General features: G+C 43.3%; 2 protein-coding genes across 2 annotated transcripts; one reads left to right on the plus strand and one right to left on the minus strand.

The window, feature by feature from the left end:
• Window positions 1-1634: 1634 nt before the first annotated feature.
• luzp1 (leucine zipper protein 1) lies at window positions 1635-47392 on the minus strand. The gene is made up of 8 exons (XM_053433753.1): window positions 47123-47392; window positions 27930-27989; window positions 14951-15307; window positions 12665-14858; window positions 11662-12209; window positions 11379-11558; window positions 4470-4757; window positions 1635-3753 (listed from the first exon to the last, which is right to left on the minus strand). The coding sequence occupies exons 3-7, from the start codon at window positions 15080-15082 to the stop codon at window positions 4512-4514; spliced, it is 3300 nt and encodes a 1099-aa protein (XP_053289728.1). The 5' UTR covers window positions 15083-15307; window positions 27930-27989; window positions 47123-47392; the 3' UTR covers window positions 1635-3753; window positions 4470-4511.
• Window positions 47393-54585: 7193 nt separating this feature from the next.
• On the plus strand, window positions 54586-59285 carry ptafr (platelet-activating factor receptor). The gene is made up of 2 exons (XM_053434785.1): window positions 54586-54708; window positions 57059-59285. The coding sequence occupies exon 2, from the start codon at window positions 57060-57062 to the stop codon at window positions 58221-58223; it is 1164 nt and encodes a 387-aa protein (XP_053290760.1). The 5' UTR covers window positions 54586-54708; window position 57059; the 3' UTR covers window positions 58224-59285.
• Window positions 59286-72089: the final 12804 nt, after the last annotated feature.

Raw genomic sequence — 72089 nt, forward strand, 5'->3', positions numbered from 1 at the left:
AATATCAACACACACCGACGGGCCACCACGTGACTCTCTGGCAGAGCCGGACATGTGATCCCCTCGTCCGTCTGAATTATCCCTGAAGTGCCCGTCACCGCCGAGCCGCGTCCTCCTCCTCCTCCTGTGTTTAGACGCCCTGAGCCAAGACGGAGAGACGGGATTAGAGGCAGCCCTGACCTCTGACCTTTCAGCTACCCAGGGAGCTGCCCATCACTATCCGGTGACAGGCTGCTGGCCTCCGATAAAACAGTACCCCCCCCCCCCCCCCCCCCCCCCCCCCACCGCCGCCCCGTGAAGAAAATGGCACATATCACTGCTGTTCAGGGAAAATGAGATTCCAAAGAAGATGCAGAGAAACAGAGGAGGAGGAGAGGAAGGGGCAGTTTGGAGTCTCTGGATGTAGTAAAAAGGAAAGTTGGAAGGGAGATCGAGGGGGAAGAGCTGGCACTTCCTCGTGGTAAATGAGAAGAGTGGAAGTCGAAACAATAACAGAGAGAGCACAGAAGGACTGTATGATCATCACGTCTTGGCAGCAGCACCGAGAGCTCTGAGCAGAGTGTCTGGTCTGGTTCTGCTCCATCATGAAGCCAGAGGAAGAGGCCACATGGCAGCCGGCGGACCGATCCAGAGGACGCAGCTTTCTGGGGCCGTTGCGGTCGGTGTTCTTTCGAAAGGAACTTTAAAAGTCGGGTTAGAAAAAAGAATGGCTTCCAGGGGAACGTAGGTTGACCTCAGTCGTCTTTGTTAATGTTCCGTGTCAAAATCACTCCGAATGTAAAAAATATATATATACCATCAGTTCTACATGTCATTGAACTGCTCAGCGAGTGGAGGAACATGGGGTAAGTTTATACTTGTTAGAAGCATCTTCTTTTCTTTTTATGTCTCAAGGCACAGATGAACATACTGTTGATGTTTGTAGCTAAAGGTCGACAACCATCTTAGTTTGGATTTATCACCGAATTAGTATTTGCGTGATGATTTGTGGGGGGGGGGGGCAGTTTGACTGATCACCTGATCACCTCTCCTGCAGACCTCTACACAATAAAAGCCCCTGCACACACATGGAGTTATAAATATCACAGCTCTATGGTGGCTGGTGGAATAGAGGAGAACTCGGACAGATCTTTTTCCAGCAGGGTCCGACTCTGGAGATGTTCCGATACCAGCATCACTCAGGCCTCCAATACAGCTGGAGGTACAACACGATACCACCTGTTTAAAGTAAATTAGATTCATCCGATAATACTGCCATTTTCTTGTCACTTCTTCTTCCCCACTCCAATACAGCAGTTGTGCTGTGCTGCCACCGGCAAGGCTTGTTTTTAAGAGCTTTAGGAAAAAGGGATTTCTGGAAGTGTCGCTAAAATGTCAGCAATTTGGCAAAATTTCAGTCCCACAAGTGAAACGGCATCTGCACCGTCAGCAAGACCTCCGATTCGAGGGATTGGCACGACACTATCTCATAAAACACAATCTAATAAAGATCTTTTATTTTTATAAACTGGGGCCGCACTCTAACATCTGTTTAAAGGAAGCAATGGGTTTTTCTACATTTATTTATTTGTGTTAGTTTTCGACTGTCAGACTAGATAATAGAAGTTCTATGGTTTTCATTCTCTGTGTATTTGTTTTTCAGAGTGATCAGCAAACAATGATCACTTACATACGGGGTTGTTATCATACAACTGTTAAAATACATTATACGAGTTGTTATTTATATCAAATGCACTGGTGTCTGATCGCTACTCGGTCTTATGGTATCGGAACATCTCCACTCAACAGCACTCGGATACAGAGCAGCAGAGAGAGGGAACGTTCATAGGCAGATCCCATGTGTCCAGAGCTCTCACAGTCACAGTTGTGTTACTGCGGCGGCCGTACGGGACATTCAGGAGAAACACGACGCTGCCCTGATGGATCGGTGTGTTCCTTTGCATTGTGGGTACATTTTGTTCTGGGATCAACGTTTACAGCGTCTCTCAATCTGCAGTTAAACCCGTGACTTTAACCTAAAATCCAGCAGTTGAATGACACAAACTTGAAAATAACAGTGAGGTTTCCTTGAAGAACACAACTTATCTAATTACTGGCCACCATGAAATCCGTTTCTGTGGCAACCCATCGCTGCTATGGCCTATCTCCCCCCCCCCACCACCAATGAGAGATCGCTCCAACATACAAACCATAAATTGATATTATCATGACATAGCAAAAATAATAAACCTCTTCAGATGAAAGAAAGCTGGGACGATTTCGCACGGCGAACCCAGTCACTCACACGCGAGCCCGACCGCCAGTTCGTGATGTTCCCAGTCCGGCTCCTCTCGTGTCTTTCCTATGACTGGCAGGCGAGTTCACACAGTATTTACAGCAGCACTGAATAACAAGGTCCGACCTGCCAGGCCAGGTTTGCTGGTAATCCACAGTCCAATGTTCACCTTTAAAACGTTCTCTAAAGACACGGAGCAGGACAAGTCGTGAATCAAAGCACCATGGAAACTGTAGCATGGTTCAAGGTTATAAACAATACCCCCCCCCCCCTTTTTCCCACCCGAAATCATTCTATTTTTATACATGTGCGTTGCATTTTATTACGTGCAAACTACTTATCTTGATATGATTAAGCAGACAACGAGGAAAAGGACGATGCAGAACAGGAAGCGAATTACAAAGCATTAAAAACAACTGGTGAAAATGGCAAAAAGCATAAGTAAGGTCCCAGTCTGTCAGAAATTGTGTGTGTGTGTGTGTGTGTATGTGTGTGTTTGTGTGTGGCAGAGCAGAGTGTAATGTATGCCAAGTCACATTCTCTCAAGTGCTCTTCATTTTTTTTTTTACTTTGGACTTTCAACATGCAAGTGTTCACTCGACATCTAAGAACGAAGATTGAATCCAGTTTGAGGTCACTGCATGCCAGGGGAAATGGTTCAAAATAACCCCTAATGCTAGAAATGTGCATGTGCTTGTATGGTTTGAGTGTAAAATAAACTCATGAAAAGAAATCAGATGGTCTGACTGAATTGTCGAAGCAAAAAAATAGAACTGAGCCCAGAGAGAAAATGTGAATCGGGTCTGCAAAGAGGGTAATTCGCTTTCTGTTTTTGGTCACAGTTAATGTACAGATCCTTTAGTTTGTGAAGTATTCAGCATGAAGATCCCAGCCCCCCTTTCAGATGAAGATTTAACATGTTACTGCTGATAAATGCAGTTTTTTTTTTTTTTTTTTTTTAATTTGTGATTCCAAAGCGACACATCCAGCTGTGGCATCCTCGGACAAAGGTCTTCTCAAAGTTGTGAGTCCTTCTTCCTCGGACGCTCTTCAAACCCTCTCTGGCACCCACAAAAATGATATAATCCCCAGCCGTCCGCCAGCATGCCAGCCTCTCCCTTGTCAAATTCTGGGATTACACTATAATACATCCAAGGCAAGGAGCAGAAGAGGATACGTGGGCTGGTGAGGCGACCTCCAGAACGCTGGACAGGCATGGGTCTTTCCATTTATGCCTCTTTGGGGACGGAGAAGGTTTCCGGATGGGAAGAGCCGCTCACATCTCAGTGTGTGTGCTCTCAGGGTCAAATTCGTGGTTTGTTGCTCTTTATGCGGCTGCAACTTTTTTTGTCTTGTCTTTGCTCGTGATAAAAGCCGCAGATGTCGTCCGTGGGAGGTGGTGGTAATAGGTGTAGCCGTTAGTTGATGGGAGAACCGGTGTTTGGCTCCGCTTTTGCCGGTGAGGGCTTAATGGAGTGCTGTTAGGGGAAAAATACATAAAAAAGACCTTATTTAAACTTTTAGATTTTACCACAACTATTCATCTTCCTTTACAACTATTTCCACAATTCCATAGCAATACTGCCAGAAGCAACAAGATCATTTAGCAGTAATTAGGGAGGAAATAGACTGTGTTCAACTGGTACATTTCCACTTCAAATTATTACGACTCGTTTCCAGAGATCCTTTTCGATTGGTGCATGAATAATTAAGTATATCTAAATTAGTATAAATTTAGCTTTTTCATTCCAGGAATTTCTAGTTTTGCCTTATTACTACTGAATGGCATCGTTTTAGGAGAATATTTATGGATTTGTCGTTATAGCTGATTTCAGATGTGCACTCTAGACATTCTAAGTGTCAATGTGCTGTTAACAAAAGCGTAACTTATAGGTCATGTCCTGCCTGTAGCATGTTCTCTGAATTCTCCAGACTGACCGGTTTGAACCTGCTGCGTTCTTCATATTTGAAAAACTTTGGTCAGACTCAGGACATTTTCTGGAGTTCACTGAAAACAGCTTAGGGTTGCTGGGGGTCACTCTACTTATCGAACTATAACGCTGCTGCACCAGGAAATCCTCTCAGGAGAAGGGACATCATTATGACAAGGGTAATTAACATTGGCTTCCTTTAATTGCAGAGTTTCAGGAGTCAGAGGAGAAGAGAAGGAAAGAGAAGCGAGAGAACAACCGACCTGTCCTCCTTCCTGCTGAAGTCCCGTTCAGACCCGAGCGGTCTATTGATATTCAGGCGGACGATGGCTCCACGGTCGACTCCCTGCTCCGCTCCTCCCCTCTGCTTTGGCCCCGGACCCTTGACCCCGACTGGACCACGGCTCCCCTCCTCTGGAGGAGGCTCCCGCTGTCTTGGACACCCGGTCGTAAGAGCTCCCCAGGTGGTGCGGGTCGCCGCTGGGAGGCTGTCGTCTCCAGGCGGCCGGGCTGTGGCTGGAGTTCGGAGTGGGATCTACGCTATCAGCAGCCTGGAAGGGAAAGAAGAGAAAGAAAGTAGATGAAACCCTCGTTGTTAGCATTGGTTTGGTCAGAAACGCAAACTCTTTCAATCCCATATCCTGGATCTATGTATGGGAGCTCCGGGGCATTTTGTTTGGATGGTTTGAGGCCGTGTTTGGACTTTTCTCTATTATGTGGGCATTAAGTACATGCTGTTTATGTTAACTGGTGTGTGACAAGGAAAGTCTGCCATGTGGTCTCCTGCCAGGGGAAAAATCCCCGACCGAAAGCCCAAAACATGCCCCAAACTGAGAGATTTATAATTTGGTGGGCTGACTAGAAAACAAACCCCATTACTAGTCTGTGGTGACTACAACAGCACGTCCTCCTCTCACAACCTCAGTAACCCCGCGCTGAGAAAGTGAGAGTTAGATGACGCTGCAGTTCCTACGGCGCACAGAAACAGCACCCTGCTCCTGTAATTTCAGCTTTAGAAAAAAAAAAAAAAAACCACCATAATTAGTGATATTTGGTGGGCTGGAGTTGGCTTCAGATGCAGTTTCTACGAATGCAGTTTCGCTAATTGGCTTTAATGGAGCCCTGCTGGACTGCCTTCCTCAGTCTCCTGGGGTAACAGACAGGAAATCAGTCACCGGCGAACGCTGCCAAAGGGGCGTGTTCAGTGTGGTCACTTCCTGCTCACGTCACCGGGGGAGGAAATGGCAGAGTGGTATATTCTCCTTCTATGGTAAGCTGCTGCAAGAGCATGGGCTTTCAGAGGGAATGCCATATAATGCCCTGGCAGTGCTCCTCTTACCCTCAAGTGGAGGCCTGTGCGTTCTATAAAACACTTTGTAACAGACCTGATATAAGAAAAGTGAATAAAAATACTTGAGGAAATAAAAAGTTGAAGGAAAAATACAACCACACAGCCTTTCACCGATTTTTTGCTCCACGGAAATTAAGAAATTTGCTCTGCGAAGAGAGAGAACTCTTCTTTGGAAGTGTTGAAAGTATTAGGACAAGAGGAACGTCAGCTGTCTGAATGTAATACATGAGGAAAGGATGTGAAGTAACCTCATGTGCCACGGCAGAGGAAATCTGCCGGAAACATCCAGAGCCACAGTCATCACAGACGTGCTCCTGCTCACATGTTCAGCTTGACCAAAAAAAACACATTAATATGCTGCAAGGGTCAGTGAATCATCTCTCAGCACAGAATGACCTGACAACATAAGAGAAGCAGCCCTGTCAGGTACATCAATTTTACATCATAAAAAAACGGTGTCATGTTAAATTAATGCTGGGAATTAGACTTAGATAAGACGATAAAAGATTATCATCTCTTGTACCCTGAAGATAAAGTATGAATATGAATCAGGCAATTAGCTTAGCATAAACACTGGAAAGGAGGGGGAAAAACTAGCCTGTCTCTAAGGGCAGATCCTGAATTTGAAACTAACAATAACTATGACAGTTTATATCTTGTTTTTAAGTTTTTTTTAAGTCTACAATGTGCTTCACAATTTATTCAATAGTTTGTGTTTTTGCTCAAAGCTAACAAGAAATGAAACATGCAACTTACTGAATCAGAAATTGTACAAGGACTTTGGGCATGTAATTGGCCCCTTACTTGGTGTAAATTGTGGCCCCGTAACGGCCCCCGATTCAGAAAAATCTTAGATGCGCCACTGCCTGCATCTCATCTCATCTCCAAAGATAAAAAGAAGCTGCCGACCAGTACCTCTGGGTGTGTAATATTTACTGTACACTCGTTCAGTATAACTGGTTTCGATCTTGTAGTCTAACTCTAAGAAAGAAAGTTAATAAGCTTCTTTTCCAAAATTGTCAAACCCCTTTTGAAGGATTGTTTTACTCTTCATGTGTAGATACTTAAATCCTTCATTCATTCAGCCTGAGCACTCTTGAGCTTTAAGACAAAAACAAACATAAAAGCTCTAATTTTAAGAATGACCAGCAAAAGTTTCCAATAGTTCGCTTGGAAAACCAAAACAGAAACTCTGAGAGGACTCCATTTTACGATGCAGAACGAAGGCCAGCCAATTTGAGAAATAACACAAGTAGCAAGTCAGAACAAATTATATCCCTGCTCTAAATCTGTCTGCCCTTGGTCTCACGCCCTACTTTCAGGAATCGTGTTGTCTTGCCAACCCCAGCTCTTAAATCTGCTCTCCAGCAAGACAGTGCCCTCAACGCTCCAGGTTAAACGTTTCAGAAAAGGTGAAATATGTGTGTCTGTGTGTGTTCTATAGCCTTCTATTTATTGCTTTTCATATCGCACTGTTATTCCAGAGGTTTTCTTTTTTCCATGTCTGGGTCACATCAGGCGACTGGTGAACAGTCGAGTAACTCTGATCCCACACTTTACCTAACTGGTCTTTGATTCAACAAAGGATGTTTTGGTATCTTGCTCATCAGCCATATCGGCCCCGCTGTCGCCAGCCAAACATAAGTTCCCAGCTCATTCATGTACGGGCTGAGGTTTCCTACAGCTACAGCAGGGAGGAAGCACTACAATGCTGTTCTGTTCTGCACTCTGAGGTGTGGAGTGACCACTGGAGAAAGCAAGAAATCCCCGTTTTAACACCTCATTTCTGAGTTTGGCTTCCGGTGTGTTTCTCTGCTACCAGTTCTATCAGAGTCTATGTATCTTCACCACAGACAATATAAAGATGGACAACCTGACTGCTCCCCACAAGTGACGCCAAATCATCTTGATTGCCTCATAGCTTCATACATTCTGCCTCCTCCATGTTAGTGAATGGGAAATGGAGAAAAAAATGGTTTGAATGGTTATTTTAAGTCGTTCTTATCACACAGACTTATGTTTAAGTGTTAATTCTTTCAAAGAGTTTGGTTATATTAAGTTATTTAGTGCATCTATCGGGGGGGGGGGCCTTGATCGCTCCCAACCACGATCGCCACAGCACAGGCTAGCTCCAAAGGACGTCAAAAACGAAAGATGGCAGCAACCATACTTGGGGTTTCGTGGAATAACGAGAGGAAGTGAATGGCAATCTAACTGATGCGTCTTACATGTCCAAAAATAAGGTCAAGGTTAAACAGCATTTATGGGTTCAGGCCATGATGACAAGAGCATGACCTTTCAATAGATACAAAAACATCTCAGTCTCATAAAGTGTTGAATAAATGACATCCTGATAATTTAGACACTGGGTCAAAAGAAGTCGGATCAATCAATAAGCTAGTTTGCCCAGGCTGCTCTGGGGGACTTAAAGGAATTTGGAGGTGTTGTCTCCTCCTTAAATACAATTGATCGATAGTGTGTCTTTCTGCTCGACAGTAAGCCGACTGCAGTCTTATCTACTCTCAGTGCCCTCTTCGAACAGTATTCCAAAAGTCTAACACAATAATTACATATCATCATAGCAGCCATTTAAATTCAAACAAACGTTTAGAGATTGTGATTCGGCCAAAGATAGGAGTATAGATACCTAGTGAAACAATGATCAGTGGGATGTTAGTTAATGATGATTGGCTCCGTTCCTCTCCCCATCATATTAAACGTTTCCATCTGTAAAACTTCTAATAATGTAACTCTTCTCTCGCAACCTCTGACACTGCAATCACAAAGTAATCCCAACCTCCCACTGTCCAAACTGCAGCTGTATCCAAACCTCTTGAGGATGGATGCCGTTCAGACCACTGAAATGTTCTGAAGGTCCAAACCAAAAAGCTGATCGGCTCTGCTCCAAGGAATGCTTCAGAGCCAAATTACGATCTGAGGTATGTTTAATGTTTTTTGCCCTGTAGCAATCTTTGCTCATGATTTCTATCTGAGCGAAGCGGTTACTTCTTGCATCCAGCATCAGGATGAACAAGGTTTTACGGTACCACAGAGTCGACCAAGTGGGTTTAGGAAATCCCCATAATAAAGTACAAAAAAAGCGTGACTGACAAAAAACACTGAAGGAGCAACGAGAAACATAGAGTTCATCCGGCCACGGCTGATTTACCACATCAGCTTCAGGGCAGGGGTTGGCTTGATAGACTAGTTCCAGGGTAAGCAGGGATGTAAGGGATGAGTCATGTGGAACAGGGTCAGGAAGAAGATTTGATCACGTTTGATCGAGCCCATAGAGGCTACCGCGTGGGATGGAGTCATATTAGCTGCATTCATTTCATACAGTGGCTCAGCTGACTTGGGATGGGAGAACTAATTACATGGAGAAAGAAGGAGTGGGAAGGACAGCTGTTTGTTTCAGCCTTGGCAAGCTGTCACAGTATTAAAGAATAAAAGTAGAGCTGTCTAAAGGTTGAAATATTTTTCTTCTACCAAGATCTTAGTAAAACTAGGAGAGGACTAGGAGAGGACACAACTCTGCTAAGCCTGACTGGCCACTTGATCATACATGTGTTGACATCAGATACATTTGGATCGGATTAGCTTACTACACATGCCTGATCTTTTTCATTAAGATCTCTAATCTTGCTAAAAGACAAAAGGCCAATGAAAACTCAAAATCTACTTGGCTGAGGTTAAAACTAAAATAATAACATGTTTTTAACAAAAAATTCTTAAATGTTGACTGTAAGATGTCAGTTAATTCAAAACACCAGCAGCCGCAGGAATATCTGCATGAATAAGAGACTAAAACAGTGATTTAAAACAGTAATATAAATTTGACCTGGAATGTGATGTCAGACTTTTGTACTTTGGGATACTTTTAAAAACAAAAACAATATTGAGGATTAATAGTCAGTATTGAGTTGGATAACAGTTAAATTATGATGGTGAATCTCAAAAGGAATACCTCCTCAGTAGCTTTACTGCCCTAGTGAGACCAAATATGATTGATGAGACCACAGTCACTTTGCATGTATATGTGTGTGTGTGTGTCTGTCTCCTTGGCAGCATGCAGTTTATTTATAGGGGGATTTTACCCAAAGGCCTCCAGTCCCCTCTAGTTAGTCAAAGTGACAGACTGGCATGTTATTGTAGCCATGGAGTCGTCTTTGCTCATCTGACAATACATCATACGTCGACACAGAGGTGAGTTTATACTGTTGTTGCCCATTAGTAGCTTTCACCTCATCTTTCTGAGGAACTGTGTAAACATTCACACTCCATTAATTAAGTCCTTCATATGTGCACACTCTCACATGGGAACATGCGACAGAAACAAAAAGAAAAAACAAACACAAACAAATATCTCCGGGTGAAACTGCGCAGCCACAAACTTAGAAGACCCCGACAAAGACGTCAAGAGAGTTTGTGATGATAAGAGGTGATGCCAGTGTCCATGTGCTGTAAACAAAGTCACATGACTTCTGCAGCAGAATAAATACATTACTTCCTGCCTCTGCACGACCCCTCACCTCAATCCTGCGGAGGATTTGTTGTTGTTGTGAACCCGTTTGAGCAGAGAACCCCCCCCCCCCCCCCCCCCCGCTGTGTTGAGCATGTGTGAAAAGAAAACTGCAGAGAAAGTACGGACCCAATTCTCCACAGTTCCTCCACGGGTCATGTCTGAAAACGGCTATATACAGTGACACCGGTTTACCTGTGAAATGCTCATAAGTACAATAAGCCAATATTATCGGTCAGGCTCTAGATATAACGCAGCTTCACAATCAGAGTGTTATGTCAGGTTGTGCTTACAGTGTTGCCATGTTGGATGTGAAAAGAAAATGTCTTAACTATTTGCAGATAAAAGCATCAATTCAAAGCTTTTGGAAAGTGGTGGATTAACACGTGTGTGCAAAAAAGAGTTGTTTGTGGAACAATACACAAAACACATATACAAGTACGTATTAGGTCCTCAGTAATGTTTGTGTTGAATAGAAATGCAGCCCGGCAGCGGCACAGACTATAATGTGGTTGCGCATTTAAGTACAAGAAAGCTATTTTCTTCTCCGTGAGGTTTTCCTAACCTTCTTTTCCCCCTGTTGAGGTCTTTTTCATTTCCATCCTCCCTCTTCTGTTTTTTGTCCCACCCTTTTCTCTTTGTCCTTAGTGGGGCAGCAGGAGTGGGGCCTACAGAAGTGCTGTGCTAAGCTTGAAGTCGCAGAGCCTAGCGTCAGGGAAAAATACAAGCTGAGCTTGCATGCAAAGTGGACACACCAGGAGCTGAGGCCTGCGGCTGCACTTACTGACCTTTTATCTTCAAGACAAAACTACTTGCAGACGGTTACACATCATAACCACCACCTGTACGGAAATCCTTATCTGGCAGAGACTTTTTTTGGAAGCCACATATACAGGAATAGCTTGGGAGCATGTTTACCTTTGGCAAGAAATGTTTGAGAAGTTTACAATGAATGAGAAGGGCAAGACAATACTATCAGTGAATTGCACTTGCGTTCTAAATAAACAAAAACCCAAATATGTTTCAGTCCTGCATTAGGAAACATTTGTCATAATAAAGATGTCAAACAGACAAACGTGTTTCTTTTCTCGTAGCTCCTGTTGGTGTTTTCTTAACGGGACAAGCTTTCTTTCCCGATTGTCAAAACACAGAGCAATAAAAAAAAATGTTTTGACAGCTGTTTTCTGCTTCGAGCTAATGTTTGTAATGTAATGTAAAGTTCGTAGACTGAGCGAGTGCTGTCACCTTTACTTCTAATGAGAGCAGAAAAGAGCACAAACTCTAAGTCGGTTGTCTTACCGGTGGTTGTTGGGCGTATGATCGTCCCCAGGACTGAGAGGTGACAGGCGCGTGGGGCACTGTCCTCACCATGCCTCCGGTTTCCAGAGCGGGAGACGGAGAAAGTTTCCCTCTGCGCATGAGTTGTTCCTCTGATTCTTTAGTGCTTGGAACCCCACTCTTGATTCTCCGCATGTAGACCTGTGACAGGCAACACGAAGAGCAAAATTGTGCATCCATGAAATAGAGCCGTCCTTTTCTTTTCGAATTTAACTTTGTCTCAAGAATGTAATCTGTCTCTCACCTCTGCAGGAGACGGCTTGGCTCCCTTCTGCGCCGCAGCATTCCCAACAGCTTCTTCCATATCTAAAGTGGTAGTTGCCCGGTAAGCTCTCCATGTTGTTACAGCTTCAGCCTCGTCTTCAGATCCACCATCTGCCATCGTCCTTGTGGCCCCTCGCCCCATCTCATCCACTGAGGCAGGGCTTCTGGTCCTCCAGGTGCTTCTCACAGTCACATTCTTCGTGTCTGGTCCACTCTCTTCTTGGCTCGGCCTTTGGCTTCTCCAGCTGGTGACCGTGGTGGTACTGCTGTTGCTCTCGAAGCCAGACTCTGTGTCATTGAATTCTCCGGATGTGGCATCCGTCGACTGGAGGCTGAAGTTGCTGCGTTGGCAGCACAGATGACTGGTCTCCACTCTGGAGGTGCTGTGGAGCTTGGACTTTGACGAGGAATCACTGTGCTCGTCTGACCCGTAGTCCGGGTCCTGGCACGGCCGCAAAGCGATCTCACTCTTGAGGATGGAGAATTCATATGGGACGGAAATACTGCCCCGGTGCTCACTGGCGGGACCTGGCAATTCGTCAAATATATTTAATATTTTCTCAGCAAAACATTTTACAGATATAAAAGTACTGTATTATCCTTCATAATACCCCCATTTTAGCCATGCCAGTGATGGGATTCTATATATGACTAAATGAGTCAGTATTTTGTGCTCAATGCTCCTGGAGTTAACAATTAATAACAACATAATAAGCAGTAATGTGAGCATATTAGCAATAAATGGCAATTTATTTGAATGTAAATCACCATTTGGCACTAACATTATCCCATATCATATAATTGTACTGCTCCAGTTCAAAAAATGTCACGTTGTGTGAACTGAAGTGCTGAATTATGAGATTCTCAACATACCAGGTCAGGATTGCTGACAACAGGCTTCATACAGGTTTGTACAGTATGTGTGTCAGGAAGTCTGGTGTTCACTGAAGCAAAACACTAGTTAATGAATCGTCAACACTTACCTATGAGGATGTTACTGGTGGATGTGTGTCGCTCTTTGACAGGCATGGGTTCACTGCACACGCTGCTGCTGCGGCTGCTGGTTCTGGAAGAGCTCGGGTCATTGGGGTAGATGGTTATACTACTGGTTATTTTACTAGACGTGGTCACGACTGGTTTGGTAGAGATTTTGGGTTTGCCGTTGGTGGACAAAGGTTCCGAAATCATAATTTCCTTTCTATCAATCTCAACAATAGCGGGCTTGATGACAGCTCTAGACCTCAGCGCCTCACGAGGGCTGCACACTCGCTGGATCTCAATCCCTGACGGAGTATGCGTTGGCCCCTGGTGGCCCCCCTCTGCAAACTGTGCCCTGCTGTGGAGCTCCTCATCAAATGAACTCCTGGAGGAAGAGCCCTCTGAATTTGAGTCATGGACATGGGAGTATCTAGGATGTCTGGAGGTTGGAGTCCTACTGCTTACGGTTGTAGCAACTGTCTCAGTCAGTGGCTCTGGTTCATATGGTCTTGAACCAGTAGATTCCGTTTCCGAGGCAGAGGAATGACCCTCTGACCCATGGTCACTGGTCAGCAGAGGAGTGACTTGAGATCTGTAGGCTGTGAATGATCCGTTGGCTTTGGACAGCGTGGAAGCAACAGAGGCCGATTCCTGAACCTGGTCTGTTGATTCCTGATCTGAGGCAGACGCTGTGTCCTTCTCTAGTGCAGAGAGACTGTTGATGTTACCGGAGCTTTCAGGCACCACGTCAGAGTTGTTTGATTCACTATCACTGCCAGCGTACAACTTTGACGACTTTTCTACTCTGCTCTTTTTTGTCTCCCCATCCGTCTGCTTGTGAGTTGTCCTCAGTGGCTTCTGGGCATTAGCAGCTGGAGGGTAGCGACTAAGAACAGACTTTTTAATATCACTAGGTGTGTTTACAGAGCTGAATGCGGCTCCTCGTGACTTCTCCTCGGTTCCTCGTCCCATGTCTCGTATCCCGTTATCGGATGACATTGCAGTAGTTAAGGTTTTGGGTGTCCTCCTAATCTTGGAAGAAGGACTCAGGGCTCTCCTCACAGACTCCTTGTTCCTGTGTTTAGGGGAGCTTGGTTCTGAGCCAGCTGCAGCACTCCTATATTTAGGCTTCTCTTGTCTGAAACCACCCTTCACCATAATCTCTTCAGTCTCCGCTTTGCCATTCTCCAGGACGCTCGGGGGGCAGATGTTACTGCTTCCATTGCCATGTTTATCTATGTTACTGATTCCATTTCCTCCAATCCCAGCTTTCCCACACAGCTGTGTCCTGAGCTGTTCCACCTGCTCACTTAATTGGCGAGCCCGGTTTCGCTCCATCTGGAACTTCTCATGAAGGTCTCCATTTTTGGACTCTGAGCTTTTCAAATCATCCTCCACTATCTCCAGCTGTTTGAGGCGATTCTTCAGCCTCTCGACTTCCTGCGTCAACTCTTTCACCTTGTTGTCCTCTTCCTGCGACCCTTCAATGCCGCTGTTCTTCTCATTTTCAGATTTGTTCATAAGACTGATATTGTCATCTGGCAGCTTAAAGTAGTCAAGGTTCTTCTTGTGACCACCCAGTTTACTAGAGAGCAGCCCTGTGGATGACAGCTCATCCTCAATTCGTGACCGCATGGAATCTGGCCGGCCAGGATCTGGAGATATGCCAAGGTGATTTTTCTGGTGCTCCAGTTTTTCTGTCAGCTTTAGAATGCTCTTCTCGTCCTCTCTCTGTTTCTCTAGTAGCCTCTTACGCTCATTCACAAAGGCTTGGGTGAATCCCTTGAGTTTCTCAAGCTCCATAGCCAAAGCCTGCTCTGCTCTGTCAAGCTTTGTCTCAGACCCCTCCATCTCCTTTAAACGGGCTTTGAGAGTCTCCAACTCAGACGAGAGCTTCTTGGTCAAGTTCTTCTCCTCGTTTAGACCGAGGCAGAGCTGGCTGCAGTCAGACTTGCTTTTCCCAAAGGCTTCTTCCAGTTTCTCCAGTTCGGCCATTCGCCGTTGTAGACGTTCAGTATCGGCCTTTAGCTCCTGTGTAAGACTTTCCTCCTCTTCCAGTTTCTCCCTGACAGTGCGACAGAGGTCCTCAGCTTTGCGTACCTCCTCATCTTTACCCTGGATCCTTAAGAGACGTTTCCTCAGGGCCTCCACATCAGCAAGCAGGGAGGAGTTGCTGCCCTCGGCCTGGATGATCTTGTCCTGTGCAGAGAGAAAGAGTCCAGTCAGTCATTAACCTATTCTTGCAATGCATTTCTGTTCTACCTCACTTAACTCAATGAACCACTACTGACCTGGAGGTCAAGAAGCTCATCTTCAGACTTCTGCAGCTTGTTGGTGGCTTCTTCAAGTTCATCCAGTCTGCGGCCAAGACTCTGTAGCTTGTGCCGCAAGTGGCGATGTGTCATGTCTTTACAATCAGACATGACGACACAGTTCTATGTTTAATCAGTTAGATATATTTAGTTACTCAGACTATTTGATGACACCGTTTTGGATGGTCCACATTTGTGTAGTAGTGATAGCAAGTCCTCCAGGCTCTTGAAGAAAAGCTCTTTTCTCTTGATGGTCTGCCTCGTTTTCTTTCAGTGGCTGTCGCTTTAAAACTCCGAAGATCCCACAGGGTGGTGTTTAGAAGGTGAATCTGTCATCTGTAGGAGGGACAGAGGAAGCAACAGTTAGTCATCTCTAATTTGTCAATGACAGTCATTTGCATTCTCAAAACGTGGTTTCGTAAGTGAAGAATGGAGAGAGGGAGAGAAGACAGAGATTAGCTCACAGCACAGTGTAGCGGATAAGCGCAGTCAGCATACTTGGTTCTACAGTTCCATCTAATTGCTATGACACATAGCATATGACAAATGAGGCCAAACACCAACGCATGGAGAAACTCACTTTAACACATACACAAACAAATCTTTCTATGGCTACTTTTTATAGTCAGTACAAACAGGACCGGGAATTGGTTTCTCGAATACCATGAACTGCACCACTCTTCACCGTGTACTTCACCATGTCGTCCTTTGAAGAACATGTGTGAGTGTGGGGGTTTACAAATGACTGCGCACGCACGCACGCACGCACGCACGCACGCACGCTTTGTCATCTCGCCAATGTTAAATCCAGCATCGATTTCTGTATGCCTGCCCACTTCTGCTGAAAGCAGCACATCTCAGTAGCACCGTCCTCTTTCATGTATCTGCACACATACACGGCTGTCACCGTGGTAACCACATCACTATTAATGGTCCCTCAGGATGGTTGCGATGATAAAAGTTGAAAACGGTTTCACTTTGCAGGTCTATTAGTCCCTTTAGGCATGAATAAATTAGCTTTGATACAAACTCAGTCCCATCATTGCCACATATAAGGATATTGATTATTGCTAGTCAGTACAATTAGGACTCAGAGGTTGGATCATATTTAGGTTTCTACAGCCAGCTCCCATCAGTGGACCCAGCATGGATCTATGTAATGAAAACATAGATTATTAGCACACAGCAGTCTGCCTGTCAGCATGGCCTCCATAAATCAATGCAGATGCTTTTGTCTCATGTATAAGTCAGGTAGCAGTCGTTCATGGCCCTTCACCCCCCCCCCCCCCACGTCATTCCGGGGAGCACTGATCAAGAAGGAAAATAATTGACCCATGGGGTTGGAACATAATCAACATCTGCACACATCATCATTTATCGACTGCCATGATGGCCAGCCAACACTATGTGTCTCCTCTTTCTATTCCCATACAGCACCATGTTCAAAGACTGCCTTCCTAAATGCTAACGACCACGAAACATAAAGACTACTGTAGTTGTCTCTCACATTAAATTACTTTAAACACTGTTAAAACATCAATCCCAGCCGTAAATTTACCAACTCTTTTTATCTACATGAACTATGTGTGTACATGGTATATAACAAGGTATAACTGGCCATTATGGTTTACTCCGACGTAGCTTCATATATTTTCAACCGTTTAATTTGGTGCCGAAAGCCCAAACCACTCTTCCCATAATTTATTAAAGGTCTTGTTGAACATAAACCAAAGCAATAACCTTTGAAAGTCAATGTGGCGACGATAACTTTATGAAGAAGTACAATCTGAGCTAAAAGCGTTTAGCTGCAGCATTTTAATTATTCTTTACTTTCATGAGGTCTGGTGGTTTGGTGCAGTGCGAGACATGAAATAAAGAACGAGGATTGAAGAGGGAGCCGGAGAAAAGACAAATGGGGAAGAATGTTGGAGAGAATGCGGCTAGCATAGCTGTCCACTTGCATGCCAGAACACCTTAGTCAATAAAGTGATTTTGTGCTGCATTTGCTCTGCCCAGCTGTGGCTTGTTAAGTGAGCTGTAGACCAATTCTTCTCTGTTGTCTTGAGGTGGTCGCTGTGATCCAAACCGGTGCTGATGGATGATCCTGTTCAAGAGGAGTAAAAATACCTCAAAATATTCCCATATATTCATTTTAAACCCCCCAAAAATTGTTTGCAACAAAATTCTAAGAGATATGGCTCGATTCTTTATAACAAGTCTTCAGACTGCACCGTGCAGCACAGGGAAAATATTATCACTGAAAATTTGAATTTATATCGTGAGAAAACGCTGGAGCTACTTTCAGACATGCACTGAACTCCGGATATGCTCCTGAAATTTTCCGAATGAATGTGAGAATGCAAATTTTCAAATCAGTCCAGACAACTCAGACTTTTTTTTTCCTGCCAGCCCCTGAAAACTCTAGATAATGTCCAACTGAGCCCATGTTAGAAGACAGCATGATATCGTCCAGGACACCAATCTGAACCGATGTCTGGTTGTCCTACTGTCCTGTCCCATATAATAATGAAATATCCTTTGAGTTAGACATTTAAAAAATGTGGCTTTATATGATTAGTCATTGGGTTTTAATCCTCTACGTATGATGATTTTTGAAGTTGGCCAGCTCTCATCCTGCTTAGGCGCGGTGTTTCGTTAGGTCCGGCTACTCCTGTCTTGGCAGGCTGCCTACCCCTCCTTTCATTCTCCTTTTATTTCTTTGCCAGCTCTCTACCCCCTTTCCCTCCCTCATCTCTCCCTTCCATCCCTGTCTCCGACACGCACACCAGCAGGGCAAAGTGGCCGCTTCAACGGGGTGGCAATGCGTGCAAAGTGACTCTGGCAAGGGCATGCTTCTGCCTGACCAATCAAAATACCTGATTCACTTATCACTGGGGCCTCATTAGCTACAGTCAGGAAAGAACCGGAAGGAATTTGAACTATGGTGGGTGAGAAGGAAAACATGACGTACAAAACCGGTAAAGGAAAAGGGGAGAAGTAAGAGGTCAGAGTTGAAGAAATGAAGGCCGTGAGTACCACATGGATAAGTGCTCATCAACCCTAATATTCCTGTTCTCCATCCTCATGTGGATATTCACAAATAAGTTTGACTGCAGCATGAAAAGCCAAAGTTGTTTGTCCAAGAATAAGTATGAAAACATGGAGAAGAGAGGGGAGGGAGGGGAATACGGTACAAGGTGGGCTGTGAGGCTATTCTGAACTTGGCTCATAAGAAACACAAGAGTTTCATTCCCCCTGGGCTTTGTTTGACAATTGCGGAAAGCCTGAAGGGGGGTAAGGGGCTGTGAGGCAGCGAAACTGACCCCTTTTATGCAGACACATTCCTACAGAATAACCAGGGCATTGCCAGTCCCTCGCTGTGCCTTGAATACTCCTAACCAGGCCACTGACGGAGACTCCCGGACCTTCTCTCTGCCCAAACTCATTCCAAACCAGGACACTGTCTGGGTTCAATGGTGAGGACACAGAGAAGATGTAAGAATGTTTCTAAGAGTTTGCTTTGGTTAGCTTTTAGCATTAGAGGGATCTCAGCTCTGAACACTTTCTCCTGGTTGTCTTTTGCATGAATCTTGTGATTTACCTGACCCACATCTGACCGCAGGTTGTCATCTGTATCTAAACTCTTATAAACTTATAAATTAAACACTGACAACAGCTTCACCAAGCCGTGATTGGCTGCTCAACACTGAACGACTCTGATGCGCTTCACTTCCTGAAACCTGCGTGGCAGGAAGTTTCCTGCTTGACCTTTCACTCCTTGAATTCTTACGTCTGCTGCTGCTACGAGACACAGGGCACCGAGGCAGGAGCTCACCGGTGGTTCATGGTTACACTTTACAATTAATTAACATCCAATGTGTTGCTCACTGTATGCACAACTGAAGACCATTAGAAATGCAAAAAGAAGGGGACCTGAAGAGAACGCCTGTTTTGTAACAAAATTAAGGAAATTCTAGTTTCAAGGCCATTCCACTCGTTTATTTTGTATTGTGAAAATAAGTGAATTGGGGGCTCCCTACTGGTTTTATCTACACGAGAAGAGCATCAACTGGGTTGTGCGACAGAGCTGCGGTTTAGTTGAAACCTGTGGATGCCAATTTTTACCAAATGTGAATGAATGCTCATTTCCATCAATTGCTTATATTAGAATGTCTTGCTTTACAGTTGGTGTTGCTGATTTACATATTTTGTGTGTGCGTGGTGTGAGATAAACAGACAAAGGACAACACAATGGTACCAATAAAAAGAGAGTTGGTCAAAGCTCAAGAGGAAGGGAGGCAGAGAGGGAGGAGGGACGAGCTTCAATCTGTCTTTAATGACCAATACCAACGGACTTGTAAGTGAAACTCTGTTGAAGAAGAGGTTCATCCATTCTGCTTGTGCTCTCACACACACACACATGCACGCACACACCAAGGTTACAATCATATACCATATCATTAGGGCTTTAGCCACTCTCTTCCTGCTGCCTGCTGGCTTTAGTACATTCTGTTCCCTCCATGAAAGAGAGAATGAAGGCAGGAAAGAAAATCCCCCCTTTTTCTTTGCACTTCACGTTCGGCTGTAAGTTGGAAGTTCTGGGTCCGAAGCTCTTCTGCCTCATGAACTGTAGTTAATAAAGGGCCGGTCAAAATGCCTCAACCACATCTTCATGTTGGGTAACTGCTAGTTTGAGTATGTGAATGTGTAACAAGTACTCTCTCTCTGTGCGTGCGTGTGTGTGTGTGTGTGTGTGTGTGTGTGTGTGTGTGTGTGTGTGTGTGTGTGTGTGTGTGTGTGTGTGTGTGTGTGTGTGTGTGTGTGTGTGTGTGTGTGTGTGTGTGTGTGTGTGTGTGTGTGTGTGTGTGTGTTGGTGAGTGTATGGATGACTGCAGAGGATGGATGCTGGCGCAGCAGTGGAAGCCACAAGATGGTGGAGACCTGATGCTTCTAACTTTTTTTCCCCGTTTTTCCAAGAAAAAGAAAACCGGCATCCCATAATGTTCGGTTTGTCGTTTCCTGTGCTGTCATGTTACTTTTTTCCCATGTTTCTTTCACCCTTTTAGTTTTGCGCCACTTCGGGAAAAAGGGGTAAAGAAACGAAGGGCAGAGCTGCATTTCAACAGAAGAGTGGCTAAGGAACTATGGCTAAGTAGCTGGTTCATTAATGGGATGGGGATACCTTCTCTCCTCAGACTTGTCTGGACTTAAATGACATCTAACAGTGCAAATATGAATATTTGTTTAAAAGTGGGTGAATAAATTGTTGTGTTCTTCCAGTCATTTGTAAACAGTCTGAACGCATTATACTTTTAAGATGAAACAAGTGGCTCCTCGTGGTTTTGAGCTTTTTTCAAACACACAAACTAAGAGAGTGCGAGAGAAAAGGGAAAATAAAGACAACAGAGCAAGATTTCTATTGTTACGTGAAAACAAAACTATTTGAAGATGGGATAGTCTGTGGAGGCATAATCACCTGTCTCTAGGAATTTCCACAGCCCATGCACGTCTATGTTTTCTGCTCCACCTACTACAGTTATAGGTTTAATTAATATATTAATACTATGAAATGTCAGGTTTAACTATCTGCGACAAACGGACAACATAACATAATTTGCCAATTTAAATGTCTAATGAATCACAGTTTAACTTAATTTATAATCTCATCTTCAAATGAGACCTAGTACACTTGCAGACGAGCCAATGAAGTCAAAGGTTACGCTCGGGAGGTGAATGATTATCCTAATGATGAACGTTTATGTGAATATCACGGTAAGTTTCATGATGAAAATCTTGGCTGTTAAAATAACAAACCCTCCGTCTCCCGTCTGAGCCCAGTAACTCACAGCCTTGTCTAGGGCTCTACTCACCACCCTGTCGCTCTACATCAAGAGCCCTGTTCCCGGGGCTTAAAACACTCTGCTTGTACAAGAGGGCACGATAAGAAGCGAGGGGGAAATATGGGGGAGGGGGGGGTGAGAAATGCCAGAGACAGGAGGAAGGAAGGGTGAGACGGGCACGGCAGGATGAGAGAGAGAGAGAGAGAGAGAAAATCCAGAGGAGTTACAGTATCTGACCTGTACGTGGCTCGATGCACACACAAAATGTTTCGGCTTCTCTGTTTATGACCTGATTGCAGATGTGACTTTGGAGCCTGACTCGAAGCCAAATCAAAGCTTTGCAGCTCCACTCCTGATCTTACAGGCTGAACGGTAAATTAGAGCATGTTTCCTTCATCAGGGAACAGCGCCACACGAACACGCAGGGCAGTCACTGCTACTGCGATCAAGACGCGGAAGCACGGAAAGATATTAGATGCTCTATTTAAAAACAGCAGCACCTGAAAATACGGGCCAGTCAGTTGATAGCTGGCTCTCGGGCCAAGAGGAGATCTGGAAAAGGTTAAGTCCAGTCAGTTCAATGAAAACACAGCATGTAAAGTAACGCAGGCAAGGAGGGATTCGGTATCTCCTTCGACGAAAACCTGAGCCAAGTGGATGCTCACCAGAGCAGAGAGAGGGTTGCAGGGCGCTCTACTTTCCCCTGTTCCAGCGGATATCTCCCCAGCACCTCTCTGTTTCAGCGCTCACCCGAAATGACACAAAAACCAGCTGAATCAATTATAGTGTGTTTGTAGTTATTGGCATGGCAGGTGATGCTGCAGATTAGAGGCCGTCCAGGGTCTCGTCCATGTCTGGTAACTTACACCAGTAATCATCTAAATTACAGAGAATTTAATCAGGTCAGGTAGGGCTAGACTGAAAAGTTGGACGGCGTGATGAATTGACCAATTTTGGCCTACTGCAGATATCCTGTATCATATCAGCATATGTCAGTTCATAAAAGAAACCGCAGTGTTTACACAGTGAAGATACCGAATGTTTGGGAGAAAGTGAGACACAGCAGCATCTGCATTACTCGGTTTTTCCTCCACAGAAAACTGGAACAAAAAATGATTTTCAACTGTTATTTAGAGAATCCTCGTCAAAAACACGATCTTGTATAATTAGAATTACTGCACTGCCGTCGTATGCCTTCGCCAACCAGTGCTGTTTATGTGAATGTATTTCTGACATCTTGACCTTTGGCTACCAATATCGAATCAGTTCATCCACGAGTCCAAGTGAAATTCCATTTAGGCATTCTTGAGATATTGTGTTTACGAGGATGGGACAGGCGGACGGTAAGTCGAAAACACAGTGCCTCCGGCCACTGGCTGTTGCTGGCGTGGATGCAGTCAAAACTTTACAGGCGGTGAGAGAGCACAAACCTCCACCAAGGCCCAACAGTGTCCCTATAAAAAAATATAAAATCCACTAGATCCTGAGTTTGATTTGGATCGCACCAAGCTGTGAACACTCACAAATACAGTATCAGTGCCCTACACAGATTGTTTTCATCAAAATCCATGAATTATAGTCTGAGAAATCTGTGTCAAAATAAAAGTCCTATCTCAAAATCTTAAAGAAAGTGAAAACAAGCTCCTGGATTTGGAACTTAGGAATCACTGCGTTATCGATACATTTGTATTAGACATTTCTAGCTGCTTAATATCGGCCGCCAAAAACACAAGTTTAAGCAATCCTCTTGTTGTCGATGTAAACACACAAATTGATGTCCAGTGTGACTTGCCATGAAACATTTCCCCACTCCTCCCCGGCACTGCTGCCCTCTGTGTCCGGGGGTCAGAGGTCACTGACACTGTAAACATGTAAAACACTCCACCAGAGACACAGGGGCAAACAGGACACAGGCCCTGATTAGGAGAACAGATTGTGTTGTTTTGTACTTGAGCTAAACCGAAACCGAGCTGATCTGAACTAAAATAGAATTCTGGGTTTTTGAATGACATGGATACATGGATTATTGGTAATAAATAGTTACTTAGGGAGTAAAATAGGACTACAACATGCTCAGTAAGTAATGAATACACGTCATGTGTCCGTTAAAGCTTCGCACAAGCAGAGACAAAGAATAAAAACATGTTTCACATATTGTCCAATTTCTACACACACATAAAACAAACTAAGAATAATACAATTATTTCAAGGCAATACATTTTGAGTTTAAGAGTTTCACATGTGACGGGTTGGCAGACTCTCTGGGGTTGTGAATGGGTGCATGTTCATGTGTCTGTAACCGCAGGAAGTCACCAGCTGTGAAGTGAGAGACAGGACGACTCCAGCAGGAGACATAACTGTCCCACCACGCTGACATGACATTAACATGAGCCATGATGAGGAAGTGTGACTATACATAACGTCCTCAAGAGCCCAGAAGGTAATCTACGCCTTATTTATTACATTGATCAGCTGATGAAGGGCAGAGCGATTACACACAGGAAAAGATCAATTACAAGCCGATGAATAAATAGATAAATATTAATTTATAGTAGACATATAAGTATTACTGTAGTATTATGTCTGTTGGTAAATAATAGCAACCTGAGGAACAGATATTTCAAAGACAGTTTTTGAAGTGATCTAGACACGTGTAAAATATAAATCTCAGTCAATATCATGGTTGAAAATGTATCTTCATAAGTATGTTGTCTAGAAATATAGGCGATATCATTGATATTGACATGAGAAAATCAAAAGTCTGTTCACGATAAACTGATTTAGCCAATATGAAACATTTTGTAGTGTAAAAATGTAACATGACCATGAATTATTTACATTTTTTATATTAAAATTTGAAATAGCCATGAGTAACTAATTCAATATAATAATTTTCACTGGTTATTATCAGAAAGTCATTTTATAAATAGTTTTGTGCATCATGTGATGAAAATTTGTTAAGACGAAATAGTCAAGAGGCCTTTTCCTCCTCGACTTCCTACTAGCTGAGAAACTGACGGTTTAGCAGACGAGTACAGACTCAAACACAATCCCTGCTCCTGGCTACATGTCCGCTCGATAACCTCTGACTCACACTGACCCTGATCTGAACCCATGAAGAAACAAACATAATCTTCCCCAGCTTGAGAGAGTGTGTGTGTGTGTGTGTGTGTGTGTGTGTGTGTGTGTGTGTGTGTGTGTGTGTGTGTGTGTGTGTGTGTGTGTGTGTGTGTGACAGAATCAGTCTGACATACTTAGTTTGATAATCGGTTTGAGATTTTTTTTGTTGAGTTTTTAGATTTATTGATCGATTAATGGAGAAAATAATCAGCTGGGGAAAAAAATAATCTAATGATACGTGATATGATGGTAAAACAGTCAAAGGGGGGATTTTATTATATCTTCATTACTTTGACTTTTAAAACTTTAAGTACATTTTTCACTTTAATCAATTTCATTGTAGTATTATTACTTTTACTTAAGTAAATGATGTGAATACTTTCTCTCCAACTTTCTTGCTTGAGCTATAGTTATACGCTTTTTATAATTCTAATGTAAAAACCAGAGAAACCAGAGACATTAATCACACCAAGACGATCTCACACCATTGCCAAGCTTAACACCCGTTTAACACCATCTAATGATGAAATAACGGGATCACCATGAAGAAATGTGTCGGGCGCTCAATCTGTCAACACTGAATCCAGGAAATATAAAGAGAAAAGCATCAAATCAGACACACAAACTCCAAGTTAAACAATTTAGACTACATCAGACTAAGGGGAAACTCTTTGCGTTTGTCAGGACCAACACCGACTCCCTATTTCAAGCTGCACAGCTGTTCAGACACTCTCAGGTGTCAGCAGACGTCAGCTTAAAACCTGCTATGACTCAGTGAGAGCACACGGGTGTGTGAAGTTGTGCAGTGATGAAGTGCTCCAGAGGGACTGTGTGTTCGTGTGTGTGTGTGTGTGCGTGTGTGAGCGTTTAACGCTGATAAGAGAACATGAAAACATCACAACACGATGACACTTATTAAACTAAACACTGAGTGACTGACAGTCTGAGTGTCTGTGTGAGTAAGTATGAGTCAAACTGTGAGAGAATGAGACAAGAGAGACACAGAGAGATCTGAACTCTGATAAACACAGAGAGTGACGGAGGGATCGTTTTGCCTTTTACTCATTAATTACCTGAACTCAATGAGGTCACGTTTTCCATTCTGTTCTGTTTACCTTCACCAAAGAGGTTGTGCTTTAATCTGCGTTTCTTTATCGGTTTCTTAGTCAGCATGATTAAGCAAAAACTAATAAGCTAGGCGCATGACCCCCAAGAAGAAACGATTACATTCTGGAGCGGATCCGGATAAACGGGTTGATCCAGATATTTATGTTTTTTAACACGGTGAGATCGGGCGTTGGCCTTGTTGTTGGTAGGCTTTCTCAGACTGCCTTTCTAGTTTGCCTCGTTGTTAGTTTGAGTGTTAGTGAGATGTCTCACACAAACATCTATGAGATCTGATGGCCAGTTAGGCTGTAGAACAAATTATAAAGTTTTAGTGTGATCAGTTTCCAGGTATTCAAAAAAACATATATTAAAAGATTTTCATCCTTTTTAGACAGTCTAAAAATATGTAAAATTTAACCAGAGATTTTGTAGTAACATAGGACATATAAAAATATTCTACAAGTAAATATTTAGTATCTGTAGATGAGGGACACGATATATTGGCCTTAGCCCCCAAAGGGGAATTTGTCGTCATACAAAGCTGATACAAAGCTCCAAAATTGCATTGGACCTAAATATTTTAAACATATCATTTTATTTTCTAACAAACTGTCTTTGTATACTTTCTCTCAGTGTGTCTGTCCTTGCATGCCACAGTCAATCCAAACATTAGACCATGTGTAAACACTGTGTAAAAACAAACATTAACAAACTGAAGATAACAGAAGGACAGACAGTATCTGCAGCATCACACGCCGAGTGAGTTGAAGAAATTCAAGTACGCACCAGGTGCCACAGAGCGCACAGAAGCAGTAACAGGCTTATCAGAGTGTTGGGGCTGAGATTGATGATGAAAACTGGACCTCACATCCGTTACTCACATATTCACCCCACGCAGAGTGGGATGAGGAGTGTAAAAGAGCTAATTATAAATCATCAATGCCTGTGAAGAAACACAGGCATTTTACATATTGGGAAATTGTGTAAACTTGATGCAATCAATGATGCTATAATAGTTATTGTTTGTGTGAAACTGAAGTGGAAGGTCGGTGATTATGTGTTGAGCCATTTCCTCCATCAAAGGTCACAACATCAGCACCACGTCACTATTCATCCACCATCATCACCCAGACGCATTGTTAGATCCCCAGCATCCAAGGGAGGAGACGACACTCACCAACAACTGCCCACAAGTACTGTCAATTCAGAGGAACATCAATGGCTCTTAACATACAGCCCTTCAACCTTCTGCCTGGCTCATTCACTAACAAACACCACACACACACAAAAACAGACACACACAGAGAGAGAGAGAGAGAGTTTGGCTGGCAGTGCTCATCTGCGGCTGAATGGAGACCTCAGAGGCTCTCTGATGAAAAAGAAAGAGAAGGAGAGAGAGGGAGGGAAAGTGAGAGACTGGGCAGCAGCCGGCGAAAAGTGTAGACGAAGCTAAATGTGTTCAGCAAAATGTGTTTAGCAAAATGTGCGTAATAATGTGAGGTAAGCAAAAGAAGATGGAGAGAAACACCGACACGGAGGGGGGAGAGAGACCATGAGAGAGAGAGAGAGAGAGAGAGAGAGAGGGGAGATATGAGGGGAGTGACTCCACATAATGCAGAGCAGGTAGTTGCCTGAGTGGATTACTGCAGCAGGAATGCAGCACTGGCTGCAGGATGGAGGGAGGGAAGAGGAGGGGAAATGATGACGTTGTATATCGGAGAAGAGATGCGGGCATCCTGAATCACATGGTTAGAACAGAATATCTTGTTTTTTTCCAAATGTCTAAACGACAACAAGAAGTGTCACTATGTCTGATGCATGCATGCTTAATATGAAGCTTCAGCCTCAAAGGAAAATAAAATCTGTTCATTCTTGTCTCTGCATTAAATAAAGTCATGATGACGCTCCTGATGATGAGAAACCTAAATATAGGATATACGTGCCTTTAGTGGGAAGCTTCATTTTTTTGTTTCACTGTCGGTTTTCATGGTCATGGTTAGTTCCGGACTGTCAGCATCCGGAATAATAAATGCACCCAATGCACCTCACATGCACAGAGCACATGTCTTGGTCACATATTGAACTTTGACAATTGTGTGAGAAACGTAAACAGCCGGGGAGACACTGCAAGACAGGGACACATGTACTGTCTCTAACATGGCCTAGCACACACACAAACATGTTGAATGTAATACTTATATACATTGACCCATATGCTGCAGAGTATACACAATACAGCATATATATGTTTGTGTGCCACTCCTGTGTGACTACAGGCTACAGGGAAGGAAGTGCGGCGCCGGCGTTTGTGCCCAACAGGAAACAGACTCACAAAGACCAGAGGAGGGGCGGAAGAGGCAAGGAGGGGGAGGAAGAGGGGGGGGGGGGGGGGGTAAAGGAGGGAAAGGTGGCTAAAGGAGGAGGATGAGGAGGAGAAGAAGAGAAGTGGACGAAGAAGGGCCGGAGGGAAACAGTCCTGATGCATTTGAGCTTGGATATAAGAAGCGATTGTAAGGAATATTTTGCCCTTTTTGTTGTAGTTGTTCGGGGGGGACACTTAGACGACTGCACCGAATCACCTCGGATCAAGCGAACGTAAAGGGAGTCGTGTTGATGCCACAGTTGTGATGCAAGTGATGATTAATCCATCAAGCATTACCACCTTTTAAAAGTTGTGACAACACAGGAAGTTTGTCTCTCTTGGAGCTCTTATTGCTTTTAAATAAAAATTTGTTCTAACAAAGCATCAACCTGACGAACTAGACACTACAGCCCTAATTTTGTATTTTGTTTACTTCATTGTAGACTTCCAGTGACACCAGTTATGATCAGGAACAGATTATAGAGCAAATAAATCAACTTTATCCTAAGAGCATGAAGACGTAACTTACATTTCACATGTAGCCGTATGTCTGCGGGCACATTAAGCTCCACTCTGGGAAGTCTCCATCCTGTGGTTAAAAACACACAAGCAGGGCATGAGGTTAATAAAAGTGGACTCACTGGTCGTCATAATATCAGGACACACACAGTAATGCCATCTCTCTCCATTATTATGTTTGGCAGTTGGCGAGGCCCCGGAGCCTGCGGCCGGGCCGACAATGCAGTCACTGTAGGGGAGATCGTTCGCAGTTAAGCTAACGGGCTAAGAATGAGCTAACTGCTCAGATATGGGACGCATTTGGAGGCTTTGCAGCAGACTCATGCATGAGCAGACAAGCAGTGTGTTTGGCCACGACAACAGAAGGCCCCATTCAGTTCTCAGGGGAGGCACTGGTACACACACAAACACACACGCACCATTATCATAATCATCATCATCCGAGGAGCTCTCATCTGCTCTACACACACACACAAACACACACACACACACACACAAACACACACAGTCAGGCACACACACATCAGCCCAGACTTGGAGCATTCCACTACAGTAGCATTCCATATGTTTGGTTAAGCACAGAGAATCCAGATTTAAGACTTGAGTCTGGATTGAATTTAAAGGATGAGAGAGGGAAGTGGAGGGAGGGGGAGAACTGAAGACGAGGAGGAGGGGAGGGGGCTTAAAGAAAGAGAGCGGGAACATTCCTGAGGACTAAAAGCAGCAACAGGACGCTGGACGTGCAGACCTGTGCATTGGAATAAAAAAATAAAAAAATCTGTGTGATGTGTTTGAAAGCTCCGGAACAAGAGAGGACGGGGAACTTGAGGTGAAATTCCTTCTGAAAGTTTACAATAAAACTGACACAAAAGCAAATGAGCTTGTTGAGAAGCAACAATGTCATCAGATCTTATTTTAACAGAGCTGAACAAATGAAAATATTGTATTATTGTTGCACTATTTTTCATCAACGTCTGGCTACGTGACATGATAATTAGCCTTTCAGCTAACGATTGCCTCAATATGAGGGAACTTACTGATTATTTAGTACATAAAGCAATTAGTTGTTCGACCTATAAATTATCAGAAAGTAGTGGAAAATGCAAGCAAAATAAAATTTCCGAGCATGGCTAGACAATTTAATCTAAAAAATGTCTTTGATTGGATAATCAAAAGTGATTATTTGACTTTTCACTTGAGCTCTGGAAGAATATAGTAGATTCAAATCAGAGAGAAATGACTGAATTCTAAACGGTGGATGCAAGTGATGTGCTTCCCAACACTTTGACCCTGAAAGCAGTTCCTGATGGACACGGAGCCTCCGTCTTTCAGTCGCTCCTGCCACTCTCAGCTCGGCTCTGTGTCGTCCTCTCAGTTTGTTCCCACACATTCTTTCCTTCACAGGAAGGAGACGACCCTGCAGCTCTGCTCTCAGCTGCATCATGTTAGATTCATGAAGTCGGTGGCGTCACATCCCCACAAAGCTTTTGCTGAATCATCCGACGCTCTCACACAACACAACGATAGTTCTACACTGCACGAAACCAAATGGTAGATGTGCTGAGTAAAAAAAAACAAAACAGAGGTTTCCTACCCAGACATCTTTTGTCTTTCTACCTCTCTGTTCTCCGATTTTCTCAATATCCGCTCATCCAATTGACGTCAAGCTTGGCGGGTGTGCTGCTGAGGACCCTGGGAAGTGCAGTGGGACTGTGAAGTGTTTTTAAAGTGTGAGACGCCAACCATAACCCCTGACTTATTCTAAACTGCACCTGCTGTGATGTGACTTTGATGATGTTTTAGTTAAAGCTTGTGTCTGATGTTAATATCCCTTCAAAATGTGCCTGGGGTAATGAAATAAATTTACAAATTCACATAGCTACATTGACGCACTGTGGTGTCCCTGTTATCGCACCCCGTCATCACCAGTAACCTCACAGGGACTAATGGATAAAGTGAAAGGGGGAACCACTCATCCATTTCACGGTCCTCACTGCGCTTCCCAAGGCCCTGAGCAACAGCAACCAGCGAGTTGAATGGTGATTGGATGAGCGGGGATCAGGAGAATCAACAGACAGGGTCATGATAAACAGGAACCTTTTCAGCATCGATTTAAAAGAACCAAGATTTTCAGCAGACCTGAAGTTCTCTCGGAGCTTGTTCCCACAAATGTGAAGCCTAGAAACTGAACGCTGACTCTCCATGTTCAGTTTGACTCTGGGGACAGAAAGCGGATCTGTTCCAGACGACCTGGGGGGTCTGGATGGTTCATAACGTGGCAGTAGGTCAGAAATATATTTTGCTCCTTGACTAGTCAGTGCTTTATAAACCAACAGCAGGAGTTGGAAGTCAATTCTTCTACAGACAGAGAGCCAGTGCAATGATCTCAGACCTGGATGCGATCAGACAGATGACAGACAAATGACAGACAGATGGATTTCTGTACTTATTAGCAGGAAGTGTAACTTTACAAATGACAGGATATGTCAAATATCCGTGAGACCAAAAAACATGTTTGTCTGTGTTTGTGTGCGTGTCTTTGGGGGGGGGGGGGGGGGGGATCGAAGCTATTAATTCAGACAGTTAGCCAACCCGTAAGCAAGCAAAACTGAAAACAGCTGTCTTCTTCCGACTCATCCCTCGCTCCCGCTCGCTTTCCCCTCACGCACACAGCATGTCAGGTCGGGAGAGATTTATTATGTTGCTCAGTAGAATTCACTGAAACATTGTGAGGTGGCATTTCCTCCGGGGTCTGTCTCCGTTTCTGTACAACTAGTCATCACATCGGAAGGTTGTTTATTTCCACCGAGCTAGTGACATTAATTGCACACTGAACATCTGTGTTAATGCTTCATAGAATCAGCAAAACGTGGTAGGCTCTATATTTGAGATGGATGTAGTGTTTATCAGGATATGATCAATGTCTGCAGAAATCACATAAAGCAAACAAACTGATGCTCGAAGCAATTGGGACCTTCGATCAAACCTCACGTGTGAATCACATTAAGGATCACATGATCACAATAGCATTCCATTGAAATAAATATATTGCCATTGTTCATTCAGAAAGCCCACCCCAGCTTTCAGTCGGGTCTTAGTTGAAATCTGAAAAGGTGCAAGATCTTTAGTAAAAAACTAAATAAAGTGGCCATTATGTTAGATTCCATTATCAATCAATTTGTGTTGCTTTGTCAGAATAAAGAGCTTAAAGAGATATGCTGTGGTTCTTCACTTTCATTAATCAGTAATGTTTTTTCCTTATCACAACCAACACACTAGTTTGTTCTGCATTTCACTAAACCTCCGCGTTCCTGTACAATCTGTGCCTCGATATGACACCAGTTTCTTCTCAGTATTAAGCACTTCTTGTCCAAACCATAATACACACACGTCAGGTTATTCCTATTTGAAAACCAAACAGTAATCCTTATGTGACCCAACAAACGGATGTGTCAAACAGAGAGGAAATTCTTAGTCCTGCTTTTAATTCGACATAAACATTTAATCGTGCAGCGTTTATCTTTGAGCACTTTATCACACATAATGGAAACTGTTGATAATGTATCAGTGCATGCCTTTGTGTACTTGGGCTAACACTCTCCAAACACATAGAGAAGGTGAGGCCACGCACGCACACACACACACCCACAGTCCAATTTGGCACCGAGTCTTGCGAGAGATGGTTGGTAATGTTTCTATTAGCTGGCATGATTTGCTATTTTTTCAGCCAAAGGGATGCATTCAAATGTAGTGTGGAGAAAAGATGTGCCAAAAGAAAAAGGGCCCAGAGGAACCAGGGTTGGTAAAACAAGAGAGGAAACGAGAAAGAACGAAAGAAAGGGGGAAGAGAGTTCGTGTTCAATTTCCTCCACTGGAGAACTTCTCAAGGCCTGAAACTCCATCCTGGGTTCCACTGGCCAGGCGGGCCTCGTTTGCATGGGAGCCCATTTCCTGTGAGTGATTAGCAGAAGGGCGAGTATGTGAGTGTGTGTGTGTGTGTGTGTGCGCACACTAAGGGCTGAAGTTCAGAGAGGTCTGGGGTTGTTTTGTCTGCTTGGGGAGGAAAGGAATGCCCAAATCAAACAGAGTGAACAGGATGCCTAGAGAGGGGAGGGGGGGTAGACAGAGAGAGAGAGAGAGAGAGAGAGAGAGAGAGAGAGAGAGAGAGAGAGAGAGAGACAGACAGACAGAAGCGGAGAGAACAAGACGAAAGATCCAAAAAGTAGCAGACAGAAGGAGCTGACAAAAAAAAGGCGGAGCGAGAACACCAGAGAGGAGCCGAGCTAGTAGCTGATTTTTCATTTGCTGTGAACAGCATTCCTCCTGCTGCGATTTGCATTCCAGCCGAGCGGCAAGGTGGAGTAAGAATGTATCATGGAAAACCATCCACCTCTTAAACATCACGGTGAACCTGCAGAACCTGTCCTAATATCTAATGACTTACAGCCCCGCAGCCGTCCCTGTTCCACATCTGAGGCTTTCACACGCTCCTGCTGACTATGCAGAGAGAGGAGTGCGGACTATTATTCCTTTATACAATAAAAGTAAAACGATAACTGGCAATGTCACGGGATACCTGTGACATTCTCCTTATAAGGCTGCTTAGCAATATAGAAACCTCAACTGGGCAAACTGTGAAGAGTCTTTAAACGTCAAATCCACTAAACAAGAAAAAGTCCAGAGCGGATTTTTGGAACCGTGAAATCGGCTCTGGACTGAGATCATTCACATTTATTTCAAAGTATATATTTCTTTCTGAACATTAAGTGTGTGTCTATCCTCGCGGCAATTGCCTTGGGCCTCTCATTTATTTGTCTTTTACTTTTATTTATGTATACATATGTACGTTTATATTTACTTTGAATGTATCCAATCCCAAAGTGCCTTTTTTTTTATATATAGTAGATGATATAACTTTGTATGCCCTGGGAGTTTGATATTCAGACATTACTGCACCTGGAAAGCATTAAAAACGGGGTTGACATTAATAATTTTGTACTGAATACGAGGAAAACCAATGCTACCACTTCCCTGCTTACAGCTCAGTGCAGAGGAGCACAGACTGTTACGTGTGCAGCTTGCTTCCTGTCTGGGACATCACATATAAGCTGGGTAGGATTGTTAGTTGCTGATAATTATGTATCTACCCACAAAGATGTTACGTCCTTGGCGCTAATTGAAAGACAAATTAATTATATTTCGCAAAATGTTATTATTTATTTAACACAAGAGCAGGTCAGACAAGCTGTAAAGTCTCAAGTGTGATGGTGTCCCCGGTAAAGGTTGGGGTTTAAACCGGAGAAAATAGAACTTTGATATATTTCTTAGTCTCTTTTCACTCAGTGGATGAAGAATTCATTTCAAAAGCAAAGCTGCTTGTGGAGAAAACCTTCAAAACAGCTTTCACGTGTTAAAAAAATGAAGAAAATACAGTTAAATTGTTAAATTAAAAAACAATTAAAACAAATAATCTATATTTCTTATCCTGAAATGGCTGGGGATGTCTTGTGGGGATTCACACTCAATGTACATTGGTATTTATAAAATTGCAGGTTGCAGTTAACGACATTAAAGAAGAAAACACTTTATTGTGGGTGTTCTCATTTCCCAGCCGTTTCAAAGTTCAGCTCCCAAACACACGTCCTTGTGCTGCGTGCGTGAGCCGGACTCTGCCCATGCGGGAGTGAACCATTCCTTAACTGGCAGAGCAGAATTGATAGGCCGCTATTGTTTCCTTTTAAGGTCAATTGTGCCTTGAATGCCTGGCATGGCTGGGAGTGAAGAAACAGCTGGCTGGCAGGAGAGATAAAACACCCTAATTTAACTGCATTCCTCAGTGCGAGTCCACACCTAGAGAGAGAAAGTAGCAGGGAGGCAGACGGAGCGAGAGAGAGAGCGGGCGAGAGTCTTTAAAGACAAGCGGGGAGAGAGAGACCAAGTGGGTGGGCGAGAGTTGATCTCCGCCACGGGCACAAAGCTCTGCTGTACCCTTGTTTGACCAGACAGTCAAAACAGTCATAACACATCATCACATGTGGTAGAGCTGTTTGTCAAGGACACAAGATGAGGGTATACATACACATACAGTATATATACATACACCCCCGCCCACAATGAGACCTCAACTTTTCACAGGGTGACAACCCATACTGTGTAATTCATCCCACGGCCACGGGTTCATGTCTGCTTTCTCAGCCAATAGGTTTTCGCCTGGGCAGCACGCTCACTGCGTGTAACTCTGAGTGAAGGCATCAGCTAAACGTCCAAAATGAAATGTTTTAAGTATTGTGCTCCAGAGGGAAGGAGAAGGGAGGAGGGGGGGGGTGCGGATGGCCAGACTGGCTTAACTTCACAAATAAACCCAGACAGGGGGAGAAGGAGCCGGCTGAGGGTTGGATCATAAAATATGCCTGGTATTCCACAATGTTCCACAGTGCACAAATGAGCCACTCAGGGACTTAGGAGTGTAATGGGATTCATGCAAGGCCCTTATGTTCTATAATGTGTCGACATGCAGTCACACACACACACACACACACACACACACACACACACACACACACACACACACACACACACACACACACACACACACACACACACACACACACACACACACACACACACACACACACACACACACACACACACACACACACACACAATGTGGTTGAGACAGACATTCAGGTAGAAGGGACAGTGATGAGTTATCACTACCCATCACCACTGACTCAGAAAGCAAAGACTTTCAGGCACATTGTGCAAGTCTCTCAATCAAAACAATAACAAAAGACTTTGTTTGTTGTCTTTAAAGAAGAATTGTCACATATTATGTCTTAAATATACTCTTTACTATAAACTCCTTAGTAGCTAAAAGGTGTCTTTTGAATTTTAACCATAAAGTCGCGCAGATAGAGGAAGATTAAAGAAGGAAGGAAGAAGGGATGACCGGAGGGAAGCTGATGACTTGCTCATTGTCTTAGACACTGAGTCACCACTCTAAGCAAACAGGGGAGTATGTGTGTAAGCAGACCAATTTTTAAGACCAATTAATTGTTCCAAGTCATTTATCAAGCAAAGACCCCGAACATTCTTTGGTTTTATGTGGAAATTTGTCTTATTTTCTCTCTTTAATAACACTGTCAATTAAATATATTTTGGTTTTGGACCATTTTCAGACAAGGAAATTAATTTTATGTAGAGTTGTAATGATCCGTCAGAAAATACATCTTTGGAGTCCAGAGTCGTAAGAAAATGTGAAGCAATTGATCATTTTATGAAAAAATTAAATGAATTGCTAATCTTGGTCTAACATCATATTAACTGCTGGTGAAACAAAAGCAATCATATCAAAATAATTACATCAGAATGAATAACAATGAAAAGAATGAATAATTGCAGCTCTGATTCAAAGAAACCCCATCAGACTGTGGACATGTCCAAGCATTTCTCAGTATTTTTAGACAACTAACTAATCAAATAAATTAACCATTACTGGGCAACTGGGAAAACTAAACAATTTCTGGCAACAACAGACGGGGACTCTAGTTGCATGTCTTTCCAACTCCCATCCACTTCCCTGGTTTCCTGTCTGTCTTTAAATATCATGAGATGTCCAATAAAAGCGAGAAAAGCAAAAGAAGATTAGTTGCAGCTCTGCTCGGTTGATTTTTTTTCTTCTTCATTTGCTACTACTACATAAAACTTTGGACATAAAAGGGTTTCATGTCTCTTACAAGTAGAATCTGTGCTCCAGCCAGAATGGTTTTATTGCCTTGCCATGGCTCGCATTGTGCTGCTTCACTTCCCCTGGTCGAGACAGTTAGCACGAGAAGGAGCTCCAGAAAAGCAACGTTGGCATGGAGGGGTAAACCAGCCGACCCAGCCCTCAGCTGCCCTTTATAAAATGCAGCAGTGCAGAGATTTCCTCCACAATAAAAAAACAAAGCAGAGAGAAGAGGGGGAAAAAGTGGAGAGGAGGGGAAAGAGGCTGAAAATAGCCGAGCAGTCGGGGGTCCGCATGCATCAGCACCACAATGATGGAAGCTCCTAGAAGCAGACTTGCTAACACATGGATGGTCGGACAAATCGGAGGGATGCCTGTGGGCCGTGCACGCCAAAGCTGAGACAAGATGATTAAACTTTACTGAATTACCAAAACTATTAGAATTTTTTCAAAAAAAGGAACAAAACAAGAGAGTTGAGGAGAAACAGAGCACAAAAGACAAAATACAGCGGATGATAGAAACAGTAGAGGAAAGGGGGGGGGGGGTACATTCCTCTCCCTGAGAACATGTATATTTTCTGATCACAAGAAAAATAATCTGCAGGAGGAATTTTATTTTGAGAGCCGCCCCTGTAGATCCCAGGCTCGGAGCGGGACAGACAGGCGTGTGTGGGTGAGTCCTTCAGTCTGTGCGGAGCTTTTCATACAGTAGTGGTGGAAGTAGAAGAGCAGCTCTACTCCCTGTGCCAGGCACATCGTTTGCCAAGGGGGAGCACGTGAGGATCCAGATCCGGAGCGTTCGAGAAGTCACACATGATCAAATGGGCAAACATCCACACCCACACACATACAGTGCAACCACAGCTACACTGTGCAACAACTTGTTTGGCTTCTGAACACCACTTGTTGAAAATGTTCGGTGAGTCTTTCTTTTTTTATATTTCTCACCTTCTCAGTTTGTTCCTTCATTTTTTAAACTCGGCTTTCTTTCCTCTCCTTGTTGAACCGAAAGAGAAAAAGGAAATAACAAAGGAGGAGCTCGGTAATAAAGATGAAAGCGGGAGATTGACGTTCACGAGAGCTGCCCTGAGCCTACAAAGCCCGAATTACTTAAAGTCAGATTGTGTGAAAAGATACTGATTTACCTCCTCTTTGTATTCTGGCCCTTGTTCTTCTGCTCTCAATGAACACAACAGATACATCTCAGCTTGTGATCATTATAAAAGTCATGTTTTACAGGTGGCCTGCTGCTTCTCGTTCCCCCTCTCTCCCTCAGAGCATTTTACACTCCACCGTTTTCCACTGGGCTCTCTCTCTCTCTCTCACCCACTCACGACTTCAGAGCAGAGTCTTGCTGTTTGAGGAATCTGATATACAAATAGAGCCGGTATGGAAAAAGTTAAAGGGACAAGGCAACATACGAATATTTCAAACAGGATTGTGAAGTATTCGGAGAACGGTAGGGATGCGAAATGGAACAAAATGTTGAAGTAACCACACTTCTAATAACACTAAACATGTTAAAATATGCTCAATATGTAGCTGGAGTGGCACTGTCGCTTCACAGCAAGAAGGTTCCTGGTTGGAATCTCAGCTTGGGGCCCTTTCTGTGTGGAGTTTGCATGTTCTCCTTGTGTCTGTGTGGGTTTTCTCCAGGTACTCCAGCTTCCTCCCACAGTTCAAAGACTGTTTTTTGATTAATAGGAGACTATACTTTTACTGTTATGTGTGAATGTTAATGTAAATGGTTGTTTCTCTCTGTATGTTGGCCCTGCAACACGCTACCTCAACCTGTCCAGTGGTTTACCTGGGCTCTCACCCTATATCATCTGGGTTTGGATCCAGTCTCAACGCCACCCGTGAAAAGGACAAGTGGAATAAATTATAGATGAAGATCGAGCTTGAAGTTGTCACAGACACCGGTGACAACAAAGCCTTGTTGTCATCATGAAAGACAACAGGATTCAAACAGGGAACAATGCCAGTGTCGATAAGCTGTAAACAAATACACTGATTTCCACAGCACAATTGTAACATCAGGTCCCGCCTCCTGCTTGCTCTACCCAGGTGCCACCACTTGCTTGAATGTTATAGAAATTTCCCTTTTGTTGTGAAGGCATCAGATCAACACTATTTCCAGCGAGTTCATGTCTGAAAACAGCATATATAACACTTTCAGGGACAATGATTTAACATCTGGGCCTGTTAAATAGGCAACTGTACACTCTGCATCGAATGGGCCTTCAACACTGACCTCATACTGAACCTTACCTCTGTTGAGCCCTGGACCGGTGCTGCCACACCCACACTTCTGCCAACAACAGACACATCAGTCAGTAGCCATCCGACTGCAAAGAGCTGTGACTACAACATCATGAATTCCCGGGGAGAGAGCTGTAACTATAAATGCCACAGACGAGGGCTTGAAAGAGACATATTACAGCTCTCAGCACATAAACACTCATCAAATTGCAGTCATGGTACCCAAAACACACAAACTCTGCTGCTGGGTGAAAGACTTTGGTTCAACGTTTAGCCTTTTAAGGATATTACTGAGGTTATAGCTTGGTGTGGAGGAGTTCGACATCTGTAGGTGGCATGAGGTGGTATTTTTTTATATCTTTTTACCACCTGTTTTAGCGTCATCTTAGCTTTGGCCTGGTATGAGAAGTCTGTGCCATCTTCCACCACTGGCATCATGAGACTGATAGGAAGTAGAGCGTGATGTTCACCTTTCCTCCCCCTCCCTTGATCGCTGTCTGTCTGGCTGCTCAGCCACATCTCCAGGAGGAGGAGTGCATTTTGAACCAGACTGCAATGGCTCCTGAAATATGCCCAAATATGCCGCTGACCCCCCCCCCCCTCCTCTCCAGAGGACGTAGGCCTGCTTGCTAACCCACCATCCTTCCTTCCTCCTCCCCCCCCCCCCCCCCCCCCCAGCCCACAGCATTCCTGCACTGTACACAGCACTGAACATACACATCTACTCATAATCACAGATGACCCACTCGCATAGAAAATGTTAAGGTCATTAATAACACAAGTTTCCACCCAGATGACCCAGACATGCCTTTTAAGGGTAAGAGGTTCAGATTTCCCTTTTCAGAAACTTCCAAAAATACTCCTCGACGAGGCAGGAGGAGGAGGAGTAGTGACGGGAACAAAAAAAGAGGAGGGGGACACCTCTTTAGCATGGCAAAAAGAGAGGGAGAGCGTGAGTGAGACAAGATAACAATCAGAAGGAGCCGAGAGAGGGAAATATCGGGCGTTTTGAGGAGAAGAACACCTACGAAAATAATAGTGTGGGTGAGGAATTTACAAGAAATGTCTTAACTTTAGCTCTCCCTTGTTAAAACGCCTTAGTTCTTTTCTCCTCTCCCTCTCACTGACTAGCTGTGCCTCCTACATGCGTTTGAAGTTATGTTTCCTTTGCACTTCTTTCCTCTCCTCTTCCAGGGTCGACGAGGCAGCCATTTTTTTCAGGAGCCAGAACAGTGCAGGAAACACAAGGGAACTTCTGTAAAACAACTTGTTGGAACCTCACAGAAATTCCACACAAGAGCCGTTGGAAAAAACAGGGGCAGAAAACCAAAAAGTGGAAACTCTGAATCTGAAAGCATGCAAAACACAAACACAGTGGAAGAGTGACCCACATTATTAGTCAGCGCAGTCCAAACTACCTCCTGTGGGGGGGCTGTCCTGGCCCGGTGCAGCTTAACATTACAGGACTTACTGCAGCTATCAGGGCATATCAAACAGAGACCAACACAAACTGGGCAGGAGGGTTTTGCTAAAAAAAAACGGCACTCAGCATGGAGGGCAGGGAGTGTGAGAGAAAGAGACAACTTTAAGTAAAGATAGAAGAAGGCCTGATTCCAAGGCTAGAACCTCAAAACGCATAAAAGGCTGTCGCGATGAAGGTTTTTATTAATGGTATTTGCATCTATTGCATCAATTTGAGGATAATGTTATTGTTTGGAAGAGCAAGATTAAAAGACACGTGAGATATCAAATGGATGATTCAGCCTGAAGACTAAACTTAAGCTGCCTTCATGCATACACAAGTAAAAAACACTCAAACCGGTGTCAAACAGGAAGACTAGCTTATATCCCCTGATGGAAAAGAGGTGCCGGGGACGATGTCAACTTGGAAAGACAAAGAAACTCTAGAGCTTTTGGAGATAAGGGCCGACGCCAGTGTCAACGGGCTGGTAAACAAAAACATGTGATTTCTGCAGCAGAATCTAGACGTCCTGCCCTGCCTCCTGTAAGCGCGTCCCAGATGCCATCCCCTGTCTGAATACTCCAGTTAATTTCATGTCGCAGTGAACAAATCTAACTCGGACAATTTCCTACTACGTTCTCAATGTGTGAAAGTCCTCTATCAAAAGTACAGAAAATAATAAAGGACATTCTGACATCTGCCGACTTGACGTCTTAAGCTCTTAGGTCTCTGTCTGTTCCCGAGTGATAAGGAAGTGGTGGGCCGTTGGGACGCCTAAATGAAGACCAGATGAGGACTTTTCTTTTCCTCTTCGGTTACATGCCACATGTGAAAAACCTTCACATGTTCAACAGCAGGGTAGCTGCCTGGTTGTGGGGACTGCAGGGGAGCGATGGGTGTTCATAAATAGAGATTCCTGAATTATGGCACTGGGAGGCGCTTTGGAAGTCTGGTACGAGTCAGCACAACAACCTGCGGATGATTCCTGGGGATCATTGGAGACACCTGTTTGTCAAAGACGATGACCAGTATCAAGATGCTGCTCACGTCCCAGTGTTCTTTTAACCACCGCTGAATACATGATGCAAACATATCAGATAGCACAATAACAATGGGGTCCAGTGTTCAAAGAGTGAGGGGGTCTTAAAGTCTCTGAAGCTCGTCCTCTTTGTTCCTAGACTGTGGATTTCAGGGGGATTTACAATCATAACAGCGACAGCACAATTATATCTCACCATTGAGCTGTGAGGATTTACTCATAATTACAAATGAAAGACAAAGTTCCTCTGCTGGTGGTTAGCTGCCTTATCACACCCGGGACAACACAAGGAAATGGAGACGTGTCAGATTGCAGCAGGGAGCAGACGTCTGAGTAAAGTTTCTGTGAATGATTCTCAAACTTGATGGCTTATTGTTGTCAGGCGCTCGGTGGCAGAGCTCTGATACAGACAGTAGAAATTATTAACCACGGATTTTTACTTCTGACCACAGGTTTATACCAAGTGAATCATTCTACAACAGCATGATTTGCAAGGAAAATTCCATTTGATAACCATCTGTTTGCTTGATAATCACGAGTAATTCAATAGTATCTATTACAGAGCAGTAAATAGCAGACCTGTCAGTTTAGTTAATAAAAGTTAGATTCTAGAGCTAAGATCCTAATCATTTTAACACCAGTTACAAAGTACAAGCTAATAGCAAGAGAGGCTGTGAGGTGTACAAGAAATGGGGATATTGTTGAAATTAAAGAAAATGAATTTGATTTAGCTAATTTGAGTTTTGGACAGAGAGGACGTGAACCAAATCATACATGTGGAAAATAAGAAGTTTAAACACTTAGACATAATACGAGAGTCAGCGAGAAACAGACCATGAATGGAATATCCACTCACTCATTGACATTTTAATGGTTTTTAACAGCTATAACCTTATACAATACTACAACCATAAATATATGTCAAATATTGGTTTCGAACCTGGCCATCAGAAATCCACCACGGCCAATATCCAACACAGTACTCCACTTGTACCAATATCTTGCATATTGATAAGATTTAAATGATGACAATTGGAAGAAGTCAGCATCTCAAGATTTTTACTAATTTTAAAAGTTAAATACCATGGGTATCTTTCCCCGCAGGCTACTGGACACAACACAGTCACCTGCACTTGCAGCCTTTCCTTCGACATAACCGCTGGTTCACAGAGAGTCACCTGCGGCCGCTGCAGGGACAGAGCGATGAGTGACCACGCCACAAGGCCATCGCAGGACAGAGGGTCCATCAGAGCGGCTGGTAATGAGGAGGCCGTTTGGCACGCTTTGCAGGACTAATGAGGGGGATTCATTCACACTCACACACACACGCAGGAGAGGTTGTATGAACAGTCCTTTCTTGCTGTGACATGGAATTCTTACAGAGCGAGAGCACATATCTGTCACTCTGCGTGTCAGTGTATGTGTTAATGAGAGCCCTAATGGGGCATGTGAACACTTGGACCTGCGATGTGCTCCTGGCTACTACTCGCTGAGTGACTGATACACTCAACCTCCAGTATCTGATGACACATCTACACGGCTTGGGGGCAACGGCGCCGAGATATGCGTGAACACACACACACACATCACGAAACCTGCGAGTACACACAAAGTTCAAGTAGTTTGAACTCCAGCTGAAATCACAGCGCTCTGCCCCGTCACTGGCCCAACGCTGATAAAGAGAGCTGGTAGGGGGGGGCAGACAGGAAGAGAGGGCTGAGGAGAGAACAGTGGAGGGCCGGCTGGGAATAAGGAGGATTATTGTCTCACTCACTTTCCTTAAATAAAGCCTAAAGCCCTGATTCTCATGTGTAAATTAATGTGCTGCTGGATCACAACACGCAGCAGCTCTTCAAATCTACCAAGCTTGCTTTGCCTGATAAAGACAAGTTACTAAATGTTTAACAGAGTATAGATTAAATGTTGTTAATCAATTTTCTGCTGATTGACTAATCACTTCTGCAAGTCAAAATATGTGAAGGTACACATGATTACACAGCACACAAGCAGTGGACATTGCTGGGGCTGCGACTAAAATGCATCGAAATGATTGATGATATTCTCGACTAATCAAATCACTCCGTCTTTAAGAGTACGGTCAAAAGACCCAAACCCCAAAATGTTCCATTTACAATCAAAACAAAGCCAAGCCGACGTTTTCTCAAAACGAGAAGCTGGAAATAGTAGTTTTGGTATTTGGAAAAAATTGCAAACACACACACACACACACACACACTAAACCTTGTACAAGCGGAGTCCCGCACAATCAACATTATGGCATTAACCCGTCTCCCTGTGCGACTGCTAACACGCAGACGGCCACTCCAGCTGGCCTGCGTATTGTCAACAGCATTTGTCCCAGATACTGAGCCCATTATTGCATTATATCGAAACGCACACTTACACACAAAACACACACATGCAAAAGGACACACACGCTCACAGAATGTGTGTGGGCTTTAATACGAGCCTCTCGGAGACCATGATTCAACGCTGCTATTTCAAGGAGGCCTCGGTTTTGTAACACCTGCAACATCACTCTCGCGTCCTGTGTGTGCATCCTCCGCCAAATCTGGTCCCGGGCAAGAGGGTTACCGAGGCTGAAACCGAGAGTCTACCACTAAGAATAACCGAAAGCAACACCATCCGGTCTAATTCTATCGGAGCTATCCATTACAGGTTATTAGGATGTATAGGTCAGACTGTATAAGACACACATGTGTTCATGTGGCTGCTGACTTTTCTTTTCTCATTTATTCCTGTGGGAATGAAGTTGCTACATTGACATTTTAAAATTGTTTTATTAAGCTATGGTTACTTAAGCTGAAACAATTGGTTGATCAGATGATTGATAGGAAATTGCTCTGTAACCAATCCGTTTGCTGGTTGGAGCTTTTCGAATGTGGAGATTTAATGGTTTTCCTCAGTCATACAAGATAGTTAATTGAATGTATGTGGGTTTTCGGACGTTTGCTCCTTTTAAACAAGCATTTTGCATAACTCACCTTAGTCTCTGGGAAACTTCGATGGTGAGCTAATGTCTTAATATTGTCTAACTATCATTTCACTGTGTTTTTTTTTCTCGTGGCTTTTCAGAATAATACAGGTTGAGCGCTGGATTCTAAATATACATTCAGGTCCGGCTGAGCAATAAAACGATCCATTATCTTTTGTGTGCACTTGCGACAGATGACGTCAATAGTAACGTGTTGTAATTCCACACGGATGTGATAGAGCTGCACAAACAGGGGGGACTGTGTGCATTAAACCATGATGTGTGAAGCGGCTGTACCACCACCGACCGGCCCGGTTTGACATTCTTCCAAAAAGAAAACCTCAATATTTTAATTTAATCCCCAGGGCCATCATTTAGCCACTCTGTAATCCCTAGGTCCAGTGCTAAATCTGATAATTGCCCTTATTGGACACCCATAATGATTAGTTTTGGGTTTCACCCAAAGCAGTACAGGCTGTTTCATAAGGCGGTCAGGGCGGAGTAGAAAACCAACCATGCGAGGAATAGCCCAGGTCATAAAGGAGGAAGAATAGCGTGTGATTATTACATTGCATGGCAGGCGACAACTCTTCAAGAGGACACGGGGAAAACTCTGTCTCTGTGTAACTTTCGATTGTCGCCATCAGCGATGTTTAAAGATCATAAAGCAGGTATTGGTGGCACTCCCACTTTGTCAGCATACTCAGCAATCATGTTCAGTTACAGGGACGAAGGTCAAAGGGAGAATCTGCTTGAGTCCGTGTGTCATAAAAGAAAGCAACCAAACCAAACTCTGAACACAATCAAGACTGTAAATCCACTGTTCAAGCAGCAATCAGGGAAAATGTAGACATCTCACTCTTCGCTTTGCTGCGAGTCTCGTTTGAGTTTCCCCTTTGCAGCTCACCCAACATTCCCTCCACATGCGGTGTAATAAGTAATGCCCCCCCTACCCCAAAAAATACCAAAGGAAACCATTTTCACACGTCTACCTCCAGGACAAGCTGCCATGCGAGTTCCAGGAGCAAAGTGGATTCACAGCAGCACATGCTGGTCGGCTCAGCTGGTATAATCTACAGCTGGCTCGGAGGGGGAGCCTTACTGGAAAGTCATCAGCAGTCTCCTTCATGTCTGAAACAGGTCAAGGCAGGTCCCCCTCCATCTCCTTCCCTCCCCATGCTGCTCTTTACGAGCCCCACCTGGCAGATAAGTATTCCACCACGACAGCTACCTTTTCTGCCGTTGACACATGTGCACACACTCTCCTCTGTTACTGTTCTGATGAGGCAGCACAGTGCGCACACTGTTCAGACCTTGGGCTCTACCGCCTTGTTTTAATACATGTATGTGTGTAGCCTATGCCGCGCAACACACGCCATCACACGAAAAGGAAAACAGACACCTACTCAAACAGGACCAGCGTGTTTATAGATTTAATAAGTCATCCAGTTAGGGCTGTGATGAACTGATATTATGGTTAGTAGCTCAGATCTCAAAAAGGTTATGTTTTGTCCTCTGTTCATTGTTTCTTTATTGTTTATTTTCAGCAGGATTGCGTAAAAACTAGGGAACGGAATACCACGATGGAATGTGGGAAGAAAGAAAAATTACATCATGGTGCAGATCCACATAAAGAGGCGGATCTAAGAATTGTTGTTCACTTTCTTTAACGTTGCGTAAATGGGCATGTTTTGACACGTTCACCTATTTCCCATTCATCGATCCTGATTGAAAGAATCTGGCATATTTAGGGGACTGATATCTGTGAGTGTGAGTGTCCGGCCTCGGCGGAGGAATGCGCTCTAACTGAGTGACATTCTAGTTGTTTATGGTTTCAATTTCATAACTTTCTAGGGTTGTAAAGTTCATCTTCAAATTGCTTGTTTTGTCTGAGGAACAGTCCAAAAACCCCAAAAGGTTGATATCCCAGAAGAAAGCTCAGAATCTCGACATTTGGAAAAGCTAGAAACTGAGTGTTTGCCATTTCCCTTGATAGACACCTAAAAATATTGAATGACTGAAGTCCTTTCTTTTCATATTCGGCCCATCAGCAACTTATTCTCAGTGCAGATGTTTCACACTAACGTTCAGCCCTACATCCAAGGCTGATTCAGCTCTTTTGCGATTGCACTATAGTGGTCTACCATCCCAAAAACCTTGTCCAGTGCACACAGGAACATGTGCACAACTCATTTTGTCATCACGGGTCCACAATGGCGCTGGCCGCTGTCAAAATGCCTTGAACTCATTCAACAGATGAAAGACCTAAGTACAGGTTGTGTTCAATGTGCCTTCCTACTGTAAACTCACTGTACTGTGAAATTCATACAGTTATTTCTGTAGATTCTCCACAGGTTGATGCACGAGTGAATAACATACAGTGACGTAAGTGCTCAATTACGATTTCACGGTGCTTAAATTGGGAATTTTTCCACGTCTCCTCCCTTAATGTGTTGGCCACCCTACGTGAACTGCACTATACACGTTTTCCCCATACCATACAGCTTTTCCTTTCTTTAAACATACTATAAAGTGCGGGAGAGATATATTAAAATATAATCATGTGAATGGGTATGCCCTGTTTTCCTGCTTTTTGTCCTTAGGGGAAAACACCGGCCTTGTTGTCTGGTCCAAAGTCTAGAAAACGCAGTAGCTTATCTGGCTGATAGTGGGTGTCAACAACAGAAACTGAAACCTCACAAGAAAATACCCTAAAACTCCTGATGACTTAATACGTGTGGGGGGGGGGGGGGGGGGGGGGGGGGGGGGGGGGGGGGGCAAAGTAGAGGCAAGGTCCAACCAGCTCATAGGAAGATAACGTCCTGAACAAAACTTCAAAGACTACGACAGGTACAGGAAGTATGTACTTTATTGTCTGTTCTCAAGGATGTGTGTGATCTATAGCTTTCTATTCCGTAGTAGGGCTGGACTATGAACCAATATCAAAACTTATTGTAGTATAATTTGACAATGAATAACAATAAAGAAAGGTTTGATATATGTAGTGATACATGTTGTTGATTCAATAAAAGGTACAGGGTGGAAGTTTAACAAGAAATGTATCATATGTTCAAAGCTCGAAAAGAGTTTTTCATACACTTCAAATTGAATTCCCCTCCCCAGAGATTGACGTTATCATCTGAGCCTTTGAATAATAAAAAAAATGAATCACCAACTTGTAGGGATCAAAGAGATTAAACCATATCAATATCTATCCAGATAGAATTCAATCACTTGTCTTTCAACTTTAAGAGAAACAATGATGTGATATTTATGGAGATCGTTATCGATATCAACGATATGAATAGTTTGGTAACGATCTACATTTTGGACAATCCCATTCTGTAGCCTATGAGGGGGGGGGGGGGGGAGCGTGACGTTACAATGTGCGTAGACACAAGGTGAACGCAACCATGGAACACCGGCAAATGCGTAGAACCGTGACGCAAGTGTCTCCAATAAGACGCATTTTGAAAAGCACCTGGGGGATTCGCCGCAGTCCTGGATGCTTCACTTGGGCTACAGCCTGGGCAGAGGAGGAGGAAGAGGAGGAAGAGCAGCAGGAGAAGGAGGAGGAGGAGGAGGAGGGTTGAAAAACTTGCCGCAGTTCAGACTTCTGCAGTCCCGACTCAGGAAGCCGCTGCATGGAGCCTGAAACACGACCCCCGTGTTCCCACTAACACCAGTAAAACACCCAAAGTACAAGACAATAACTTTACCTTCGCGGCTCCAGCGCCCGGTCACAGTAAAACACCCGCTCCGGTAAAATCCACACAACTTCCCACGGTGCGAGCTCATGCGGACGGTGCGACTCGCTGCTGCCGACTCGGCGCGGACAAGTTCATCCGCACATTCTCAGACTCGCCCCGGACACTTGGAGGCGACAGAGGCGGGCTCTGCCTTCGCGGTCACACGGGCTCCCGAGTGCGGCGTTCGTCGGTGCTTTTCCCCGCGCGGATAGTTCCTCGGTCGCTGGCCCGCTGCTGGAGATCAAACCATCACATTCCACCACCGCGTCCGTAACAATGAAAAAAGGTGGGTTTTCCTTCTGTGCTGCCGGAGGACCCACCCCTCGGGATGACTCTGCCCGGTCTGACCGCAAAGAGAACGCCCTTCCCGGCTTCGAGGTCCCGCCTCTCTCCCCCACATCACCCGGGCGAAGTGTGGCCGGCGAGGAGGAAAGAAAACCAGGCTGAGGCTGCGAGGGGAGTCCGAGAGATTCTGATCCACTCACAGTTAATGTACCCCTTTCTCTCTCTCTCTCTCTCTCTCTCTCTCTCTCTCTCTCTCACACGCACATATACAATCATAAATGTAAACAGCAATAATAATAATATAGGCCTAATGGAATAAAGGAAATATAATATATAGTCATATTAAAAAAACCATAACAATCTATGAGTTGCTAACAACTACAAACTTACTGTAAAGTTTTAGGTTGTGCACCACAATTATTCCAATGTCAAGAATGAGAGTTGATGACAAAAAGTAGAAATCATAAAGTCACATGATCTCAATGGATAAAGGGAATGAACTTGACAGTTTATATACATATTAGGAATCTGTATTTTATTATTTAAAAGTTTTTTGGCTTCCATAAAGAAGGGTGATCTTTCTGCATATGACCATAAATGTGCAGATGTCATGAATAGAGCTCCACAACTGCTGTGATGCAGATGATACATGCGACTGAGACCCTGGACCCTGATTATTGTAACAAAAGCCCCTCAGGTTTGGTAAGTGTGTTTATCTAAACATTAGGCCTATACCAAAGCCATTAATCTCTAATGCAAGAAGTTTCTGTTCTCATGCCAATGAGTTGAAAACAAGTTTATCGGAAGCCGGTTTATGGCTTGAAATACTTTGATCAGCTTTAAGGTTGAAAAAAAAAACATCTCTTTACATTTCTTTTTTTATTTGTAATCTAATTGCTCCTGGTCTTATTTTGTAATCATTGTTGTATTTGTTTATTATCTCTTGTGTTTTTCTCCATTGGTTTTCGGTAAAGTGTAATGACCTGTTGAGAATGATCTGTTGAACGATTGATTTTAGGCTGGTTGTTGTGGCAGCACTAACACCACAACCACCACTAGTACAACGTTGTGTACTTCTCTGTGATAGTGGAGAAAGTTGTTGGGTTGTTTAACAGTTTGAAAAACCCCTGAGTCCAAACCCAGAGCAGCTCAGATGGTTCGACCCTCACGACGGACACATGGATCAGTCCGTGTCCCACTCAGTGGGCGTCTCGCTGTAGCTGCACATAGACACACACACTCCCTGGGTTCAATACAATGTGATACAGCATAATAAGTACAACTCACGTGTACTGTGCACTCTGTTATTAAAGTGTGATTATGGCGGGGCAGTAAATTCTTCATCGTGCGTTCGTTATGTTCTACTTACGTACGCATGGATGATAAAATACCTCCTAATTGTTGGGAATGTCAAAGACAGCCAGCCAAACCAGGTGAAGTCACAAACACACACGTTTGCAGACACACACTGGACCTACTTAGACACATTCTTGTGAAACACTCCTTAATTTCGGGGCAGACAAGGTCATAAACACTGCTGTCATTTTAGCACTTTGCTCTATTATCAAAAACAAAAATCTGTGCTGCCTTGGTTTCCATTCAAATGTAACATCCACTGGACACTGTGTCTCTCTCAGGAATATACAGGACGTTCACGAACCTTCACGTCTATCTGGGACCTTGGCGGTGCCGGTGAGACGATTGCGCAATTAAAACCGTCCTTTGTCGAGATTCCCACAGTCAAATCCTTTGTTTCCGCCTCGTCGAACATGCCTTCAGTGATTATGCAACAACCATACTGCTCTAATCATGCCAGTTGACACAATGGGCAAGGTGAGGTAAAAATGATGTCACAGGGATGATCTCTCCAAGTGGGGAAAAGGCCCAAAATAACAGAGTTATCAAAGGGAAAATTAAATCCTTTCAGAAGCTGCTGCATTAGCGGGCATGCCCGTGCAAACACCTGAGCTCCACAACAGCAAATCCAAACAGGTGAATGTGAATATGTGACTGCCGACATATCTCTCGTCCAATTCAACCCTTCATCCATTGCATTTTTTAAAACCAGGTTGAATACTTTTTTATTCACAAGTACCTTTTACCAAGCTATTTCAAGGTCAAACATCATTGTATTTTATTTTATTTTTTATGTATTATTTTACACAGTTCTATGGCTTTTATTTGTAAAATGTTTCTCTTTCAACATTTCAGATTCATCCTTTTTATTTATTTGACCTCTTTAAATCTTTTTCACCTGTTTTATGCTCCACTTTTTGAATCTACCACAGTGTCTGAAACATGCTTTTTTAGAGTTGCCTTGCCTTGTGTGTCCCTGTATTTCTCATGCTAACAGTTCTTCAAAGACAAAGGCCCAGCGTGACAGAGAATGTTGCCATAAAAAATGGGGTTTTCTCTTATTTTCCAGAGATACTGAGTTTGATCTATGAAGAAGCAAAGTCCTAAACATCCGTCAGGGCTCTGGAAGCATTGAGATGAAATATAAGTAAAGAGAAGCGTGGAAAGAGCCTCTTTTTTATGTTCATCGGTCATGTTTCATCCTTCCCGAGAGGTTCGGCTCATGCCCAGACAGGCTCCTGTCGTTTGGGGAATTTGCCTTAATACGTCAAACGATTTAAATGCAAATGCATATGCGATCTAATGAATGCATAAGGACAAAGTGTGAGGGCATGTAATCTCCTCCAGTAGATTTTCTGTCAGACACACTGGACAAGCTGATTCAGGAAGAGCCGTGTTCTAGGCCAACATCCTTCCTAAACACAAACATCCTTCACCAGCCAGAAACGTCAGCTTGTTTGTCCCAATAAGACTTTTAGCATATAAACAGCACAACTTGCGATACATTTTTCAAACAGATAAAAAGTCTTCTTAAGCCCACAGGATTTTTTTTGCTGTTTGCTTTTCACATTGGGTAGTTTATCTCATCCGGAGAGAGTTGCGGAGGCTGAAACGGCAGACTAATCTCTAATAATCCTGTGCAGATCACCAAAATCACAAGCAGCCAATAGTACAGAGTGCAGGGACCGGGTCACTAGTCACCTGACAATATTATTTTGACAATCCAAAATGAGAACGTAGGAATGAAACGAGACCAAAGTAGGAGGATTTGACGCCACAATACGGCTCATACTGGAGCTTTCCTACTTTATGTCCTTTTTACAGCGATTATAAGGATTAATGTGCTTAATTCACTGTGCTCTCAGGGCGGGTTAGGACCAGTATTTAAACAGATGTAACCCTGATGGATTAAAATGTGGGGCAGCTTGTCATGTAGGGAAACGTGCACTTATCCGATGTCATCAGGCGCCATGACAACATTGTGTATCATTGTGTAGCCTTCCATGTCGTGTGTGCACGCTATGTGTAGAGCTGCTCTTTACAATCGACCTCGCTTGTACAATCATGTCATATTAGTTCAAATTGCATTAAATCTTGACACCCTTTCTTTCCCGTAGCTGAGGTCTGATGTTTGAGGTTTTTTATGTCCCTAATGGACAGAACGTCCCACGGGAGGGAGAGAGCTTCAAATCCTCTGATAAGGTTGGAAAAAAGTCCCCGTCTTCCTGTCAGGTCTTATATCATCTTGAAGTACAGATGCCTCAGCCTGTCTCGCTCAGCCTCACGTGGTCCTCTCTCTCTCTCTCTCTCCCTCTCTTTCTCTCTCTCTCTCTCTCTCTCTCTCTACTCACTGCAGGGGGACATTCCTCAAACCTCAGCCTCTGGCATGCAGCGAATTTGCCTGAGAGACCTGCACTCCCCGGTTCCGCCACAAACCCACTGCCAGGCAAGATGTGCAGTCAAACACACTACACTCATTTATCAATTCTCAACAGTGGCGTCCTTGCCTTTCCCCTGAAGCGGCCTTGAACACCCACCTGTCTGCATCTCACTTGGGCTTTTTCATGTCGAAGGGCCAGAGGCATCGAGCCATGCATCAAGATCAAGATGAAGGAGCGACTGTGAAAAGGTGTTAATGGGACGAGAAAAGGTCCACACAGGCTGCTCCCTCCCTTCCTGCCTCCCTGAGGAATGCATGACTCTGACTCCTGACTGTAGCATAGCTATCCCATAAAAAAAAGAAAAAAAAAGAAAAGAAAAGCTGTTGAGGTCCTGGCAGCTTCCCCTCTCTTGTGTCTCTGCACACCTGGACTGAAACTGCAACCATTCCTCGAGAGGAAAAATACCTCGGTCCGCCCCGTGCAGCAGCAGCAGCAGTGTAGAACATCAAGGGATGACCTGTATCATCTTTTCAAAAAGTTTCAAGGCCGTTTAGAGGCAGAAAACCATATTCAAGAGAAGGAATCGAGTGGCATGCAGAGAGGAGCCAGGTGCAAGTGTTAAGCCCACAGACATATTTGTGAAGCATGAAACTACAGCCACCATGGCAAGTCTGCATTTGAATCCAAGAGTTATTTCACATTACACTGTAAAACACTGCAGGCCGCTCTGGTTCAACTTTGTAAAAAATACTTTCCCCCACTGAACAACTCAAAGTCATGTTATGAGGTGTGAAAATGCCAAAACAGCTGAATTCGAAACAACAGCTCAATAAACTTAGCGGCTGTGAAAGCGTCCAGATTCACTGTTTTTGTTCACCTTCTGATCTGTGGCTTGTTTTGGGATGTGAAACAGTGGAGAGGTCAAATAAAACCTAAGGAAAATGTTGCAACTATTTGAAAGAGTCAGCTATTTCCTCAAGGAGGAACCACAACCTGGTCACTGGTGATGATGATGATGTTACTCCAATATCCACAGAATGCTAAATTAGATTTCCACTGTAACAAAGTCACCAAATATGAACAATTGAAGAGCCATTTATTCCTTTGTCTCAATATTATGACTCTATGCATCATTGATTAATGAGTTAATTTAAAAGTGAAGGGGCTTTGGGACTGAAACAGACACTAATCTTCACCCTGGTTAAGCCCTGTTTCACTTGGAGACAGCTGTGACTTAGGTTAATGCCTGGTACTACCCTCTACATTATAAAAACAAAGGCACGGCCAGCAGCTGTTTAGCTTAGCTTAACTTAGCTTAGCACAAAGATGGAAAACTAGGGTAAACAACCAGACTGCAAGATTTTGTTATAGCCTATTTTAGAGGGGCAGTAAAGCAGATTCCACATTGATTCTAGCCTTTGCGCTAATTCATCATAACTGACTGTTAGCTTTTAATTCATATTTAGCATCCACATGTGAGATTGCTGACGATATCCTCATTCGTGGCAGAAAAAGCAAACATTTCCCAACAAGGTCAAACTTTTCCATTTATTACAAGAAAGAGTCTGTGGAGATAAAATGCTTACTACCGTTTTTAACTTGAAATATCGAGCTCATGTAGGGCGATGATAGAAGACGAGCGGTCTCAGTTGAATTGATGTCGTACAGTGTACAGCCTACGATACATTGAATATCTCATACGGAGCTTTTGAACCAAACCACATCCCTCATACGCTGCTCTCCATTTCACGACCAAAACAAATCTCAGCGTCTTGCTGTGGAATCTTTTGAATCCACACCCAAACCACGAGCAATAAGATGTATATGTGAAATGTTCCTCTTTTTTTCAAACACTGTAGCCCTGTATACCAAGCGATGGCCCAGCGTGTCTGGCAGTCATGCAGGGGCACAACCACCAGAGAGCTCTCGCTGTCTTGTTCCGCTGCCAAACCATAATAACAGCCATAAGGTCGGGGAGGCTGGTTAACCTTAATCTAGGAATTATACTGTGGCACCAGGGAGAGGAGGACGTGTTGCGTTGTGCTTCTACAAAGGAGCTGGAATCTAATTTTTGCGTTGCAGGGGGGGGTAGTTAGAACTACACACTCAGAGGAGAGGTTTGTGTAGTTGTGCTGTGTGTTGAATAAAGTCCCTCCACCACCGTGCACTGTGTGAGAAAGAGAAGTCTTCCCCTCTTTTTCATGAGCCTCTTCCTCCCCCACGTGGTTAAAATGCATAAGTACACATTTGCCTGGGCTGCTGATGAGCCGGAATCACGGGCCGTAATAAGAAGCAGTTTAACCTCTTGACACCAGAACGTGCAATCAAGATAATGTTGATGGTAGTGTGGTTTTATTGGCTGTAGGCCCCACGCAAGAGATCGGTAGTGGGTAGGCAAATACAACATGAAACAGATGATTTAAAAACAGACTTTAAATTTTAAAAAAAATCATCATGAATGTTTATTCATTTTTAAACCTGGCACTTTACAAGTCTGGCGCCAAATCCCATCAAGAACTTATTACCACCCTGTGTCCCTGGACTCCCACTCCTATCTGTGAAGGGAGCTCTGATGGCTTCTACCAAAATATATCAACTACTAAGACTGACCTGTTAGAAACCTCAACCTGTGGAGCAGTTGACCCATTAAGATCAGATGGACAACAGCCTTAGTGTTTTTGAAATCCTTTCTTAATTTTCTTTTTATCGCAAAGCTTCTCTGTTTTGCAAACTGATTGTCTTTTTCTTTTTGTAACAGCTGCTCCTGTAATTTCCATTTTTCTTTCTGTTAAACCCAACAGTTCTATATTAACTTTGAGGATTACTGAAGTTCTTTCTTGTACTATGTTATGTTATCTCATTTCATCTCATCTTATCTTATCGCCACAGTAACCTCTGCTTTGAAAATAACTAAGGCTATAACAGCTATATGATCCCTAGAACTTGTGTGGTAAAAATTCGTATAATGTATTACTTACAGTAAATAGCTAGTATTACTTTGTACAAGAAGTACAAATTATAAACAAATTACACACAAAATAAGGAATACAGGAAGTTTAAAGATGTTGGAATCTGGAGGATGGGGAATTATAATATAAGATAAATACTGTATATTGGAATGTATACATACTTATGAATAGTTGCCCATGTCAGTGAAGTAACCGATGCACTCAGGGGAGCAGAGGCCTGTGTATGCATGTATGGGTGGTAAAGAACGTCATGACTAGATGACTTGCATCACATTATTGGAGAAGTCGCTCAGAGAAAAACACACAGAAAACACCCAGATTGCTCCATGATGAACATCTCTCTCTCATTTTGACGGACCGGAATCTGTGTTGCAACACTGAGGGTTTCCCCGTGAAGACTGGGAGAAGGCCCCCCCCCCCCCCCCTCCCTTGTATCGAGGCTGAAACACTCACACTCCTACTTATAGGGAGACACACCCAGTAATGACACAATAACTTCACTTACTCCTCAGAGCTCTGGTGTTCACCGCCTGAGAGATATTAGAGGAGGAGAAGAAACAGTCCGGTAAGTCCACTGCTTATTATTTACTCTTTTATTGTCTTTCTGTTAGGAAATTAGGACATATAAAATGTGTCTGTGGCAAGTGTAGTATTTTTTTTTCTTCTTTTCCTTCAATATAATAGCAAAATTAAATACGTTTTATCCTGTTATAGAAATGTAACGATAGCTCACCATTATCACAACTAGTAAATCATTGATTGAATATCATTAAAGTTATAGTTTATTATATGTTATAAAGGCTTGTCTCTGTAGGAAATGGCACTGGAACAGTAACAAAGGTCAAGTGTCACTATTTAGAATTTTATCAAGTTGTATGTTACAGTCACCGGTGTCTTAAAAACAAAGAATTTGGAAAGTATATCAATGTCCATTTGTTTTGACGTCGTACATCATTAAACCTTTAGTGGTTATTTGAAGGCAATCACAGCACTTTAGGTCAGGATGAGAAAAAGACTGTGATCTGGTTTAGAGAATAAAGAATCACTGACTTCAGACACAATATATTATTGCATTTTTAACCCGAACATAATGTTTTCCTAATCTTACCCAAACCAAATCGGTTGTCTCAAACTAAATGAGATAACTCAGGATAGGTACAATATGTGTTAAAGGGAGATGTGTGTTTATTTTAATATGTTTGTTGTGCCAGAAGACAGACGATCGAAATAACCAAACAAATGAATCAAGCTGTGTGGACTTATTTAAGAGTGTGTTGGTTGGTAGTTGGTGGTGCTGGTTTACCTTTGCTTCTCATTGTCAGTTTTTTGTTTTCGTGGAGGCTTTCTGCGGAATTGTTTGTCCAGATCCATGAAAACAACTTCAAAAGGGAAGCACTAGTCATCCAGTGAGTCATCCAGTAAGCAAAAGCTCTGCCTTATTAAAAATGCATTTGTGGTCAGTGACGTAAAAATCCTTAGAAAGGATATTGTCATCTAAAGCCCAATGTGAGAGAATGAATGAATTAGTACGCATTTGCCTCAGCTAATGATGAACCAGACTCATAGGCCAGAGTATGCACCTCGGAAAGGAATAGTTCTGTAAAAGCCTGATTGTTTTCTGCAGTAAAAGTAAAAAAAAAAGAAAGAAGTAATGACTATGTTACTCTAAAGATAGGGAGAGGCGTTTTTCTGCAGAAGTCTTGGTGTGAACGTTTGAAAACAATGAGATTTCTGCGGAAAGGAAGATGCAGTTAAAAGATAAATTTGAATCGTTCCGTTTTGGATTTCCTCATCACATCAGGGTGTCAACACACAGAAAGGGATTAAGATAACATGGTTATTTATGTGCGATGCAGACTTTTGTAAAAAAAATGACATTTTCCAAAAACACTCAAAATGATGAAATAGACTATTTTAAGACAAAACTACAGCGGAGTACTTAAATGTCTCTTCTCTGCGTGTGTGGTTTGGAAACGGAAGCGAACACACAACTGATCTCTAAAACAAATTGGACTGTAGATTTTGAAGAATTCTTCAGGGAATTCATTCATAGTGCGTTAAAGTCCAAAGATCAACTCAAATTTAACTTCCTGTTGTAATTCTGACAAGAGTCTCACTTGACTCAATGCTTTTGACATTTTTCATATGAAAGTCACGTCGGTAGTAAATGCTTCTCTTTCAGTATCCACCTCCGGACTCTGCACCTCAGCTTTGAAATCTTTATGATGCTGGTGGTGAATCATAGGTTATTTCGTAGTATTTGTCTGTGACTTGGTGATGCGTTAACTTCCTGGCTGAGAGGCTGTGGATCTAAATGAAGGGGGGAAAGGTGTCAGAAAATATTTTGAATTAACATTGTGTCCACTCTTGAAGCTGGTGGTAAGATTTCTTTATGCTTCCACCAGTATATTTATATCTCATTTGCTTTGACACTGTTATGGAAAATTCCACTGACCAGTGTCTAAGGTAGTGGAAATCCGCTGACTAGGTGTCTCTCTGCTGTGATACTGTCTACCTGACAGGATGGAACCCTTATTTGGTGATGTTTTTCTTCTAACTGGTACCGCGGATGGACGGACACAGCAGATAAGACAGAGGATGATCTCATATCTTTCATGTCTTCTTTTTTTCATATTATGTGTTATGTAACACCTCTTTGTATAAGTTCTGGCTTTTGTGAACTTGCGGCCAGTTGTTCTATTTTGAGCACCCGTGCTTATAAACTCTGCAGAGCTTATTATTATAAAGACTCAAAAGCATCTCCAGTCTGAGAATTACATTATTTAGAATCTCAAGATGATTTTTTTTTTTGTATGTTTTATGTGTGTATATTGTAATTTTGTTGTGTACAAATACTCTAGATCTCTCTTAGTCATCTAAGTTGCACATAACTTGATATGCTCTGTCACTCACAGAATGAAAATGCTTCCGTCAACCACTGAAGGAGCTGCCGTGACAGGAACCTCTGGTCTGGGCACTACAGCCAGCAATGTCTCAACCTTCCTGGACTCTGAGTTTCGTTACGTCCTCTTCCCGGTCGTCTACAGCATCATCTTCGTCCTCGGCCTCTTCGCCAACATCTATGTCCTGTTTGTTGTGCGCCGCCTCCGCGTAGCCAAGTCCATGGGTGAAATCCGCATCTACATGACCAACTTGACCATTGCCGACCTTCTTTTCGTGGCCGCCCTTCCCTTCTGGATTGGCTACTACAGTCGCAAAGGTGACTGGGTGTACACAGACTTCATGTGCCGGCTGACGGGGTCGTTGTTCTTCATCAACACCTACTGCTCCATCTTCTTCCTCGGAGCCATCAGTGTCAACAGGTACTGGGCGGTCACACGGCCTCTGGACGCGGCCTCCTCCGACCACAGGCGCCGTGGCATCATCGTGTGCATCGTCATCTGGGCATTGACCATAGTGACGGCGATTCCTTATTTGGTGTCTCCAGGAACCTACACTGACGAGAACAACGTCACTCGCTGCTTTGAGGGATATCATAATGAGACTGATAACCGGAAGAAAAATGTAGCTGCCATTCATTTTGCGATAATTGGAATGTTCTTTGTCGTCTTTTTTCTTGTTGTGTTGTGCAATTGCCTTATCGCTCGGGCATTACTGTATCAAAATCCTGCCCAGCCTGAATTAAGATCTGCATCAACTATGTCCAGAAAGCCCAAAAGGCCCAGGGGGGTGAAACGCCGGGCTCTCCAGATGTTGCTGGCAGTGGTGGGAGTGTTCGCTCTGTGTTTCCTGCCCCACCATATCATCCAAGGCCCCTGGACACTGGCTGTGTTGCAGATCAACCAGGACTGGGGCCACGTGGACTGGGACCAGGACACTCTCCAGAAGCTCAATGACGCCCATCAGATCACCTTGGTCCTCATGGGCCTCAACTGCATCCTGGATCCTGTCGTCTATTTTTTCGCCACAAGGAAGTTCAGAAGGTTCATCGTGTCTCACGTCAAAAGAATCGGAAAGGGAGAAGCCTGCTCGCACACGGCCACCTCTCAGATCTCTATGGACAGCAAAAATCTAAGCCATAGACTTCACAGTGAGATCCAACAACCTGGCATGGATTGATTCAGACATTTGTAATAGTTGTATAAAAATGTAAATGTTTATTACACGGCGCATGAGCCTGTCAGACGGGTTTGTGCTTGGCATGTCAAAGTGTCCTTGGTGTGTTGTGCTGGGATGCATCGTTTGTGCGAGACCGTGCCCCTCTTGTTGCGACTCGTTAAAAGTGACACACCACACCGGAGTTTGTGACTATTCACATATGCTGTGAGAACTGACGTCTGAATTGCACCAGTCCCCCTGCTCTTCCTGTGTGAAGTGGAAGCTGAAAAGCAGAAGTTTTGCAAGCAGAAGTGATAAAACACAACTAATGAGCGAAATGCTCTTCATCAGTTTGTTAAATTAACCGAAGAGACAACAAACACAAAGTCAACCATTTTAAACATATGGTGCTTTAGCTTCTCACTAGATTACGCACGCACACACAGGGAAACACAAAATCTTGGTTAAATTAAGAAATAAAAAGTAATCAAAGTAATCTCATTTGACCATTTTGTGACTCTTGGTATGATCAGTTGTAATCTGGATGGTAAAATGTGGATCACGTCTCAGTTCACGCATCCCTTCTCACGTGACGCCTTATCAGCAAAGCATGCTCGCGATGATGAAGGCGATGGCTACGTGTGGACCGGCACGCCTGGACAAGTCCTAACTGGCATTGTGAAACCATGGAAGAGAAGTTATAACGCGAGTTGTGTTTCCCCTCTGCCAATCCAATATTGTGACATCCCATCTATGTTTCGTGGTGAAAGACAAACAGCACATGACTGACTGTGGGAAAGAACGCTGTACATGTCTGGTGTAACGGCAAAAAGGATTTTCTGATGCATTTGAACAGCTGTGGTTGTCTTGTGTTCTATTCAAAAGGTGTGTGCAGTGTCCCGAAACATCTACAAAAAGCACAATTTGTTTGTACTACCATAATCCTGTAATAACATTGTTATGTGTGGATTCTGTTTGCTGTGACTGTGATGATTCATTTAAATTAAAAAGTAATAGAACGCATGTATTCATCTATGCGCACAAATAAAAGAAAATAGAACTTGTGAGTTAAGACAATGACAACTGAACCAATTTACATGTTTTATTAGCATGCAGTAAAGGAAAGGTGTCTTAATGTGTGATAGGGATATGTTCACACAGCTAGAGCTGCAGATCGGTGAGTTTCCATCATGTTCCAATTGCGTTTATTAACTTTAAAGTACACGCTGACACCATATGGCAAACCGTATCTATCAGGTCAAACAGAATGATGAGCGCAACATGCTGACATTAACTGAACGAAAAACCTTTGTGACGTTCTTCCTCTTTTTACTGCATGTCTCACCTTCCCCTGACTGCTCATGACAGACTTGAGTACATATTGTCCCCTGTCATATTGACGGGGTCCAGATTACTGTAGTCCTGGTTGGGGCTTGTGTAATTCATGTACACATCTCCGTCGCCTTGAGCCGGTGGGAGACCTCCCCTGGTGTGAAAAGAAAATGCAGTCAGTCTGTTAATAGTGGACCAAATTACAAACAATGATACAAACGTGAGTGTGTACTGACTTTTGTGCCTTTACGGGTGCAGGAAAACCTTGAAGAAAACAAGGAAATTGAAATGAATCATTGAAGATGACTGCTTCAACAGTAAAACTGCTCTGCGGTGCTCTTCACCTTTAGCTGCAGTGTTCGAGGGGGGCTGTGTGCCACGTAATCTTTCCCAGCCCAGCCAACACAGAACAGACAGACTGACGATCAAGGCCAGGAGAGCAAGAACGAAGCCGGGCATCCCCAAATTCCCAGTCTCTAGTTGGGGAAACAGAATGGCAGGTTCATCTCGGCCCGCAGGCTGACAGTTCACAAGCCCAGTGACTGCCACAGAGCGCTGGCCGATTGTTTATTCAAATGTATTAATATAAACATATCTTGTGTCCAAATCGCAGCAAAGTCAGCCCTGCACTTCCCCATAGAGAGAGAACACCGAGCAATCGTACCAATCACTGTTTAGAGCACATTGAGTAATGGTTGTGGTTGCATTCCTAACATCTCATAAGAAATGTCACAATGTGTCATTAATGTCCTGACAAATAAAGCTACCAAGTCTTTAGCAGTGAGAAAAACCTATACAACACCTTCCCAATGCTGTTTATGCAACACATCAAAATGGCCCACCAACCTGCTGGCTGCGTGGGGATGATAGAGGGGGGAGGTGATGTTTCTGGGAAGGAGGAGGTAAAAGTTACAGAATGGAAGGTGGTGGAGGAAGAAAGGAGACGAGAAACAGATTTTTAGCCACATCAGCAGTGTAGTTTTATATCTTTGGGTTTGTGGAGCCACCAATCTGGTCCAAACTGAAATATCCCAGCAACTATGAGACGGATAACTATGAAATAAGTTGTAGTTTTTCCGGGATTGGCCAGAGGAAGAATCCTAATTACTTTGGTGACCCTCGATTACTTTGATTATGGTGCCGGGAGAAACAGGTCTAAGGTTCCAGATACCCAATGATATATTTCTTCTGAATGGATATGTGTAAAGTTTTTGTACAGACATTCGTGTGCCAATATCTCTCAATGTAAAAGAAAGTGAAAAAACAATTCCTGGATCCCCACCACTGATCCTGGTCCTGCCCAAAATTGAATTGCTTCTTCCCTGACACATACTGCATCCTTCCAACAAGTTGTGTGGAAATCTTTTGAGTATTTTTGGTGTAATCCTGCTAACTAACAGACAGACAACTAAACAAATACAGATGTATTACCTTTCGCTGTAGTAGATATGAATTGGGTGGTACTTTCAGGCAGGTTTGTAGACTGGGATTTGACTGCAACGAAAAGAAGAGGCACAAATAAAATGAAACAGGGAATTTGAAACCAGTATTCTGGAATAGAAAGATAGACAGTGTCTCCTTACCTGTGCTCACAGAGGAGAAGAACAGCAGAAAAAAAACAAGCAGCATGTTGGGGAGAGAAGACGACAACCACTGACAAGAGCAAGAATAAACCAGGGTGATCTATAATCACTGCACAGGTGAGAATGAAGGAAGTATCGGGGAGGGGAAAAAAAGAGAAAGGGAAGTTTCTAGTTCCCTTTTCCAAATATGAAACGTAACTGCAGCATAGAAATTATTAATACCATTCAACTATTTAAAAGGCAAGCAGCCGAATCCTGTGTGTCCACCTCCTGTGTGTTGTTGTTGAAATCTTGGCATGATGTTAAAACAACCGGCGAGGTATGAAAAGGAAAAAACTATCAAACACTATACAGAGTACAACTAAATTAAAGAATAATAAGAGTAACATGAAAACAAATGCGTATGTTATTATCAGGATATTTGCAGTTGTACCTAGTTCTCAACCACGAGAGCCTTCAATTTGTAAAATTCTAAATGCTAGAGAAAAAAAAAACAGATTCCACAGAACTTTGGAAGTGTTTGAAACGTTTCATTTCTCCGGCTGTGGTCACGACTGGCTGCCAGAGCAGGTGGCAGGAAGCAAGTGGATTTCACATGGTTCAGTTAAAAGAATACAAATGAAAAGTCAATATGTGAAAAAAAAGAAGAAGAAAGAAACCAATATCATTATATCTGAATAAAAAAGACTAGATTATATAGGTTTTTATTTGGATTAAGTCAGAGATAAAAGAGAAATGGTGAAGTATAAAGCCATAGAATGGAAGACAAACTTCTTCTAAAAGTTACTAGAATCCTCCAGACACGACTCCCTTCATTAAACTCCCAGCTGTGTGTCAGGAGCAGCTCTATTACCTGTTTGTCTGTAATAGTCTGTGATACGTCCTGCATCAGAGCATCAACTCATCAGGAGCCGTGCGTTAGTTAGGTGTTACTTAACCCTCTGATTTTGACTCTTATTTTTCAATTTCACAGCATGTATCCAACTCGAGTCCACTAATAGCAGAATTACTCTATTTTTATACTAGCCGTCTACACAGTGGCAATCAGGGCATGGAGCTGTGGGGATACACACTCTCACCCAGTAGTGAGTCAGTCTCTGCTGTCAGAGCTATCTGCTTATGAATGCAGATAAATTGAAAACCCTGATGGCTGTACAACAGACTGGTTACCTGCCACGTGACAAAGGCCTGCTCAGACGTGATCGGCCAAACTAGAAACACAAAAGCCCCCAAAATCTGAGAAGCATGGATTGTAGAGCAGCATTGGGATGTGTGCGTCGATGGTTTTGAGTAATTGTGATATTTATCATTCAGGGGGGCGACCTGGTGCTAATGTGGTCTGACCTTTCAGTGCAGCATTTTTTTTGCTCGTGTCATCTACACCCCTATTTGCCAGAAGTCTTTTGCTGCAGATGAGAGAAATGGTAAGAGTGAGATTCTCCACAGGCCCTGCAGCCATCTGTGACTCCTTCTTAATGAAGTTGTGTTCTCCAGAGGGGACAGAGGAACCTCTCTCTCTGTCCCTGAGAAGAAAAGACAAATGATGATACTGTATAATCATCTATGTCTGTCCCCACGTGTGCGTATGAGTGTGTGCCTACATGTGTGTCCCCCCCCCCCCCCCAAGTCATTATTCTTCATTATCCTTCTATTATTCATTACTCCTTCATTATTCTGTGCGTACCGCTGGCTAAAGTCAGTCCTCGCTTCTCACCACAGACGCCACTGTGGCCCCCCTGCTAGTCATCAGACAGTGCAATAATGGGATGAAGTTTATGTGATGTGTGTGTGTGTGCATGTGTGAAGTTAATCCTTGTCTTTACCTTCTTAGATAAGTGCGAAAAACATATTTCACAAAGCAGTCAATTGCCCCCCCTCTGTAAAGAGTGACTTTTCAGATCTCTGGGGGGCAGCATCGACCCAACAGTCGAAGAAGAGGGTTTGTGGACGAAGAAGCTCTGAGTCAGTATTTGACAGTTTCCTTATGATAAATAATGTCTAATCTTTACTTCCTCATACATGTGTTTTCTGACGAGCCCACTAAATAGGGCTTTACATAGAAGGCCCTGTATAGTAAAGTGGATGTGAGTGAATGAGTGAGTGATTTCAGACACATACTGTCAATCACAAGGGAGGTAACACAGGAAGTAGAGGGACCAATTACGAGACAGAAGTGGAACAGGGAGTGGGGTGAGTGTCAAAATAAAACAGAAACCAATACAAAGTACATGAGGGATCCAATGATGAGGAGGGCCAGCCCAGTCCTGACCCAGTGGAGGTGGTGGGACAGAGGAGGATGGACAACCAGTCCCAGCCCTTGCAGGACACCACCACAGCACTGGGCAGCTCCTTCAGCGACAGACTGATCCACCCTTAGCATCTGAAGGAGAGGTATCGCTGGGTCGTTACTTCCTGCAGGAGTGAGACTGTTCAACCACATGCACCTTTAATGGACTCCTGCACTTTAACTCAGATATCACTTTTTAACTGTGCATTATTGATTTCTGTCTGTGAAATCCAAGGCTATATGCAATCCATTTCACTGTACATATGTTCACACTGTGCATATTCTCTTTACACTGTATATATTAGCTTTTACCCCATTTATATTTTGTCATGGTTTTTAAATAGCTCCTTACTTTATAAATATTGCGCTATTATTATTTACTTATGTTTATTCATGATTTCCCTCTTACTGCTGTAAAGTTGCAAATTTCCCCAATAATAAAGGATTCATATTATAATATAATCTTTGTATAATATAAAAATAGATAAATCAAAAACAAAAAAAGTCCTTCAAGTTTGAGTTCTTATACCTGGGCAGAATCTTGACAGTGTGTCCCCTTAGTCCTACTTCATCATGTAAAATACGTTGTAAAACTGGATTTTCCATTTTCCTGAGCACCTACAGGCCCCCAGTCTGTGTCTCCTCTCATTGGAGGCTTTAACTGAACAAACAACCAACCACTGGGTGGTGCTCAATACCCATAGTTTTCCAGCTCTTGCTCTTTGTTCATGCGCCAAAGCCTCAGAATGCACAGTCGCTCTTTTGTGATCCCCAACCATCAGTCTGCAATTGTAGCTCCTTGATATGCGGCGACAACAGGTCATGTTCCTATAACTGCACCGTTAATGAGAAAACTATCAGGCAGGTCTTTGCAGCAAACTGGAAGATTAAAACGAAATTGTTTATATCAGAAATTCTTACCTTGCAGAAACATTTAGATATGTGCATCTCAACAAGCATTTCAGAATTTAAATCAAGACAAAGTGATGTTAATCCAGTTTTAGTCACAGTCAACTTCTTTGATTAAGTGTAATAAAAATGATTTTAATACATTTTCGATGATTAGGACTATTTTCTGCTTTACAGGTTAATTTCCAGATTAAAACAAATCACGATTTGTCTCCAGATAAAACAAGACACTTGCTTTCAGCGTCTGTGAGACAGACTGTGGCTCTGGGGACATCTTTTTAAATTTTTTTGTCACACTTGAATTGCTGTTCCTGTCCTCCAGTGCTTTCCGTTTGTTTGTGTGCTTTGAACATTAGCCCTATGGGGGGGGTTACGCTCACTTCATTATGAGGAAAACGCATTATTATGTCGACCCAAATTGTGTGTGTGTGTGTGTGTGTGTGTGTGTGTGTGTGTGTGTGTGTGTGTGTGTGTGTGACGACGCAGTGCACTCATCCCTGCATCACTTTTTGATGGATACGTTTCCTCCCTCCTCTTGTCACGCGTTGGTTGTCACTGTGATGACGAGTGGCGTCCTTCTGCTTTTCTGGCGGGCAGGATGTGACGGGTGTACGGCCAGCTGCCAGCATGCATCTCACTGCTCTTCCTCCTATAGACTCTATTACTGTCCCAGACAAACTCCTCACTTATTGCACCTTTTTAACCAGTTCTCTCCTCAGACGCCATCTTAAACCATGAATATTATTTCTTCTCCCTCCTCTCAGCTGACCTGCCGGGGCCCTCTCGGTGCTTCAGAGATAATAACGGCACTGAGAAACGGCAACAGCAGTGACGAGAGCTGTAACAACATCGCCCGACACAGCAACAGAGGACAGACAGCACTGCACTCCAGATGGGCGCTTCCTGTGCCAGGCAGGAAATGGCACTGAGCTCCCTCGCCATCATATTTCATTTTAGCAGGGAAGGGAGATGATCATCGCTTCATCTTCGAAACACATCCATTCCTCCCAACGGGTGAGCTGTAAATTCATTTCAGTCGTTCTCCTTGTCTGCACGGAGTCCCTCTGGGGTTGTTGTCATCAGCGGTGAGAAACACCGGGCGTTTAAATTCCCAATATTTAGCCTCAGAGCTTTTCCTCTCTACACCGCTCTGGCGCGAGCCGTCTGACCGTGGACAGATGTGCATAAACACGTGCACTCATGTGCAGAGGAACACTAATTTAAATGCACAATGACATAACCACAAAGCCCTGCAAGCAAAATAAACAATTTGAAATTATGCTCATTAACTAGCCAGTGATTTTACAAATGAAGATGAATTCTGCAGCTGTAGGGAAGTCTTTATTTTTAAACCAAAATGTCAGTGTACTTACGCTGAGTGCTTCCCGGCCTGTGACAATGCTTGTGTAGTTTCTTCTGGCTCTGGAGGAGTTTACTAAAGTCCTACAAAATAACAAATAATTATCTTGAGGAATGCTTGGAATATGTACGTGAAATCTGAGTCATAGTCTGGAGGCATTGAGTTTGAAAGATAGGAGCATTCTACTGGCACGGAGGGTCTAATACATCCATCAATTCATTATTCTATTAACTTATCTCTTTGAGGGTCGTGGGGGGGGGGGGGGGGGGGGGAGAGGCTGCAGCCAATTCCAGCGGCCAGGTCATCGCCAGCGTATCACAGGACCAGCCTATACACACCTAGCCCCCTTCCTCTCACATACACAGACAATTTAGAGGAGGGTCTAAAGAAACATGTTAATAAGCTGCATTATGATTTAGCTGTTTGGAATCTTGACTCATACTAGGAACTAAGTTCTGAGTTTTAAAGTAGGAGTTGTTTATAACATTTTCATCCATATGGATCATTACATCCTTCAGATTTAGATGCAGACGACAAACGGCTTCAGGCAAAAACAGAGACGGATTATAGGAAACGAAGGTTCCTGGCCTGAGTTGAACCCCGGGTGTTGAAATCATGGTATGTGTCTAAATCACTTCGGCATTTAAGGGAAAACTGGTGTTATAAATATGATACATTCACAAAAACAGAGCTATCTGTTCAGTTCTGTTTAGTTTAGTATATATATAATCCCACATCACAATTTTGTGAGTGTCGTGGAAATCTGTCCAGTAGTTTGTGTATAATCTTGTTCACAATCACACAAAAGGACAGTGGTGGAAACACAACCTACATACACCTGTGTACCTTAAAAATATAAAATGTGTGTGTGTGTGTGTGTGTGTGTGTGTGGGTGTTGTGCTGTGCAGAGGATGTGCTCAGTCCTGCTGGATAGGCCCTGTGTTGAACAGATGTCGCAGACACTGATACAGTCCCTGCGCTGAGCAGGAACAAATTACAGGCCGCTGCACACACGAGCATGTTGATACACACACACACACACGCAACAAATTTAACCTTCAGATTACAGATGGCCCCTATCAGAGACTGCCGGCTGGATTTGCAAGATGTAAATACTGAAGGGGTAATCCAGCACAGGGCCGGGGGGGGGGGGGGGTAAAACATGAGGCAGGACGGGTACCAAATGACAGATGTCTATGTTTGTGTGTGTGTGTAAGTGTGTGTGTGTCACTGACATCAGGATTATGTCTGTGTTTGATGCATCTCTGATGTTTTGTTCCCAACACAAAATGCAGGTGGCTGAAAGCCTCAAGAAACAGCCGGGCTTCATCCCCCCTCTTTTTCTTCACACTCTTGCAATTGCTCGTGAACTTCCATTACTAGTTAATGGAGACCTGCTCTCAGCCTGACCTTGAGGAGCACGGCAAGAGAATGTGAGCGTCACTGCTCCGAGTTTCAACCTGGATTTCCCCGTGGTTGTGTTTGCTGAGTAATATCAGACAGACAGGGAGGAAGAGAGGAAGAATCAAACTGTGAAAGACAGAAAAAGAGACAGAGTGAGGACTCGTTTAATTCTGTGACTCGCAGAGGTCACGAGCCAATCCAGCTGCCAAGCCGTGATATGATGTTCCATCCCGGGGAACATTTCCCACTTCCTCCTCTTCCTCTCCTCTCCTTCCTCTTCCTACCACGCGCCTTTTGTCCTTGCAAATTCATCTCTTTGCACGTCATTAGCAAGCTGGCGCCTAATGAATTTCTTATCTCTCCGAATTCAGTGGCTGTCGCGATAACATTTATTGTTTTCAGTTTTTACCATTCCCCGCACTGGAGGCAGGGGTGAGCGTGCGGCACAGAGGGGGAAAAACTGAAAGAGTGAGACGGGCAGATATTTGAGATATTTCAACACACAGACAGAAGGAGAGAGAAAAAACGGAGGTGTCAGCAGGGGTGTGAATATGACTGTATATTTAAGTTTAAAATGTGAACATAAATGAGGGTATTAAAACGAGAGTGCTGTAGAGGCGGATGGCAGCACACTGGGAGGGAAACGGTACATGGAGAGGCGTCGAGAAGAACAGGTGGCGGGAATGACAGAATGAGGAGATGAGGAAATAGAAAAAAAGGGGAGAGAAACAAACGAGTGGATGAACCTTTTAGGAAAGAAAAAAAGAAAACCGTACATAACTACAAAGATAGGTGCCCCTGATTGTAAACTGCCAGGGGATGGAGGAGGAGAAGCTTAGAGATGATTAAACAAGGGGAGAAAAAAGGTTCGGAGTCGAAGGACAGAGCAGTGGCAGATGGGAGTGTTCCGGTCTGTTACTAATGTTCCTCGGAAGAATTAGAGTCCAGTAAGAGCTGATACACAAACACACACACAAACACAGACACACTGACACTCTGCCAATTCAGTATAGGTGTCAGCGTGGACCCCTGTAAACATCAGCAACCCCCTGCTTGCTCTCCCTCAGCAGTACTTAGTGACTTACTGACCCATGCAACCCCTCACACACACCGGCACCAGCCCCTGTGGTAGCGCATGGTCGATCCAAAGTGTCACCTCGCTAAATAGTGGAACACACACACACACGCACACACACATTGACGCTGTAAGTGTTAAGCACACTCATCTGACACCTTCCCTGATAACAGAATGCATGTGCGGTGTGATGTGAGGGGGCGAGGGAGGGATTGAGGTAGGAGACGAGGAAAAGGGAGGTCGGGTAGGGAGCTAATGGCAGTTGTGTAACAACAAGGCCTCAGTCGAGCACTTCAGTTGTGTTTAATATACAAAGTATATTAAACACAACTAAGTAGCACGATTGTTGTGTGTATTCCTGTAGAATAACACAATGATGAACGGATTTTAGACCAAAATTTCACTTGTTGAATAGTTAATAAGATGTAAAATCCTTTTAAAGGTATAGTACGTAAGAATTGTGAATTAAATTATCTTATAATGTAACAATTACATTATCCAACAATGTTTCCAACAAACCCAGAGAAATCCCTCATTTCATTCAGGGACAGGAGGAGGAGGAGGAGGAGGCGCAGGAGGAGGAAGAGGAAGATGATCCTCCCATTCCCAAGAAGAGGGAGAGGAGGGCGAGTAACAAGGGATTTCTAATATCAACTCTCGATACTCCTTTGTGACTGAGGATATGTTAAACGGCTGGTGGTTATTTACTGTGTGTAAGGATAAACAACAAGTCAGAATTGTGGCATGAACAAAGAACAAGTTTAGTTCTTCTTCAGTAACTACCTGCTGTTTAATAATCTATTGGAATTTCTGATAATATTCAGATTTACATGCCACATGAAATAAAAAATAATGAGGTGCAGGTTTAAAAAATAATCTGAACTGTGGGAAAAATATACATAAGGCTTTTATTCATTTATTTTCTAGAAAAAATTATAGATGACTTAAGAAATCATCACATCAGTTGAGGCATGTGATTGTTAGTTGTAGCTTTAATAAATCAAGTCAAATATCTGCCCTCATCAAAATGGACAGGATGTTATTTCTTCTTCTCCTTTCTCCAGGCGGTCGAGTCGTGGTTGAGGAGTTTCACTCACCGAGGATCTCCTGGTCAGCAGCATGGACCTGAAGCTTGGGCCTGCACTCAGACTCTGCTTCCACATCAACTCTCTGATTGATGCATGTTTCATGTCTGTGAACTCATTTACTCTGGACTCTTTATTACTCTGGAATGTGGATTGTGTTCCCTTGTTTTTTCTGTTTTTCTCTTTTGTGTTTTTGGAGAACTGTGACCTTATTGGATTTTGTTTTGTGAAGAACTCTGCCTCATTAAAAGGACACTTTTTGTTGAAACTTTTTTTGTCTCTGCATTAAAGAAATCAACACAGAGGATAGCAATAGATGTTTGACTTTAATCTGTAGCTGACAATCAGCGGCCTGACTTATTCAAACACATTAATACTACAATGAATAAGGCAGGGGTTTTCCATCAGAAATCATTTCTGGGACATTAATTTAAAAGATCTCCAGTATAAGCAAATGTGTTCTAAAATTGGTTTACATCCAAGTGTGAGGCTGTCCTGGCACATGGAAATAAGATATATATATATATTGTTTGTATTAGCTTTCCCTCAGTTTAGTACTTGCACTTCTTGAAAAGCTCTATATAAATAAGATGTATTAATGTTTATACATTGCCCTCTAGTATATGTTTTCCTAATAGTCACTGTAGATACAGAAATAACAGTATGGTTCAGGTGACAGTAAGTGGAAGCTGAAGGTAATTTCCATGTGCTCAAGAGAAACATAACGTGACGATATAGTTGATTTCTGATAGAAGGCCCTGCCTCATTCATTGTAGTATTAATGTGTTTGGATAAGTCAGGCTGCCGATTACCAGCTACTGATTAAAGTCAAACAGTTATTGCTATCCTCTGTGTTGATTTCTTTAATGTTAAGAATGTTTCTCATAAGACCTTATCAGATTGCATTGTGAAACATCTGGGTCACCTAATTTTAGTGTAAACAAGAGGGTGAACTCTTGACTAATGACTAATTTTGCACTGAAACACAAACTTGATGTTACACATCTTAAACAATGATATGGGCGCCACTTAGACAACCAGACCTGTGTGCTTTGCTGTGACTATAAATGACTGGAACCTCAGATAAAGAAAGTTATTTTCTGACTTCAATTACTGAGGCATTCTCTACAGAATGTAATGTGCCCATTCTACTTCAGATCCATTGGATCATTGGGTGTTTATGTTGCTTAAAGAAGAGCATTCACTGCTTTAATGTAATCAGCATCTTATCTGCCAATATCATGGTGTAGAAGTGCAAGGAAATACCATTATGTTATGATCAATATCATTTATTGTGCACAAACATTATATTAAGGCATCTGCTGGAAATGATATGATCAACAATTCTCATGCAAAAAATACTTTAAAAACTACACAAATAGTGTTTTGGAGAGGGGGGTTTCAGAGGGAGGGGGCAGCTCTGGAGAAAGGTCTGTCAATCCAGGTCTGCTGCTTGGTGTGATGGAGACATGAGGTTAGCATCAGGAGCGGAGGCTGCAGGAGGGACCGTGGAGCTGAGGCACACCTGTACTGCTTCTCTTGAGAAGAACTGAAGGACACACAAACAAACCATAGTGTTAAATTATGAAGATGGTTCCCTCTGATTTTTTTGTTTTAAACATAAACGTCACACAGGCCAAAAAACTAAAAATGCTGAAGCTAACAGCTACCACACAGCAAGCTAATGCCTTCCTAAGGCTGCCAGGGAGTAGCAAGAGTAGCCTTGTAGCAAGAGAGTGTAGCTAATCACAGCCCTCACAGTTCTTCATCAGTGGAGAAGTACCTCGCCATGTTTTCATCTTCAGAGGAGTCATCCAAAGACTGTGCTGCTGTTCCGGAATATGTCAGGCCCGCTGCAGCCTGCTGGGCTTGAACTCTGAGCACGCAGAGTAGGCCCTCACGTCCCGTCTCAGTAAATGCATCAGTCCTGCCTGAGAATATATGATAAAAAACAAAACGTCTCAATAGTGCGTTTGTACGTGTGTACGTATGTATACATACACACGTACAGGGCTTTCTTTTCTACAGAAATATTTTTCCTGAGTTGATGTCTCTGCTTATGCCATCTAGAATGTGAAACAAAATATATTTTGGCATAACTGTATGTTTTCGGATTGTCTAACTGTGTATTTGTGTTAAAGTCAAAAGGTCAAGGCCACACTGACCTCATCTTATGGTTTCAGTTGTCAAGAGATACAGTGTCATTTATACGAGAGAAAATATGTAGAAATATGTAGACGGACACTGCACTGGTTAGCGGAGTCATACAACGCAGTGCGGTAATTCTAGTGTAGTTTTTTTTTAATAAATGGGTTATCTTTTTTACAATCTACAAAAAGTTATCTATACATTTGGTCACAGAATGTTACACAAATAAATTGGCATTAAAGTTGGCATCTTGCTGTCTCACCAGTCTGACGATGCAGCTGAAGCGTCCATCAAGGGCGTTCTGCAGGTAATTTGGATTGTTTGTTTCTTGTGAAGAGGAGAATAACATGAATTCATACCAATATCAGTTTACAATCAAACCTTTTTGTGTTAACCTTGTGTAAACAGAGTCAAAGGACATTGTACAACAATGACACACATTTTTCCACAGTACCTGTCGTTCACTACTGAAATTCTGACACCCATTACTGGACTGTGTCTTCCTGTAGAGTGGTGATGTTCTCAACGTTCTTTTCACAGTCTGTCAAAACAAAATTAGACTTACAAATGTTAATGCCCCACAACCCATTGCAGATACGGTTGTATTTGCACACCACATCGGATCAAACCAAAACTGCAGTCTGTGAAACAAGCAGTTTTGGTAGATATAAGGGAAATGCTAATATTCCTGCATGAAACATATT

The sequence above is a fragment of the Pleuronectes platessa genome, chromosome 11, assembly GCF_947347685.1.
Source record: "Pleuronectes platessa chromosome 11, fPlePla1.1, whole genome shotgun sequence".
In the NCBI taxonomy this organism is placed as follows: domain Eukaryota; kingdom Metazoa; phylum Chordata; class Actinopteri; order Pleuronectiformes; family Pleuronectidae; genus Pleuronectes; species Pleuronectes platessa.

Bases quoted from the DNA above. Each gene is read 5' to 3' on its own strand.
- luzp1 (XM_053433753.1), bottom strand. From the start codon at position 15,082: ATGTCTGATTGTAAAGACATGACACATCGCCACTTGCGGCACAAGCTA. The intron at 12,210-12,664 runs GTAAGTGTTGAC...ACGAATTGCCAG, and splicing joins CACCAGTAACATCCTCATAG to GTCCCGCCAGTGAGCACCGG. The intron at 11,559-11,661 runs GTGAGAGACAGA...TGCCTGTCACAG, and splicing joins CCAAGCCGTCTCCTGCAGAG to GTCTACATGCGGAGAATCAA.
- ptafr (XM_053434785.1), top strand. From the start codon at position 57,060: ATGAAAATGCTTCCGTCAACCACTGAAGGAGCTGCCGTGACAGGAACC.